Source organism: Equus caballus, chromosome 20 (assembly GCF_041296265.1).
Source record: "Equus caballus isolate H_3958 breed thoroughbred chromosome 20, TB-T2T, whole genome shotgun sequence".
NCBI lineage: Eukaryota > Metazoa > Chordata > Mammalia > Perissodactyla > Equidae > Equus > Equus caballus.
The window spans coordinates 53,414,499-53,477,001 of record NC_091703.1 but is presented as its reverse complement, the minus strand read 5'-3'; the positions used below and the strand labels follow the sequence as shown (position 1 = coordinate 53,477,001).

Below are 62,503 nucleotides of genomic sequence, written 5' to 3'. Positions count from 1 at the left end.
CAGGATCAGGCCTGCGAACCCTGGGCCACTGAAGCGGAACGTGTGTGTGCACTTAACCGCTTCGCCACCGGGCCTGCCCCGAGAATCACGTTTTTTCACAGCTATTTAAATCTGACAGTTAAGGCTACAAAATCTTTTGCTTCATAGGCACCACATTTCACAACACACACATTACAGTACCTGTTAGAGTATAATTACAGTATAATTCATGGTTTTTACATTTCAAAAACTATAGTCCATCGAATTAAAATTTTGAAATCTAACACTATTGTCCATGACACTAGGAGTATTTATTCAATTAGATCGAAATCCTCGGAGAAATCAACTCTTTAGCTTTTGGGGGTGGGGAGGCAATTTGATTTATGCACAAGAGGGGATTTGGGGCGGGGACGTTTTGGGGGTTTGGGTATGGAGATTTTTAAAGCTTTTATACTTTCCTACTTCTAAGTGGATATAAACTGTCCTGACCTCCAACTCTTGGCAATGTTTGTCTAGGTAAAACCTTTCTTTAAGATGACCTTGTCAAAGTAGCCCTTGTCAAGGGCCTTGTCAAAGAAACAAGATAGCTGTTGACAGTACAACGATGCATGTACAAAATCTGTTTAACGGTCATTGGTGTAAGTAGATTTATATACACAGAAAATAGTTCCATTTTCTCTTCGCCAAGCAATCAAGCAAAACACTAGGACCCACACAATTGGTAGGCTTAGGCCTTGGGTACGATGGCTGCGCCCCAAGACATGACCGCCACCTGGAGGGCCCACGTGAAACTACAGGGCAACAACGGAAGAACCTGATGTTTTTAGGCATTAAGGTACAATTTGTGAACAAGCGGACAAGAGAGGCAGGAATGAACTACCTTCGTCCCAGAGCCTGAGCTCCTACTATTTCAAGCTTCCAGCAGAGGACTGAGATTATTGTTACTGGGTGAGGTACTTTCAGCAGAGGTGGGAAATGACACCCTAACATGAAGAGTATTAACATCAGCTCATCAGTAACTAGAGGTCAGGGAGCACTAGGCAAGAGGAGAAACAGGACAATGTGTCCCCAGTCTGCTGTGTCCTGCTGTCCCCTCTCCCTACCCTGAACAGGGCCTCATACAAACCCATCAGAATTTTTATTCTCAAGATGTAAATGACTGAGTTTAGTTTTTTTCAGAGGCATTTGCATTTTAATAGGTTGAAAGTCTTCTTTTAAAAAAAAAAAAACGAGAACCAGCAGAATTCCCAGTAGATGTCAACTGTTGGAGGGGCTATGGTGGAATAAGATAATCATCTCCTTTATCAAATAATTATTCCTTTAAAAAAAACTAGGGCTGGGGCTGGCCCCGTGGCTGAGTGGTAGGCCCAGTGTTTCGTTGGTTCCAGTCCTGGGCGCGGACATGGCGCTGCTCATCAAGCCACGCTGAGGCACATCCCACATGCCACAACTAGAAGGACCCACAATGAAGAATATACAGCTATGTACCGGGGGGCTTTGAGGAGAAAAAGGAAAAAAATAAAATCTTTGAAAAAAAAAAACAAACTAGGGCTCTTCTTACTGATACACTGATTTCTTTCCTTATTTTTATTTCTTTTATTTTCCCTTTTTCTCCCCAAAGCACCCCAGTACATAGCTGTATATTTTAGTTGTGGGTCCTTCTAATTGTGTCATGTGGGACGCCACCCCAGCATGGCCTGATGAGCGGTGCTAGGTCTGCACCTAGGATCCGAACTGGCGAAACCCAGGGCCACCAAAGCAAAGTGCGCAAATCCAACCACTTAGCCATGGGGCCGGCCCTGACTGATACGCTCATTTTAATGAAAATGTTTTAAAAGGAGTATGTGAGCCCTCAAAAGTTTGCGTAGTTAAAAACATCTGCATTTCCTGTTTACATATTTCTAATGGGATACTGGTATTTCTAATGACATAGTCTCCTACCTCAAAGCTTCTCAAATAGCTCTGGTGAAAACCTTTTTAAAAAGCTTTCCAGGGCCAGCCCTGGTGGCCTAATGGTTAAGTTCGGCATGCTCTGCTTCAGCTGCCCAGGCTTCGGTTCCTGGACGTGGACCTACAGCGCTTTGTCAGTGGCCATGCTGTGGTGGTGGCTCACATACAAAAAGAGGAAGATTGGCAACAGCTGTTAGCTCAAGGCAAATCTTTGTCAGCAAAAAAAAAAAATTCTCCAATCACTTGAGGGACCAATCCTTGTGTAAATTAAAATAAAAATTTTATGGCAATATCTAAAAGTTAGTCTGTCTGTACTTATCTTGTCACAGACCGTTGACAGCGTGCAAGCTGGCATTGGTCTGTGGACTGCACTTGGGGATCACTGCTCTGCTTCCTGTTTTCTCTCATAAAAAGTACTTGCCTTTGGCCTAAAGATCTCTGCCCACCATGACCACCACAGTTACATCCAAAAGCTTGACTTACATCTTCCTTCCAACTTTTAAAAGAATATGATCTTTCAATCCACGATAACAAACATTTCAAAGACTTTCTAGTCCCCCATTTTAAACTGAACTTTGACTTGAAATGTGTTTGCACAACCCCCTCATTCCCTTGTCTAGCTCAACCCGGTTCAGTTTTGCTAACTTTATTTGTGGTGAATTTGGCATCAACACCAGAAGCTTGTGTCAAACACTTGGGTAGCACAGAAGTTCAGGTATTTGAGGATTCACAGGAGAAACCCATCTAGAAAAACTACGTAACTGACAAGACAGACACTTTCTTAATATAAAGATTATAGGAAAGCTTCAGTTGAATATCTTTTTTTTTCCCCCCGAAAATATAGGTTGAGAGGGTCTTTTGAGAGAGAAGCAATTCTGGTTTTCTGAAATTTCTTTCATCCACTGGTTAGAAAACAATGAATTCCTTTTGTTCTTATCCCATTAATCCCAAACTGAAAATGCGTGTGGCTATATAGTAAGTAAAGTGTTTATATGTTCCCATTTATAAGGCACAAACCCCACAAATCTCTCAGGGAAAGGTAAAACAAAGATTTGAAGACAATAAAGTACCCTGGTAACAGAGGTTCATCAAACTGGAGTGAAAATGAACCACTTCTCTTTTTGGTCAATTGGGACTTCATACTGACAGGAAAAGTGGCCCCTGTGGAGAAGGCTTCCACGGTGCTTTGATCAACGCAGCCCCCTTCATTGGATCAGTGCGGAAGTCAGTCCTCAGAGCAGGCTGCGTGGCCAGGACACGTCAAGTGCCACCTGCCATAGAAGCTGCTGGACGGTGATGTTCCAAGCAGAGCATTCCACCTACTAGGTGTCCAGTTCACCATTCTTACCCAAAGGAACCTTCAAGGACCAACCCACAGTGAGCACACAAGCTCGCCTGTCCTGGGGTTTGATTATTTTAAGGGTTCTGCTCTAAATTGAGGCACAACTGCCTATCTGAGAGCCCTGAACTAGGGTGGTTACATGAGTCCTGCATGGGGCAGCATCTATTTAAGAGGCTGGACTTTGGATTCCTCTTGAAATAATCAGATCCTTAGTGGGACTCTAAGAACCAATTCAGGGGCCGGCCCGGTGGCGCAGCGGTTAAATTTGCATGTTCCGCTTCTTGGCGGCCCGGGGTTCGCCAGTTCGGATCCCAGGTGCAGACATGGCAACGTTTGCCAAAAGCCATGTATGGAGTGGAGGAAGATGGGCATGGATGTTGGCTCAGGGCCACTCTTCCTCGGCAAACTGAGGAGGATTAGCAGTAGTTAGCTCAAGGCTAATCTCCTAAAAAAAAAAAAAAAAAAAAAAAGAAGAACCAATTCACTCTACCAGGGGCTTTTTGAAGATGGTCAAAATCTGGAGAAGGTTCCCTGGGGCAAGCCCCCGATATCTTGTCCTGTAAGGCAGCCCTAAGAGATCTTAAGCAATCCTGCAGTCCACAGGTATGAAAACAGAAGGGTCCCATGACACCAAACAGTATCCATGCTTGTTGGTTAGGCCTCTTGGCTCTTGGCACTGAACTTTCTAGTACCGTTTACATCAGTATTATATGAGAATAAGCTTCCTGAATGTCCACATGGATCCAAGCATTTCCTGGAAGGATGACTGCTTCCTGGTCCTCTATATTACAATGCAAGGTACGGATGGGAGTGAACAGCTCTTCAGAGAAACAGCCAGGCAGATGTCATCCTGAGAGAAGGGTCAGTGTTAGAACAGGTGAGAGAGAAGGGACCAGAAATCAGGTAAACTGAGTAGTTCCTTACGTCTAAGGGTTTCACTGAATCATCTTGAAGATTCTGACTTCTCCACCCTGGACAATATGAAATCAGGTCCTTGGGTCAATTTATTCAATTACCAAAGAGCAGCATAGTAAGATGGCCATTCCAACAGAGTGTGGACCAGCCACCTGCTTACACTTTAGTCCAATTCAGAATTCTACTAAATTTTCAGGCATGAAGATGGTTCTCTTTAATTCAGTGTTCCATGAATCTTAGCCAAGGTCCCTTCCCTTCCTGTTCCTTATAAGGCTATGACCCAGAGGGACAAGGAATACTCCTTTTATTAACAATGATAGCAACAACAAAACTCTTGAATCCTTTGGCTTTCCAATGCCATAGTCATAGCATACCCTTGGAAATACGTATTAATTTAAAAGCCAACTCTTAAAAACAAAAAGTCAACACCTATTGTCGTATCAAGTTTTCCGGAATCACAGTGGGCCACCTCCACACCTTTCCCCACCTCCCAGCCTCAGGAATCTTTCTTCGTCAGTCTGGCTTTGACTTTGTGCCTCAGGAGGGCTGCGGTGGCAGCGCTGCAGGCGGCCAAAAAGAAGAAGGAGAGACAGGCCATGTAGATGGACAAGGCGCTGTGGCGCTGCAGGAAGATCTCCTGCCGCCCCTGGTAGTCCAGGAGGACGGCCTCCAGCTGGGATAGTGTGCAGACAGACAGAAAGGCGTGGAAGATCTGATGTCCATGGCCCACAATGTCACAGGAACCCGGGAAGTACTTCTCAGGGACCGGGCAGGAGAAGAAGTAGGCGCTGACCAGGAAGAAGAGGATCTGGAGCGTGTGGTACCAGGCAGCCTGCTCCTGGCACCCAGCCAGGTGGCACAGGGCCACTCGGTGTGCCACAGGGCTGATGTCTAGGATGAAGGCCAGCCCTGCAGGGACCACTTGACAGATCTTCCTCATGACTGGGTAAGGCCTCCGGTAACGATACTTGGCATAGCAACAGCCAGCGCAAGACAACCAGCCACAGAAGGCAGCCGCTGGCAAGAAGAAAAGCCAGAAGCGCTCGTACCAGGCCTGGTCAGAGCTGTAGAAGAAGTGAACCAAGGCACTGCCGTACTGGTACACGCTCACGCCAATATAGTCCACAAAGTAGAAGGTGTAGTGGGAGAGCTCCGACTTGGACTGCAGCAGGTGGGCCAGGAGGCTGAAGGTGAGGTAAGTGATGGAGGACAGGACATAGAGGAGCAGGGGCAGGGCGTGGGGAGAGGCCCACGGCAAGGCCTCAGCCTCGGCAAAGGCCCAGAATCGCAAGAGGACAGCCAGCGCCGCCAGCAAGTGGGTCCAGACATTGACCACCTCGTTGTGTTTCTGAAAGAGGCTGAGGAAGTAGTAGCGCCACTCGTGTCCCGTGGGCCGGTAGCCCGTGCGGATATAAGGCTCCCGGAAGAGCTGGGGCACATCTGTCTCCAGCACGGTGCACGGCATCTTGGGAAGCCCATCCTCCAGGATCTTGGGCAGACGGCGCAGCTGCTGCCCGCTCACAGACAGGGTGCTCAGGCGCTCCAGGATGGCGGTGGTCATGGCTCCACAGCACGGCCGGACGGGCACGCAACCTACAGGAAGGAAAGTAAAATGGGCAAGAACGCAGTGAGAGAGGGACGGAGCTAAGACAGCGAAGGGACTGTGGGTTTTCTTAATGGAAAGTGGCTTCCTAGTGCATTAGGGGAGTCAGGGAGCTGTAGACAGCTTCTTTGAGCCCCATTTTTTTAATCCCTAGAACAATAGAGTTGGACCAAGATCCCTTACTACCCTAACATTCTGAGTTTGTCACTTCTACACACTAGAGTGAGGCAGTCACAGGCTGTAAAATGGGAATGTTAGCCACCCTCTTTTAACGATATCTAGAGGTAAGCAAGGGTACCTTTAAAGGCTGTGGAGTTTTCTAGATATTATTAAAATCTAATCATGAGGCAGGCTCTAATAGTCTGAAATATTTTATCGAAATATGAAACTGATAAATATTGATATTACTAATGATAGCCTACATTTCCTGAGCACCTCATTTTAAATTATCCACTAATTTATTTGGTAACTTGAAAATCTGAGATAAGCAAAGGTAACTTGAACCTCAAAGTAAAGAGAGGCAAATGAGTCATCCATTAGGTTGGTAAAGACCAAGGCACTCCTGGGAAATATTTTAGCTGTTGAACAAAATTAACACATGGCCTAAATTTAACATAAAATCTAATTGCAAAGATTGAGTTTTTTGTTTAGTTTTTGGTTTTTAAATTAGGCTCTGGAAAGTAAGTAGTTTTAGACTTGTCTCTCCTGGGTACCTAAATCCTGGGTACTCAATGAATTTCAGGTCTCAAAAATGCTTAACTTGGGGGCTGGCCCAGTGGCGTAGTGGTTAAGTTCATGAGCTCTGCTTTGGCGGCCAAGGCTTCGCAGGTTCGGATCCGGGACATGGACCTAGCACTGCTCATCAAGCCATGCTGTGGTGGTGTCCCACATAAAATAGAGGAAGATTGGCACAGATGTTAGCTCGGTGACAAGCTTCCTCAAGCAAAAAGGGGAAGATTGGTAACAGATGTTAGCTCAGGGCCAATCTTCCTCACAAAAAGAAAAGAAAAGAAAAGAAAAAGCTTAACTTACACTTAGAGTTTTTGGATGATAGATGAGCCAGAGAAGCACAGTGATTATTTTATAAAATAGCAGCAAAATTTCATGTGCCTTTACTGAGTAAAGAAATGGATTTTCAGCATCTCTCCAGTTACCTTCTGTACTTCACATTTCCCAAACTCTTTTCCTCAGAAAAGTTCAAAACCTGATTTATCTAAATGGCCCCCTTCCTTCCAAGCCCTTCTGCTAGGAGAGAGGCAGCAAGTGCTTCTCAAGGCACCACTAATTTTAGGGAAGAAAATTTAATCTTCCTGCTCACCCCTCTTAATATTGAAAGAGAAAAATATCTAATCAGGTCTAAAATGTAGGGCATGAAAATTAATAAAATGTAAAAAAAGTTCAGGGAGACCTGGAGTCCAGCCTGGTTTTGGCCACTTACTGGGTAACCTTGGGCAAGTTACAGAACTCTCAAGCTTCAGTTTCTCCATCTGTAAAATGGGAGTAATAATTCCCCCTATCATATAGGTGGTTGTGATGGTTAAATGAGAGAATCTAAAATACGAATGCTCTGCCTGGCCCAAAACAGGTGCTCAGTCAATGTTAAGTACTAATGTTATTATCATTACTGAGAGCTGGGCTCTGTGTTGGGGAGACAAAGACTGATAAGATAGACTCCGTGCCTTCAAGAAGGTCAGAGTCGACTGGGGCAGACAGACAAGTAGCGAAATCGTGACAAAATGTGGGATTGGTACCGGCTCAACACAACGTGAGGGAAGCCACATTGTAGAAAAGAAACCTTACTGTAACTCCCAATGACCTCTGATTAACTAGCCCAGACATGCTCTGTAGATTTTGTGGTCCCTCCAAGCAGCAATAAGATGCTAACTTTGTTCTTTTGAGTCCTCTAAGAATGCGATGACCCCCAAGGCAGAGAGTCTATGCTGATAGCCATCATCAGTGACATTTGAAAGATCAGGGTATAAGCCTTGCTCCATTCTCTGACGCACATCTAATCCAGTAAAACAAAGGACTGTCAGGAACTAGGACAAATGAAGGTCAGATGGAGGCTCCACTTGGAGACCAGTCATGCATATAATTGGCCTGTAGTCTTTGTTCTGTAGGATGGTTCTTTCAGACAGGAGTCGGCCATCTTCCCTCCGGCTAGCAAGCTGTAATAAAGAAACCCTTTCTCTCCTACTGCCCTGCCTCCTGACAACGGCAAGGCACTTCTCGTGAGCAGACGACCCGCCTTGGGCAGTTAACAGGATGAGCACTCCCTGGGAGGCGAGCCCCGGTTCACAGGCTGGGTCTCCGCAAACACAACCAAAATAGAAGGTAGGGGAGGGAGGAGTCTACAGGCTTCTCCAAGTGACCCCTGAACCTTGTCTTGAAGGAAAAGTCAGAAATCCCAAGAGAAGATGAGGGGGAAAGAGATCTCTAGGCAGCGAGTAAGGTCAAAGAACTGAAGCTGAGATAAGGCCCTGGAGAGCCCTGAGCGCCTGAGGAGCTCTCACTGTGCAGGTCCAAGTAGGACACTGGCACCAGAGACCTGAGCTCCAAACCTGAGCTCCAACCCTGAGCCCCACCCACCATCGACAAGCCGTGGAACTCCAGCATGGGCTCTGTCATCTGGGAAACAGAGCTAATGACAAACAGAAGCTGCCTCACAAGGCTGATGCGAGGACCGTATGATGTAATGCTTGTAGAGTGCTTAACAAAGTGCTGGGTTCCAGGTCCACAAAAACATCGGCCACTATTAGGACCAACACTGGTGCGAGCAACGGGGCTGGTTCACCAGTGGAGGATCTAGTGCCCCCTCTGCAACACGTGCCTACTTCTGTGGTGGCCCCGTAACACTGTATTGGGTCATTTGTTTAGCCAGTACTGACCAGTGTTTCCCTTTTAGGAACGGGCCATGGACTGGTGCTCAATGTAGGAATTAAGAACCCAAGAGAAACTTAGTAAGGATTACAGAATCAGTCAGAAAGACAGAAAGCGGGGCTGGCCCGGTGGCCGAGTGGTTGAGTTCGCACCCTCCGCTGCGGCGGCCTGGGGTTTCGCTGGTTCAAATCCTGGGTGCGGACATGGTACCGCTCATGGGGCCATGCTGGGGCGGCCTCCCACATGCCACAACTAGGAGGATCCACAACTAAGAATATACAACTATGTACCGGGGGGCTTTGGGGAGAAAAAGGAAAAAATCAAATCTTTAAAAAAAAAAAAAAAAAGACAGACAGAAAGAGGGAGAGTGGGAGAAAGAAAAATGGTCCTCAGAATATATAAAGCCATTTAAAAACAAACAAACAGAAAAAGCTCAGTAGTGCTTCTGCTGTCAGCCAGCAGAGGGATCCGGGCGCCTGAGAGTGAAGGGCTGGATGGAGAATCCTCCAACTGATCTGGGGGCAGTTGGTGACCAAGCACAGCAGGGGTAAGGGACAGGGGAGGTGGGAACAGGTCGGGTACACTCGCCCTGGGATCAGGTGGACCCACCGCAGGGCTAGGCCTGGAACATGATGTCCTGTTGCTGTTGGCCGAGAAGCATATAATCTGGGGGAGCGGGGCTTGTCGGTGCATGGGGGAATTAAAGGGCTCTGTTCTTTAGCTACAGGCTTCTGCCAACTCTTGTGAAGCAGAGAGGGAATCAGATGAAAATATCGGTCTGTTTTTGTGGTTGGGAGAAATAGAGGTGAGTCACTGGGGATATGAGATATAGAAGAAGGAACCCCTAAAGATGCTCCTTGATAGGTCCCACCTGCATTGCCATCTAAGATCAAGGACGTTTCCATCACCTCTGGGCACCCGAATCAACGGAGACACTTCTGCATCCAGAGTTAAATAACACAGGAGCGCACACTTTGTGCTCCTCTTCAGAGCCTCTACAACAGGGTGCCAAGCACAATTGCAGGCTCTTATAAACCAATGGCGCAACTGAATTTCTAAAGACTGAAATCTTGGGTTTTGGTTGTCTGATGGTTGGAACTGAGCACAGTTCAGACCTGGGAACCAACTGGCCTCCATCTGTTCCGAGAGAGAAAGGACAGACCATGACACTGCCTTATTGTCAGTTTACAGAAACCTGTCGGCAGAGCTCTGACCTCAAGATTCCTCCAGTCCTCATACCACCAATCGAACCTCAGGGCTTTCTGTGGACAAGTCCTTTGCAGAAAATTATTTCTACTTCTCTCCTGCTTGTGGAAAATAAACTAGGAAGAGCTTTATAGAACTAAGAAGCAGAGAGGTACAAGACCAAAAGGATATTAACTTTAATTTCCGTGGAAAAGGTCCACAGTAAAAAAAATTGACAGACCCATCATTTCACTTGAAAATGAGACCTACTTTTTCAAGGATCTTCAAAATGCAGCCACACCAGTCCCGGAGTCTCCTTATAACTCCATCCTCTGGAGTATGTAGCCGGACACCGACAAAGGAACTTCCATGTTCCAGGGACGTGACCACCATGGCCTCCAACTCAGAGTATGACCCGTCTCCTCCCTCAGCAATGGGAGGGCTGCAAAGACCTAGGTCCTCTCTCTACAGAAGAAAAGGGTCTATAATTCCCTTTGGAAGTCCAGGGTCATGAAAAATTCTAAACTAAGAGAGAGAGGGGATTCTTTCTTTCTTTATTGCTTAGCAACTACCTCTTCCCTGCCACAAAATCCCCTTCATCTGAGAGCCGCCACCACAGCCACAGCGACGGTAATGAGTTATAATTCTTTCTTCATCACTAATTTCAGAAGCAACTGCCCAATGCGATCCATTTACCCCAGACAGGCCTTACTTTCACCAAGCCAGAATGGGCAGTGCTTCCAGAAGTAGGCTTCAAAGGGCCAGCTGTAAAGTCTGAGAGCGTGTTTTGGAGGAAACCACATGCTGGCATCATGATGTGGGCGTAGACACACATCTTCCAGCCCTCCTGGTGGCAGCTCTGCGTAAGGGCCCCTCCGTCATTCCTGGCCTCTGTCCCCCTGCACTCCTCCATCAGCTGACAAAGACGCATCTTAGAATGATCTCCTTGCACACAGTACACTCCAACTTCTCTGCTGGGACAGCTGAAATGTAAATCTCCCTCACGAATCCTCATGACCTGGATAAGCTCAAGTCTTGATAATTTTGATCAACCAGAGAGTTTTTCAGAGCAAGGATTGTCTGCTCAACAATATTCCAGGCCACAAAGGCCACAGAGGAAGAATAAAATAAGACTCCTTACCTCAAACAGCTTATGAGAAGAGTCAAACTTCATGAATCAACAGCCAACATCAGCAGACTGCATGGAATCAAGTGTCAAGTAGAGTGAAATACAAACAGGTCTCTAGAGAGCAGAGCTCACTCAGGGCACGCTGGGGCAGCCGTGGGGGAAACAGGACTTGTGCTGGGCCTGGAAGGCTGGACGGGACTTAGACAAGTGAAGGGGTGAGGAGCGGGGCGTTCCAGGAAAGGGTTGAAAAGTGAGCGTATGAATGGCGTGGCTTCTTTGTGGGCCCCTGAGAAGAGGTGCTGTTGGGGAGGAATGAGGAAGCGAGTGGGGTAGGTGCCTGCAGCATTAGATAAGGAGTTTAGATGTGATGCTGCAGAGGGAGGATGGGAGTCATTTCTCATCCCTGAAGCTTTAGCTTGTTCAATCCTTTCTGTCACCTGAGCCCCGGGGGATTCACACAGCTGACCAATGCCTCCTCTCTTGGCTTAAGTGACACTACCCTCTCCGGTCTCGCCTGTTTTCTTCTCCCACCATCCCTGTCAACTGTGGTTTTCCCGGGGAGCCATCTGCCTCCTTTTCTGCATCCATGGTACCTCTCACACGGGTACTTCTCCCATGCCCCTGGCTTCAGCTAGCACCTGTATTCCCAAACATTTGCCTCCAGCCAGATCTTTCCTGAGGTTTGGATTCAAATATCCGACGGCTCTGGATTTGTCCAACTGAGTATTGCACGGGCACTTCAAACTCAACGTCTTTACACTTCTCCTCCGGCCCAGCCCCCTTGATCCGGCTACATCTACTCAGTCATCTAGGCCTGCTGATTTTATCTCCACGTTTCCGAATCCATTCGTCCTTTCCATTTCTACTGCTCTCCCTTAATCCAGGCCTTCAAAATGAACTTATGTAGATGATGAAAACGGCAGACTCATAACGGAGCTTTCTTGCTCAAGCAATGGTTCCCCTGCCTCATGTCCCCAGACCCTCACTTCATTCTCCAAACCACATCCAGGTGACAGTTTAAAAATGGAAATCTGGGGCAGGCCCAGTGGTGGAATGGTTAAGTTTGCACGTTCCCACTCCGGCAGCCCGGGGTTCACCGGTTCGGATCCCGGGTGCGGACATTGCACCACTTGGCACACCAGGCTGTGGTAGGCATCCCACAAATAAAGTAGAGGAAGATGGGCACGGATGTTAGCTCAGGGCCAGTCTTCCTCAGCAAAAAGAAGAGGATTGGCAGCAGATGTTAGCTCAGGGCTAATCTTCCTCAAAAAAAAGAAAAAAAATATGGAAATCTGATCACCACTCCCCTCCACAAATCCCTCGGTAGCTCAACATTATTTACAACACAAACTCTAAACCCTTAACCTGCAAACAGGCCCTTCTGTCGACCTCTTTCCTACTCCACCCTCCTCACCCAGAGAGGGCCCCTGCCTCCAGGCAGCTTCGATGGCCTAGATTATAATACTGGGAGTTTTTCAAAAGTGCCACACTATCTCCAGTGACAACCTCGGCACCCTCGGCCCTGCAACCCCAGGTCATCAACATTCTGCCCGGGAGCCAGCTCTGCCAGGCGAGGCACGTTTCCCTACGCCAAGGCCAGGATTAGGGCTCTCCCCAGCACCCAGCTGCCTGGCCTGCCCCCAGCACACTTCTCTCCTGACGCCCCATCACTGGCTCCTCTGCTCACTTCCCCAGTCGCTCCTTGAGGGGCCAGGACTGCGCAGTGTGCAAGTTCCCAGGTCAAAAACAGCATGCAGCCTATAAAATAATTATACACCTAATAATTATTTACTGAATGAACAGTTCTTCAGGCCCAGACATATGGCATCAATTTCCTTCTGTTTGGCGAAGTTGAGGGAAAAAAGAAATAATGGTTTGGGAGTTGGGAGCTCTGGCTGTTTTTATTCGCTCTACTCAATTAGCTGTCCAGCCAAGCCCAAGACATTCAACTCCTCAGTGTCATTTTCCTCATGAAAAAGGCGGTGGTGGTGGTGGTGGTGGGGGTGGGGGTGGGGGGGTAGGAGGAGGTGATGTCTCTCCATCTCTTAGGAAAATAAGAGAATAAATAATAACAAAACGGGCAGCAGTTGGAAAGTACTTTGAAGAGGCAAAACATGCACATTGCAGTACTAGTAACATCTGAACTAAACCCACAGAAGGATTACAACTTAGTCATGTATGTTTCCTGCCTTATAATTGATTTTAGTGCAATCTTTGAAAACTGAAAAGGAATTTATCATTTTTGGTTACATTTCTGGGACTCATAATACTTCACCCAACTGCTTTGTAGAGAATTTTAATTAGACTCATTATAATGGAACTGGAATTAAAAGTTCTATTTTAATATGAACTATTATTTAACTCCTCTATTTTAATAACCTGGGTATGATATCTGCACCATGAATTCATGAATTCAGTTAATGTTTATAAGAAAGTGTTTTAAAATGTTACATCATGCTTTGGACTATTTGGGAGTCTAATCTTAACATTTTATCTCAGATGCTCCTTTAAAACTATTTTCTCAGACAATTACTCTGAGAAAAAAATGGAAAGAGAAAAGCAGGGTAAAAATCTATGTTCACGGCAATAATTTGATACTTTAGCCAAAAATTGTGTATTTAGATTTTCTTTTTAAAAAGAAATCACAACTAAAGTATGCATTTTTAAGGTTGGCTTTATTTACCTAGTTTTGACTGATGAAAACTACCCAGCGTGCATTTCCTTTTCAGTAACGTTAAATAAAACAGTGAAATGACCTGTTTCTGGTGACTCTTGTGGTCCCATGAACACAGTAAAAACATGTGTCAGATGCCCATAAATAACCCTTTAACGTTCAGAGAGGAGCCGTGTGGACGAGCAGAGCAGCGTCTGGGTGCGTCTCCAGTCTCCCAGGAGCAGATTTAGTCATGTACACCAGGTACGCTCCCTGCCCTCATGGCCCCTCGCACCCTCCTCCACCTGCTGGGTTCCCGCTCAGTGGGAGCACTGGGCTGCTGCTGCGGCCACTGTTCTACTTTGGGTCCTCATTATCTCCCACAGGAATCTCTGTATGATATAGGAGGCCATTCCTTTGGTCTCCACCTGTGTGTCTCCGTGACTGTCCCCAACCATCCCCACCCTTGCCACTTTTCTTTTTTTTTTGAGGAAGATTAGCCCTCAGCTAACATCTGCTGCCAATCCTCTTTTTGCTGAGGAAGACTGGCCTTGAGCTATCATCCGTGCCCATCTTCCTCTACTTTATATGTGGGACGCCTACCACAGCATGGCTTGCCAAGCGGTGCCATGTCTGCACGTGGGGTCCAAACCAGCAAACTCTGGGCCGCCGAAGTGGAACACTCGAATTTAACCGCTGCATCACCAGGCCAGGCCCCCCAACCCTTGCCACTTTTATTTGGTGTCCCAGGAATTCTGCCATCCTCTCAGTCCATTGTGCTTGTGCACATGCCCACACCACTGATGCCCACTGGCCAACTCCTATTCATCCTTCATGTCCCAGTCCAAATTTCCTCCCTGAAGCCTTCCCCCCAGATTCTCCTTTGCACTAGCCTACCACTGCACTAGCCCTCCATTATCGCACTCTCCTTACTGTATAGCTACGATGTCCTGGTTTACGTTCTATGCCTCTCTGCCCAATAAACTGTAAGATCCTTTATCACCTATCACTGTGCCTGGCTCATAGCAGATGTTCCAATAACTTGTTGAATAAATAAGTGAGTGAAATGAAAATGTCAGAATAACAGAGATAACAAACACTTATATAGTGTTTATCACATGTCCGACAGTGTTCTAGGTACTTTGCAAATACTAACTCATTTAAACTTCCCAACACCTCCCAGGCATTAGTACTATTATCATCCTTCTCATTTTATAGGTGAGGGAACACAAGCACAAGAGATTAAGTGACTTGCCCAAGGCTACACAGTAAATTACAGAGCCAGGAGGTAACCGAAGCAGTTGGCCCTAGAGCCTGATCAGCTAACCATTATGCACTCTAAGACTAAACTCAAATACCTTTCGATGATATGCAACTTCAGATATGCTGCTGCACCGCTGCTCTGCTTCATTATCAAAGGTAATTTGCAGTTGGCCTTACAAAAGCAATCAGGGCTGCAAAGGTTCCAAGCTCTTCGCCAGAGTTTATCTGTCAATCACATTCCAGGACTCTCCGAGAGAAGAAAACTGCCACAAGATCTGAGTGGGATCTATCAGACAACCCAAGTGGGTCTAACCCAGATCATAAACCCCACGGGCCTCTTTCATCTTAAAAGATGGCCGGCTTTGCAGAACTGTGCATTCCAATCACAAACCTACAGCCTGAGGTCGTTTCCTAGGCTTTTGGAGGAAAGCACACTGACACTGGGAATAGTCACTGAATTCTGCTACACTTGTAGCATGCTACCCAGAAAGCCTTTCGCTGATTAACAAAGGAGAGAATTAAATAAAAAGCTCCATATTTGGGAAACGGACACAGTTTGGTAGTGATCACATTTTATCTAGAGGCCAAACAGAAGCACTCCAGAGCAATGGCGTTTCCTGGTCTCTCACAAGGACTCTACTTGAACGGACCACAAACTTGGCAAAGCTGATTCCCCGGAAAAGCACTGGACCAGGAATTAGAATTAGTCCTGACTTCTAGTTTCAGCTCTACCACTCATTACAGGACTTTCGGCAAATCACTCAACCTCTCCATGCCTCGGGGTCTGTGTCCATAAAATGGGGGTGTAATCTCCCCAAGCTGTAACACCGTGAAATTCTCTAATTCCTCTGGGCTGTGTTTGCTTTGTAAGGACGGTCAGGCAGTGTGCTGAAATCACCAACAGACAGATCCTGTGACATCACCTCGTGTCACTGTGTGAGCAGCTCACACAGATGGCAGGAAGGTGGCCTGCTGGTTGTTGGACAGAGAACAAAAGAACAGCAATTTCCATCAAAGAGGGCAAAAGAAATGCTTCCAGAATCCACGGAAGCCCAGCCTCACACATCACTGCAGAACCATAAAAGGCTGAGAAGGAACAGCAACCAAAATGCCAACTTAATGTCTAGTTATAAGGACCAGAACCATGCTTTGAGCAGCCTTGGGTCTAACCAGAGACAGAAGTGGAGTTGCAAACAGCCTCAGATGGCTCCAGGATCTCCACAGTCATCCATTAAGCGAGAGGCCACTGGACCCACACCGATCTTTGTAGCCACATCGGCCAAGGAGCTTATCACTGTTTATAAAATCATATTTCAAGGAGTGGCACTACCAGCAGAAGCCTATTATTAGCAGCAATAATTTTAACATGGATTCAGATTTACCAGCAGTCAACACATATCCTCCCTATATTTAAGAAAACCTAACACACATAAATAGCATCTTGATATCCAGAAATAGGAGATCTGACATAATAAATTATGATAAATCTATACAGTGGAATACCATGCACCTATTAAAATAATTATATAGATATATTTACACTTATTGTTAAAGATGCACATGAAATATGTGTGGACTCCATTGTCTTTTCACTGTAGCTGCCCGGCACTTAGAGCAGTGACTGACTAGCACACAGTAGATGCTCTTCAAAGATTTATTGAACGAATAAATGAATGAAAGACACCATTACAAGGAAGAAGCAAGTTAAAAGTATGCATCCCCTTTTAGTAAATATATACATATGGCACAGAAAAACCATGGAATTCCATATAGTCAAAACATTACCACAGATATTGCTAAGTGGTGGGACTATAGAGGAATTTTACTTTTCTTCTAGGTAGATACTATCATTATAGCACTTTTCAACAATGAACATTTACTACTTTTGTAACTTAAAAAGTGAAGTTATTGCTATTCTACAAAGGAATGTTTGACATAAACATGTAAAAATTGGTAAAACATGATTAATTAGTACAATGGATATTAAGACACCCTCCCCCACAAAAAATACTTATAAAGGTATACATATTTGCATTATTCTGTGGATTTTGAGCTCAACTAGTTAGCCGACCATATTAATAAAATTATTAGTAGGAGTTACCTAGCTGTATTTGCCATAATGTAAGCAAACAGTCATGGCGGGGGGCAGCGAAGGGGAGAAAATTACATGACATCTACTGTTAAGGCAGTTGTCACGTTCTCTTAGCTTGGAAAAGCCAGTCTACACAATACTGTCAAGACTTTCCCCACAGCACACAAGCCCAAATGGCCTTAATAAATCAGTCAACCCCTGACCATATGGGTACCTGGCGTGGCTGAACCCTGACTATAAAACAGGTGAGGTACACCTCTGTGCCACAGACGTGCCAGGAGCACATGCCACCTTCCGGGCTCAGTGACCTCTCTACCTCTGAATCTTTTCCTCTGCAGCTCCCCATAATATCGACAGAAGGAGACAGGAAAGACAATCTTAATTTGCTGCTGTGCCCCAGGGAAGATAAGCAGAGCGTACTTCTCCGAATGCTTTCTTCTCTTCCTCCAGCTGGAGCTCTCTAGCTGGGATTCCTGAATTTTCTTTATTGTTACTTCCTATACCTCCCACACCTCAACTCGAGCAGGACTATTTTCAAAATGCATCATTGCAGACACAGCATGCACCTTCCACGTGCAATAAATAGCATCTGTGTTTAATTCTAGTGGGAGAATTCGGAGGAGCTGGGGACAGTTTAGAACACACTGGTCAATCAACGGGGTTGGGGGGTGTGATGACCATTTTTCTTCGGAGACTTCTTGTTTGGGTAAAGGTAAGCTCTGCTGTCTGGAATGCCTGTTAATTAAAGCCCAGAGACAGGAGTCTCCCAGGACTTTCCCTAAGAGCGTAACCACTGGCTTCATCAGCCGCGGTTTGGCTTCAGTTACGCAGCCTCCCAGCTTCATTTAGCCCTCTCGCCCACAGGAAGCTCCATCACCCATCCGCAAACCTGCCGGGACCGGGCCAGCCCAGGTGAAGCCTGAGGAGAGCTGCAGATTTCCACTGGCAGGAGATCAATCTTGCAATTGTACTTTGCATAGCAGAAGAATCTGATAACAAATGAAGCCTGGGCTGGAGCACTATGCGAGGAATGCAGTTTCCCTAGCTATTAACTTAACCCTTTTGCTGCTAAGGCAGTACACTCTCCCGCCGGTCCCAAGACCCAGACTTTTTATTTGCTACCAAGAATCAAGCAAGTCACTTCGTTCTCAGTTTCTCTTTAGATATCCTCCAGGCCTTAGTTCACCTCCACATCGGAGAAGGAAGCCTTCTCTGGGCCATCTTGATTTCTTTTCTCCCTGAAGGTTTATCTACCTATTCCACACATTTGGTGAGCAGAACGTCCGGACTCGTACGCTACTTCACTGTTGTGAGTGTAGGGCCTTGTCTCTCCTATGTATTGGGTTGCAAGCTCCTTGAGAGGGAGCACTGACTCACCCATCCTTTATTTCTCCCATCAGCAACTGCCAGAGTAAAGGAGCCCCAGAATGCATCAATCGACAATTGTTCAAAGACAGTGAAATAAGACTCTCCTTTGGTCCTCTTTACTTCTAAAGGTAAAACTGGGGAGATCTTAGATAATGAAAATGTGAGCTATTTTTCAAGAAGGAAACAACATTCGAGTTAGATGTTTTTTATCTGTGGGTGGTTCATCTACGTGATAGGTGTCCATAACGGTATTTAAATTGTTAACTAGATTTTCAATCACCAGCTCACTTTGCTCCATCTTCTGTTACCATCTGTACTTTTGTGCACAAGAAGGCCTAACAAAGATGCAGGAAACAGAGAGGTCAGGCAGAAGAAAAATAAAGTGAAATAACATTGGAGCTGGAATTAGGAGACCTAGTTTTTGATTCCTGTTGCATAGGAGAAGGCAGAACAGACTGTCCTGGTTCCCTGAACGAGCCACACATTTCGCGTCGCCAATGTTCATTGTACCCCTCCATGCCTGCAAAACCTGCTTCTCTCTCGCATTCGGGCTCAGATATAACCTCCTCTGTGAAGTGTAGCAACAGCCTCAAGCAGATTCATCATGTCCTGTTATACCCTCTTAGCATTATGCTGTAACTGGTGGTACGTGCATCTTTTTTTACATTAAATTGCGAAACTCATTGAGTTGCACGAGGAAATTACTCAAGACATTTTCAAAAGCATTTTAGTTTATGTTACTTGATTGTGAGAATAACTGAGGCATAGAGACTTTCAGTGACCTATTCAAAGCCCTAAACCAAATCAGCCCTAAGGTATGGGCAGACCCCACTGCTTCTGACTTTTGTGCCCCAAGAGCTCAGCTACCTGTGTCTCAAAAAAAGCAAGTCCATCAAACATGAGTGGAAAAGGAAGAGCTAGATCAGAAGTGAGTGCCTGGCTACCTCTGAGCTGATGATGGACCAGGAATCCTGGCTCACAGTCACATCCTGGGTGTGTTTCCAGAGCCTCACTCCCAGGACATTCCACGAGGGCTCTCCCGAGGGTACCCCTGAAGACTCCTCTCCACTTCCCAGCGTGGTTGCTTCTACAACTTGAAGTCGTAATCATAATCAGTAGCTGATTTGGCTAAAAACCATTAGTTATTCCATAGAGGAGCTTCATTTGAAAAGTTAATCTACTCAGTTCAGATCACTAACTGTGAACGGCCACACAGCTCCAGCTTTCACCTCCATATAGTACAACTACCCACCTGCCTAGCCTGCAAGTCCTACAAGGCAGTCATTACTCATCACTCAAGATTATTTTAGCTCCAAGATCTCAGACTTGAGCTTCCTCCTTCCTGATCACAACATTCCTGACCTCCACCTGTTCTACTTCCTCACAAGTGCTAACATACTCTGGGCTCCAGTCCCCCAACCTTTCTCCTCTCTTAGTCTACCTGACTCATCTGGCCCCACTGCCAACCCAACACAAACCAGCCCCAGTCCAGCCACTCATTTCTACCCTGGCCAGCCCTCCTCACCCTCCGCACCCTCCACCCCTTCACTGGGTCAGCCTGCACAGCCCCACCTCGATCACACCTAATTTCTCTTTTTTCCTCACCAGGTACTATGTACTGCTATGGAAAACCATAAAACATCATGAAACCATTATGAATTCATGGCTTTTAATCCTCAACCCAGACTTTACTAGATCCATCTGGATGTCCCAGCAGTGCCTGAAGCATTGTGTATATAAACCAGACTTCTCCTGCTGTACCAAGTTGTTACTGGTATCATCAATCTCCCAGTCATCAAGCCTTGAAATCAAAGTGAAATTTCTCCTCCTCTTCCTGCTTCCCTCAAAGCCCAAGCATCAAATCTTTTTTTTCTTAAACAGCAGGATATCCAAAATCTAGTCCTTCCTTTCACCTCCCCTGCAGGCTCACATACTGTCCAAGATAACCTCCTAACTGACCTTGCATCCTCCGATCTCCAGCTCCAGTTCCATCTTGTTTGATTTGGCTAAAGTTCAGCTCTGAAGATGACAGGCCTCAAAGCCACCAGGAGCCCTCTCCTCTCTGCCAACTAAAGCCCACACTCCTGAGGCTGGCAGGCACAGCCTCCCATGTCCTGGTCCTAATCTGCATCTTCAAGCATCACCCACTGCCTGCTTTCGTGCAGAAGAAAACAGTGAATAGAACAGAATACGTCAGGGTGTGCCCCACATCTTAGGCAGAAGAACCGACATGAAACTCCTGGTTCCTAAAATAAAAGACATTTCTTACCAAGGGTCATGTTAAAGCTTGATGACCACTGATCTATACCATTCGCTATTCTTAAACATGCCATGTGACTTTCTCTTTCATTTTGAAACTATGAAATATTTCAAGTATACAGAAAAGTATAGAGAATAATAGAACAAACAATTGTTTGTCAAAACTCTTGACATGTCAGATTTACTTCAGATTTAAACATCTCTATGTATATATATAAGGTGTGTATGTGTGCATATATGAGTGTATGCCTGTCTATAAAATAGATGCAACTGCGACCAAGCCTTCTGTCTCCATCCATTTCCTTCCCTCCCCACCAGCAGCAGTCATACACTGAATTTGGTGTTTTCTATTCCCACTAATGTTTTCACGTGAAAACATTATGACACTATAAAATTATATAACTACATGGAATAATATAATAAAAACATCATGAAACTAAATATCCATAAACTATATATTTTTTGTTTATTTTTAACCATTAGATAAATTTTGTACCTAACATTCTGCAGCCTTCTTTGTTTCATTTAAGATACGGGTTGTGTTTTTTCCACACTAATTGTGACGTGATGCTCTAGTTGATTCATTTTTTTCTGAATGTTTTTCAAATACCACAATTTATTTATTCCTCCTCCTGTGGATGGACACGCAGGTTGTTCCAGGTTAATTGCTTTGACAAACAGGGCTGCCGGGTAGTTTGTACACGTCTTCTTGGGTATATGCCAGGAAGGGGATTCCTCTTCAGGTCTTTGTCCAGGCTGTTCCCTTTACCTGGAATGGGCCCCTCCCGATCTCTACCTCGGAAAACTTTATCCATCCCTGCAGTCACCTCTCAGATGCTGGTTCTTCCAGGCATTCCAATTTACCCAGAAAAAGCAATATCCTCTGTCAGTTCTCCTGCAACCTTCAGTTTGCTTTACTTAAATGACACCATCACATATAACTCTGTGCTGTAGTTGTTTGGGTCCTTTTCTTATATCCCTAGTAGGCTCTAAGTTTCTTATAGGCAAGTACTGGGTCACATGGCATTAAATTTCCTCTCCTCCCCACTTAGAGCCTAGCACATGTATTTGCCCAGTGGACCCTCAGTGAATCCACTCATCTTTCCTTCTTTGCTGCTCAGTACTGCTCTCACCATCTAACGACATATATCTACACCTAATGGCTGTACATTCCCATGCATTATCACTTCACCATGGGGGTAAAGAGAAGCCTGTCTAGCACTGGCACTGTATGTTGGGAGAAACTGGAGGTACAGGAGGATATCTTTTTTGTTGTTGTTAAAGATTGGCACCTGAGCTAACAACTGTTGCCAATCTTTTTTTTTTTCTTTTCTGCTTTTTCTCCCCAAATCCCCTCTGCACATAGTTGTACATTTTAGTGGTGGGTCCTTCTAGTTGTGGCATGTGGAATGCTGCCTCAACGTGGCATGATGAGTGGTGCCATGTCTGCGCTCAGGATCCGAACCAGTGAAACCCTGGGCCGCCACAGCTGAGCGCGCGAATTTAACCACTCAGCCATGGGGCTGGCCAAGGGGGATATCTTGAGCTTGATAATCATCCAGGGCTAAATGACCATGGGCAGCTGCTTATGTATAAAGATGAAGAAAAATACTCTTCCTCCTCTCTTTATTGTCAAAGCATCCAAGATATTACATTTATGCAAAAAATTCCATAAGAATTTTGTTCAGAACTAAAAGAAATCAAACATTGGACAGACAAGATTACTCAAAAATGGGGGAGGGAGGGTGATTCTTGAGATTGGTGCTGTGCTTTTTCAGTCAACCAATGCTTACTGCCATCAGCATAGAAAGAACTCACAGAAGGAATCCATTCCTCCTCTCTACCTGGTCTCCAGGACCTTAGCCATCACTGTGTAACTTGAGCCTGGGGAGAGAGCCACAAACAGCCATGTGTGTTTTGAATGGCTGCTGGTGCAGCTTCAGAATCCTCGGCCAGGGCCAGGATTGTGGAGGGGCACAGGTGCCTGTCCACCCACAGATGTTCATCTCCCCTCCAAGTTCAGTGCATGGGGGTGGGGGATGGACAGGGACTTCTTCGTGATTCCAAAGTAGAGATGCATGCTCGTTATACATCTTTTTTATTAGACATGGAAAAGGGTAAAAAATCAGATATGGAAAAATCAGTTCAAGAACCCAGTGCTGCAAACTTCTTTCAAGTTTTTCATGAGTACAAAGTATTGGCTTAAATGATGGCAAGCTGATCCCTGTTTATCCCAGCCTCATAAATTAGTAAAAAATCTTGTCCAGGTCACTGGATTTTTATAAGCAGATCACCATTCCCTACCATATGACCCACCACAGAGAGAATATGAAGGAGTTTCAAACTTACATTGGAAATGGCCTAAACAACAACCTGCAAATTTACGAGTAACTGAAAAATCAAACTCCTGATTGTTATCGCTAAGGTACAGTTTATTTTAGAAAGGGCCACGTATAAGGACAACCATTTCTCTTTACTGTAACAGAACCTCAAGTCTCAGCTCACATCTGACTATACTCTGTGCAAGCGCTACCTGACGGCCTGGATTGTTTTTCTGAAGTGAAATGCCCACGGCCCAGTCTCTGACTCAGCAGCCAACAATGTAAACTTTACTGATACACACTACTTGATCATTGTCTCGGCATGGCCACACACCCGCTGCGGGCCCTGGAAGATTCAGACAATCACTATGACAGCAGCCAAGAGACAAAGAACTCCTTCCAGGTCTTGCTCAAATCTCACCTTCGCCACTGCCCTATTGATTGAATATTGCATTTGCACCCTCCCCAGCACGCCAGAGCCCCCTTACTCTCCTCAACGTTTTTTGTTTTCTGTAGTACTTTTCACTCTGTGATTTAACATATTATTTTATTTCTCACACTTCAAAAAAATTATGGTGGAATACACCTTACATAAAATTTACCATCTCCACCATTTTTAAAAGTACAGCTCGGTAGTATTAAGTACATTCACATCATTGAGCAAAGAATCTCCAGAACTCCTCATCTTTGCAAAACTAAAACTCTGTACCCATTAAACACCACCACCCCCATTCCTCACTTCCTCCAACCCCTGGCAAACAGCCTACTACTTTCTGTCCCTATGAATTTGACTACTCTAGGTATCTCATATAAGTGGAATCATACAGGATTTGTCCTTTTGTGACTAGCTTATTTCACTTAGCACAATGTCCTCCAGGATCATCCATGTTGTAGCAGGTGTCAGAACTCCCTTCCTTTGGAAAGCTGAATACTATTCCATTGTATGCATACACTGCATTTTGTTTATCCAGTCCTCTGCTGATGGACACCTGGGTTGCTTCCACTTTTTGGCTATTATGAATAACACTGCTATGAACATAGGGGTACAAGTATCTCTTCAAGACCCTGCTTTCAATTCGTATGGGTCTGCACTCAGAAGTAGAGTTGCTGGATCATTGGTCATTCTATTTTTAAATTTTTTGATGAACTGCCATACTGTTTTCCATAGCGGCTGCACCATTTTACATTCCTGCCGACGGTGTGCAAGAGTTCCAATTTCTCTCCATCCTTGTCAACACTTGTCATTTTCTGGAGTTTTTTTTTTTTTTTTATTGTAGCCATCCTAATGGGTGTGATGTTAATATATTATTTTTTTTATTATGTATAGTGTCTGTCTTCCCTAGTCACACTGCTGGCCCAGGATATAAGCCCCACTAGCAGAGGGATCTTTGTCTATTTCGTCCACTGCTGTATCCTTGCACCTAGAACAGTACTTGGTATATAGTAAATGCTCAGTAAACATTCATTATGAGAATGAATAAACGAATGGGTGGTAGACAGACACACTGAAAGTATACTGGCCTTTACATTCCTTTCCAAGGAATTGGAATTACATTCCAAGGAATGTAAATATACACATACACACACATTGCCTTTACCCAAGTTACTTAGGACCTTTCGAAAACAATTATCCCTTTACAAATAGTTGCTTAGTGTCTACTATGTGCCACTACTATGTTCAGTATTATTCCAATGGAAATTCTGAAACATATGAGATTCAGTTTTTTGGAGAGCTCACAAGAAATCCATAAGTAAACCAACGAGACAAGCTACAGTCCACAGAAAGCGTAGTTATTATCTGGCATGGAGTACATCCAATGCCCATTTGATATCTCTGCTCAGCTGTAACCAAGATATCTCAAAATGAACTCGACCAAGAGATGGGAGCTTCCGGAATAAACCTGCTTCTCTCCTATGCTCCTTCTTCCCATCTCAGTAAATGGCTGCACCCAGGTGCTCAAGCCAGACACCAGGGACATATTTTTCCCTCATCTGAACCTGGGACTCTTCTCATCCAGTGGCCAATAATAATTATTATAATGACTCACATATATTGAGCACTTATTCTATGCTGGGAACAGATCCACGTTCCTTGCATGTTATTAACTTAAATTCCTCACAATCCTAAGAAACGCAACACAGGTGAGGAAACAGGTTAAGTTCCTTGCCCAAGGTCACCCAGCCAGGAAGTGGTGGAGCCAGAATCTGTACCCAGGGAGTCTTGCCCCAGAGGCCATGAGCTGAAATTCCACACTATTCAGGAGATGCCTTCTGTTTCAACCTCATTTATTGAAAATCATTCTAAAACATATTAGATCACTGTCGCTCGTGAATATCATTTTGATAATTCAGAACTGTAAAGGTCCTTCATCTCTGGATACCTGTAATCATCATGCGGCTTGGATAATGGAGGTACCAATGATCGAGAAGACCGGACAGTGTCTATGGTGAGCCTAGGCCCTTCCTGGAGAGTTGCTCTTAAAAGTTCTAATAGAACTTTATTTTCCTGTGTTTTGATGTTTTTTCTACAAAGTGGAATAAGCCAGTGAAAAAGTAGTTTAACTAAAGTCTTTGATTAACTAAAACTAAGTCGAAGTAGAGACACTGTCATTAATATCAACAAGGCACATCCATTATAAATACCATTTAAAAATGGACAACTTTTTCTTCTTTGACGTTGTATTGATCTTGGAGGCAAAGTGAACTGGAAGGCAGAAGGCCCAAATCCTACTCTCATCAAATTAAATGAATCACAAACTTAAAAATAAACCACCATCCTTCTGGCACCGGCAGTGCCATCTGTAAACTGAGAATAATAAAGGCCAACAAACTGAGATTTCCGAATTAACGCTGGAAAAAAAAAAAAAAAGGGAATGTAATTACAAGCAGAAGACAACATGGGTGCTGGTCCAGAAAGTGTCACTTCCAAACTTATTCAGCGTCTAATAGCCACCATTATAAGTTTACCATCAAGTGAACTCAAGTAAGATGCTTTTAAATAAGATGATTTTAACCCAAAGGGTGCATTTTAAAGTCCCCAGGGTGCCTTTAGAAAACAAAAGATGCAGTACCAGCCAGAAGCTATTCCTGCAGATCATATGGTCCTGAGAAGAGACAAGCACTCATTGTTACCAGAAAATTCAAGGTCACTGCTTGCAGTTTCCTTACCACCACCCCAGTGCTGCCTTCAACAAAGGACTGCAGTATCTACTGAAAAGTTGCAATTATTCCCCAGCTGGCCATTTCAGCCTCACTGGCCACTCCTCCCTCTGGAGAATTCAATTACTTCGGACATTCCCAAATCACAACAGCAAATGATGTTTTCTGGCCCTTTTTTTCTATGACATCCAAAAAAGACGGAGAAAGTAAAGAATAATCACAAACCAGAAGCAATTTCAGCTTAACTATGATTTTTAGACAAGCAGTACTAGATATGAGTACACGCTTAAGGGAGGGGGGCTCTAAATTTAACCTGATTTTTAAAAAATACTTGGCCAATCTAATGTTTGGACCTGCATGGATTTTCCCCTCCTCTCCCCTCCACTACCTCCAATATCCAGCTGAGACTTCTGAAATGGAAAAGGGCCTCTGTTGGTCCTTGCTGTTAAAGCAAAAGCATTCCAAAATGAGCCTTGGTTTTTCTTGCAAAAGAATGTGCTGTTGATTAAAACAACAAGACAAAACCACACGAGTGCATACACAGCCTGATCTTCACCACCCAGATGGCAGCCCTCTGTCAATCTTCCTGGAGACAGCCAGGCCCAGAGCAGCCCGCGCAGCTTCTGCCTGCACAGCTGGTCAGGCGTTCATGATTTCTGGTGACCACAGACCAGCCTAAGCCATTCCTACAGCTCAGTACATTATCTGTAATATGGTCATGAATACTTAAAACATCTGTCAAGGAAGTCCTGTTGCCTCATAGGTGTTAGCTTAACACCCTCCAAATTTCTTCAAAAGTAAAGAGAACTGTTGGTCAGCTGAGAGTGAGTGAATTACAACTAGGCACTAAGTTTCTTGCTCTCGCACCTCATTAAACGACCCTAAATCTAAACTCAGCTTAATACAACTGCTACACCAGATTAGGAACTCCTCACGGACAGGCTCTGGGCTTCCATTTCCTTCATATTCCCCTTGAGCATTCAGCATTCCATTTCTCCCACAAAAAGAATGACTTTAATTAGTCTTACTGACTAACCAATCTACTAACCCACTGAAGGACCCACGATGGGTTGAAAAGGGCGAGTCACGATCCCCGTGTCCTCCATGAACTATGAGCACTTAAAACATTTTCCCCTGTCATCTGCTTTCCAGAGAGCATTCAGCATTCTCTGGTGGTAACATTTCCCCACCCTCTGATCTGCTTCTTGGGGAAAGAGGAGCGCTGGTCTCTCGCTGTTAGTGACCAAATGTGACCGCTGGCAGAAAGGTTCCGGGGCTTCAGTGTGGGAAGAGGCCTAAGGACCACGGACTCAGGAAACGACAAATAGATTTCACCCCTGTGCCAACCCTGTTGGTAGCACTTCCCGGAGTCCAGGACTGAGAGGCATTCCAGGCCTGGGTAGAGCTCGGAGGGGAGCCGCTGAGATCAATTTACGGTGTCTGCCACAGGCTCCTGAGGGAGACCAGGCTCAGGAGGGAGCCGCGGCACAGAGCACGCATCTGTCATCCCTGAGCGCACTCTACTATGAGAGCTAAGCGACTTGCAGTCCACTGTTGTCCTTACTTGACTTTTTTTAAAAGTTGAAGTGCTTCAGTCATAAAAATCTATTTCAAAACACTTGCCACAACAAATATTTTTTTAAAAAGTATTCCTTGAAAAGGACACCAGTTGAGGTCCCAGAGGGAGCCAAAGGTGGAATTTCTAAGCTCTTCCTCAACTGCACCTTGACAAGTACCACCTTTTGGTGCCCCACAGGTGAGAGGGTTAAGAAGGAGCTGGACAGTTCTCCAGCAGTTAACTGGCTTCTGTGATGGGACCGCATGGGGATGGGGGAAGGCAAAGAAGCCGAGGTATGAGAATCAAGTCAATGTCAGGGATCCCAAAGACGAAGGAAAGTATTCAGCAGAAAAAGCCAATGCGATGTTTGTTTTGATAGGAGAAATGGAGAGTCAATTTCTTGACTTTGAACCAGCAAAGCTCTCTTGATCAATCAGCCAATAGTATTCACTTGCTTTCTGCTCTGTTCTTAACACTGATTGGCCAAGTGGGCGTATACAAGGCAACATGGTTCCTTTCATACCAGCTTTATACTCTCTCTCCTTCTCCCCTGAGGTGGGCTGGGACGCCAGGGGCCAGGGCAGCTCTCTGGAGAGACAGAGTTGGCCTCCCAACGTCTACTCTGTGTTGTCAGCCAACTGGCTCCCAGGTGAGGAGAACATTTTTGGCAGTAATCGTAGTACACAGCAGGCAAGAGACCTTAAGAAAAGGCAAGGGAGAGGAGGCAGCCATGTGATTCCAGAGACAAATAAACGCAATTAGCTGTGCTGGAAACAAACTGAAAAGACTCAGTGGGAAGACGCTGACTCCTTCTGCCAAGAGAGAAAACCAAAGGAAAATTCATTTTAAAAGAAACCTTTTACTACCCTGGGCAGCCACGGCCCAATGACAATCACATTTCCTGTCAAGTCCTTTTCCTTGTGGGTTTCTCTGACATTTCAAACACTATTACAATAATGGTGCTTTATCAGTTTCTCTGCCCAAATAGAATCCACTAATATTTCAGGCAGGTCCTTTCATTCCTGGAGATGACAATTCCAAGCCTTGCACAGCCATTCTGTCCCTATGAACGTAAACAGACCCAATTTACAGCAACGGTCGGCCAGCTGAATCCACAGAAATCAATAGTCATGTCCCTGGGAGTTTGCTCTGCTACTCCCAGGATCCAGTTCCACGGTGTAGCATCAGCCACAGCAGAGAGATCTAGTGGCAGCCACGCAGCATGGGGTTAAAAGGACGGGCTCTGGAGTCAGGCAACTGGGTCTGAAGCCTGACTCTGCCACTTACAAGTTAGGTGACCTTGGCAAGTAATTTAATCTCCTTGTGTCTCATTGTCTTCATTTATAAAAGAAAGGTATAATGGTACCTGACTAATAGGGCCGTTGTGACATTTAAAGCATTATAATAAAAGAGTCCTTATCTTTTAGAAATACATTCTGAAATGCGCACAAATAATGATAGGATTTCTGGATTTGCTTCAGAATCCTCTGGAGGTAAGATATACACAAAGAAGCTGGCCATGAGTTAATAATGTTGAAGTTGGGGCATGGGCATGTGGGGGCTTATTATACCACCCTGTCCACCTCCGCCTGTTTGAAATTTCCTATAATAGAAAGTTCAAGACAGAGAGAAGATAATACGGGTAAAATTGTTAGCACACAACATGTGCTCAAGAAATGTAAACTGTGATAGCTCAGAGAGGGTCTTGAAGACATTGTTTCTAGGTCAAAGAGGCACTGTGAGAGCAGCCTGCCCCTCTAGAAACATGAGTACGTTCCGGGGCCAGCAATAGGGGAGAAAGGGCACCCACCGAGAGCTTCACTGTCACTCCAGGCCATGCATTATTGCCCCAGCTCTTCACCATCAAACGTGTTTTAAATTGATTATTTTTAGTTCTCTGTGCTTTGAAAGTTTACTAAATCAACCATATCCACTAAATATTCACTACCCCATACCTTTTACTCAGATACACATCATCACAAGTCAGAGTTTCAAGTCAGCTTTAGAGGAGCTGGCAGGTGACTCCAAACCAAGCTGCTATCACCCAGAGGAAAGCAAAGCATTTCCAAGTTTTAACAGCTTGAGTAGCTCTCTGACGCACACATACCACTTTTATAGGCATGTGAAATAATGAAAAAATGCTCAATGCACATCGACACCATCTCTACATCCTGTCCTCTGCCACCAGAGTCTATGCCTCCAGTAGGTTCAGGGAACCACATATATAAATTCAGTCAGTCCCAGAAAATCCTAGCTTCTGGAATCCCTTAGATAGGGTGATGAGCTGGACAGACAGAACACCCCACCCTGGCCAAATTCCAGGCTAGATACGCACTCTAAGGGAGCTCTTAACTAAACCCAAACTCGTCTGCTCCACGCCCTCTCACAAACAAGGAATCCGCCAGCTCTGCCGCTCACTGACTCTAACGCCCTTGGGCTAGCCACTTCATCTCTGTTTTCTCATTGGGAAACCGGGATATCTCCCTCCTAAGGTTGTTTCAGAGAATAGAGATAATTCAAATAAAGTGCAGTGCACAAGGCCTGGCACAGAGTAATTGCTCAATACATGGTAGCCACTTTATATCTTATGTGCCTTTATGTACACATGGATGCATCATTACCTCCTTTGGAATCTGGTTAATATATTTAGACACAGTGGTTCTCCAGACCATGAGACCTTTCACAGCCACATAATTATAAACGGTTTAATATTTTCTTTCTCTTTCACGTGACAAAATTTTGATGCTGGTGCACTCAATCTTGTCCTCCAGAGCTCCTGTACAGATAACTAGGTTGCTGCTGTCAATACCTGCATGTTCTTTCCTACAGGATTCTTCCCTCTCTCCTTTCATACATGTTTTGTGACAGTGTCTTTTAAACAGAAAAATTATAAAAAGTAAAAAGTAAGAAGAAAAATGTGGTCCAATTCAAGTCTAGCAAGGCCATTTTATCACTATCATGAAATGCTTGCTGAATGTCCACTGTATATACACTGTGGGGGGGGGGGGTTGTCAATGGGTGACATGAATGTGAATAACAAACTGGGACCCCACTGGCACAGACTGTAGGGTAATCCGGTGGCAATGAGGCTTCTCCAGGGAAGTTCAGAGTGAATCTAAAATCTTTATCTCATCCTTATTCTTTATTTTCTCTCTCTCTTTTTTTCTTTTTAAGATTTTTTTATCTTTCCGCGCCGAGGATCCAAAGCAGCGAAACCCTGGGCTGCCGAAGCAGAGTGCGCGAACTTAACCACTCGGCCATGGTGCTGGCCCCCTCATCCTTATTCCTAACCTTACCTAAAACCAGCTCTCTTTCCCCCATCCTGATTTATTTTTCTTCATAGTATTTTTTTTTTTTTTGAGGAAGATTGGCTCTAAGCTGATATCTGTGCCAATCTTCCTCCATTTTGTATACGGGATGCCGCCACAGCATGGTTTTGATGAATGGTATATAGGTCCACGCCCAGGATCTGAACCTGCAAACTCTGGGCTGCCTGAAGCAAAGGGCATGAACTTAACCACTAAGCCACCAGGCTGGCCCCTCTTCATAGCATTTTCACTACCTAAAATTATCTATTTCCTGACTTACTTGTTTATTGTCTGTCTCCCCCCAAGAGAACATATGTTACACGAGAGGAGGGATCTTGTTCATCTCTGGATCTCCGACACCTAGAACGGTGCCAAGCACAGAGCACACCCTTGAAAAATCTTTTTAATGAATGATTTCATTTCCTTCTTCCTTTCTCCAAACACCCAACTGCAAAAAGGAACCTAGATCTGAAATCCTGCCCTATCTATTCCTTCTGTAGCTGAGCCCTGTGACCCAGTGCAGAAGACAGAGTATAAACAAATAAACACGTAAGATGTGAAGTGGTGCCACGTGATATGAAGAACAGGGAAGAAGGATGAAGCGATTTCCTCAGGCCTCACATACACATATACTGTTCCGACGTGGCCCTCTGTGCTGTTTATCCCATCAGAAACACCCACCTCTCAATCTAAATGTTACCCCAGCTCTCACTTGGGTTGCTGCTCCTGAATTATACTCCGACTGTACGAGTCACACTGACTTTCCCTTTTCTAAGCCGAGTGGCACAACCTACTACCATTGCTTCACAGCCCAGCACTTAATGTCTAAGGACTTCTCTCTCTTTCATGTGAGAAAAATTTGATGCTTTGAATGTATTATAGGCTCCTTAAGCCCAAAAACCATGCTTCTGCTTCTCTTGTACCCCTCCAAGTATCCAGCCCAGGGTTAAGCACTTATAAAGTGGCCGAAAAGTCCCTGCTGATGAACTGACAGATTTAGCATTTGAACCCCTCCTCTGCTGCTCTGGGAGGATTCCACTCACACCCTAAGAACATCTATTTGCTTTTTCTCCTTCTTTCTCTCAAGTGCTCCTCTGTCAGAATGACTCTGTGGCTGCAAAGATCTAAAATATGAACATCCCAGATGAGAGAGAAATTGTCAAGGACACTGTGAATTGACAGCGGACACTCAGATGGTGGCATTACTTCTGGGGATGTATGCCCTAAACAACTAGTGATCATTCAGGATGTTTTAAAGAGAGAGAGAGGAAAAAAAGGCCATGCAATTCAAGAAATACCTACAGCACTTCATGAATTAACCTGAATCTCTTCACCAAACCAAGATTTGATGAATCAGTTTCTGCCTTCCTGAAATGCTGCCCAGTTTCACTGACATTCTTGGAGCTTTACCTGAACCCGTCTGGACGAGATTCTAGTACTGCAGCCAATTCCAGCATCGGCAGTAGCCCATGAACGAAACGGGCTAATTCCACTTTCTAAAGTGCTCCAGGTTCCTGGCAACTCAAGACAATAATATTAATGTCTTTATCTTGCTTAAGTGCAGGAATAAAGAAGCTAAGATGAGATTCCTGGAATAAATTCTTTGGACAGTTACATACACCAGGGAGAATACAAATTTTCTAATTCAAGAGCCATTTCACTCCAACATTGATTTTACATGATCCTCCCTTTTCTTCCATATTTTATACAACTTTACCAATCCTCTTTAGAATGCATCTAAAAAGAAAATGAGAAGATAGTTTTGACCAAGAAAAAGTTTCATTTCTCACAAAAGTATGATCTACGGGCAGTATTCAGCAGGGTATGTGTATTTTAATTCCATCTACAATTGGTTTGGGTAAGTGTAGCCCTCTTCCGGTTTCCAGACTGTAGACTTATCTTTAACCTCTTGGGGATTCTCTTAGACTCCAAAGAGCACGTGCTGAGGATGGGACAAATAGAGTTTCAAGCTACCGATGAAAACATCTTTCATCCTTGCTTTTCTTAATCTCGAACTACATCACCCTACAAGGATAAATGTTACTGCCCTTAATGCTAGCTGTCTCAAGACCAACAAAAACCTCTTAAGTCAATAACCCTCGCTCCAATCTCCCTCAAATTCTTACAGTCCTAGGAACAGGGCATTGGTTAAACTCAGGAGTCAGCTCAGCCTGGAACGGGGGAGAGCTAGCCTTGGCTCTTCTCTGGGTTTGCTCGTCTTGAAATCCTGAAGTCTCCCATTTCCTCTATTATATATTAACACTCATCATAATTATTCTTAATCCACTCATTCAACAAATACTGTTCTGATATTGAACGTTCCTCACCTAAGAAACTAGGGAAAGTTTATTAGCTATCTAGACAGCTTGGAAGCTTGTACTCTCCCAGACAGGCAGAGAAGAAAAGTCTTCCATAAGCCCCAGGCTTAACTCACCCCGATCATCCAGCCCACTGACTCAGAGCAGACAGCGGTCCCCCACCTTTGGGGAAGTGGGGTTTCTGAATGTCATGTGGGATAACGTGAAGACTAACTTTTCCACTGCAAGCTTCTGAGGTGGTAACCAACCAGCCCCCTCCTATTTATACATGGCCTGAGCTTTGCATTAGCCTGGCGATTTCAGCCCTGTGCACAGGTATCAGAAAGTCACGATAAACACTTTCCCCACCCATCTTTGAAGCAGAGTGTCATCTCAAAAACTTACCTCCAAACTGTAAATTCCACAAGGGCAAGGATTGCATTTTTGCTCATCAATCTATTCCCAGTATTTAGTACAGACCCCAGCCCTTAATATTTGGTGAATGAATGAATGAACAAGATATAATTTTATTGCCAGACCACTGAGAAGTCCATCAAGATCTTACTCCATAAGGGTTAGTGTTCAGGTTCCTTCTCAGCCAGGACTCCCTAAGTCACACCATGGATTTCAGCTGTTCATGGCAGTAAGCATCACAAACAGCTCGGATGGGGTCTGGGCAGCAGAGAGGGCTTTCCTCCCTTCTCGCTGGGACACGGAGGGTTCCAGCCACACACACGAGGAAAGCTGAGCAGAAGCCACAAGTACTAGAGTGTTACGGACTGAATGTCTGTATCCCCCTTCCAATTCGTATGTTGAAGTCGTAACCTCCAGTGTGATGGTACTGGAATGTGGGGCTTTTGGGAAGTAACTAGGTTTAGATGAGGTCATTAGGGCTGGGTCCCATGATGGGTTTAGTGCCCTTATAAGTAGAGGAAGAGAGAGAGAGCACACACTCTCTTTCTCTCTCAGGCTTTCTCTCTCTCACTCGCTCGCTCTCTCAACCAGGAAGAGGGCCCTCACCAGGAACTGAATCTGCCGGCATCTTGATCTTGGACTTCTCAGTCTCCAGACTGTGAGAAATAAATGACTGTTGTTTAAGCCGTCCCATCTATGGTATTTTGTTACGGCAGCCTGAGCAGACTAAGACGTGGGGCCATTTTCCCGCTACTTAAACTGGCCCCAGAGACAGGAGTGTAGAAGCTAGAGACATGCCAACAAACTAGTACTGGGGCAATAGGGAGCACAAATAGAGAATTTGGCCTTGCTTTCCAGGCCCAGCTCTGCTCCTTGGGCAAGTCACAACCTCTCTGTGCCTCAGTTTCCACATTACTGAAATGGGGTTAATAGTACCTGTCTCCTAGGATTGTTCGGAGAATTGCATGAGGTGGTACAATACACTTCCTAACAGTAGCAAGTGCTTAGTCAACAGTTGTTATTTTCACAATGCTGAAGCCAGACTCCTGCTCTAGTTGCACTTCCTTTCTCAGAGGGTCTGCTAATCACAAGAGACAGACAGATGTGCTAGACAGAGCCGTGTACGGTAATCAGAAGCCCTGGATTTGAGTCCCTGTTTTCGCCATTTTCTCATCGCAAGTTTAACAAATTTCTTACCCCTCTCCAACTCCAAGTGTCCTTCATCTGTAAAAAAATACATGACGATATCTGCGTTCTACACTCATAGGATGGTTGTAAAAGTTGAATTTGACAAAGTAAATAAAAGCCCTTTGAAATCGGTCCAGCAGATGTTTGCACAGAAATGTTGAAGGAGGTAAATTTGTCAATATTAACTAAATAACTTTAAGGCTCTAAAACAATGTTTTTCAAAATTTTTTGACTGCAGTCCATTAGAAGAAATATATTTTACATTGCAGACAGGCATATATTCATCACTAAAACAAAAGCTTAACAAAATGATACTTATATTACTTTGATATTTGGTTCTCTTTTTTTACTTTTCTTTTTTTTTTTTTAATGAAGTCATGAATTTTGCAAGTCATGGTCCTGACGCTCAGGTCTCACCAGGCATCAGAATAATCTGAGGAGCATTTAAAAATCTGATGCCCAGGCCCTACCTACCGAGATTCTGAATCAATGGTTTGGGGCGGGGCCAGGACATCAGCATTCTTAGACAGCTCCATGTGATGCTATTGTCCGGCCAGGACTGAGACCCACGGAACTAATGGTTCCTAGCTCACAGCTGGAAAACCACTGTGTTATTTACACCCCAATCTACTAAACACTGCACCCAGAACGCTGGCCCCCCACCCCGCTGAAGATCTGCTGGTTACTCTGAGTGGATTACTCACTCCTGTGGCCCCAGTGGGCATGAGGAAAACACAGAGAGGCAGGAAGATCAAAGCCCAGGCTTTACGGGAGGGCCCCCTTCTCCTCCCAGATGGCCGGAAACCCCTTCAGAGCAAAAACTGGAGTGGTTTCAGAGGATTTTGTTAAAAGTGAAGGGATGCCTACAAGAACTCTTTGCTTGAGTAGGAGGGGCGAAGGAAAAGCAAAGGGAAACTGGCAGACTTCACTGCCTGCTCAAGCAGCAGAGGAAGCTCTGATCATGCACGGACAGGGGTCCAAGGAGAGCCTGGAGATAAGCTCAGTGCCGGGGGGCTTCCTGGCCTGGCCATCTCCTCCTTCCTGATGCATCCAGATTAAATAGAAAGTTCCTCCATCCTCCGTTCATCTCTGCTTTACACAAGAGAGGTCTGGGGGACTGCCCTGGTCACCTGGTTGGAGGGATGTGCAGCCCACAGTTAGCTGCCTAGCAGGACCAGGGCAGAATCTGGGCCAGAATGCAGAAGGAACCACGGATGCTGGAGGTCATCAGGCTATGTCCTTGCCCTACTCTGGGACACCTGGATGGGATCAAGAAATCTAGACTGGTCCTGTACACAATGGGTTAAAAACCAACACTATCTGTTTGAAGTACAGCCCCTGGATTTACTAACCAGCCATAATACCAAGAGTTACCAATTACCAGGCAACTTCTGTGTGCTAAGCACTTTATACACTCTACCTCACTGAAGTCCACAATCTCACTCTCTTCAAACATGCATTTTATTATAGAATCTCAGGTCTAAGAAACTCACCCAGGGTTGTGCCAGGATGCGAATGCTGGCTGATCCTCACTCCCGATCCCATGCTCTAGAACAGGGTTTCTCAGCACTCCTGACATTTGGGGCCGGATAATTCCTTGTTTTGAGAGGCTGTCCTATGCATTATACAGAGCTTAGTAGCATCTCTGGCCTCTATCCATTAGATGCCAGTAACATCACTCCCTCTCTAGCTGTGACAATCAAAAATGTCTCCAGAATTGTCAAATGTCCTGAGCGGGTGCAAAATGCCCCCTTCTCCATTAAGAACCACTGCTCTAGTCTGAACCACCATGCTGTACTGTGTCCTGGTACTTTATAAGTACATAATCCACTACTCAGAAGGCAGACAGAGTGAGAAGAAACACTGTCATGGAGGTGACCATCAGAACACTCCCGGAAAATACGGTACAACAGCAATGATAACTCCTATCCTACAGTTTAGTATCACTTCCAATTCACAGGTACTTTGATAGCCCTTATCTCCTTACATGGCATCCGGGTGCACAGAGGGACCTAATCCTGAAAGAGTTAATCCATCTCAAAAACACGAACATTATTGAGCGATCTATATATTTAGCCTTCTCCAAGAAATTGAGGAAAAAGAACATGGAGGGAAATTCATACTAATCCTTAGCCCCATGAGCCATTAGGAGAAAAAACTTTTGCCAATGCATCATCCTGAGAGCACCTTATGTGAACTTCTGGAAGACAAATCTATTCCTTGGACCCCTCTCTAGTTCCTGCACAAACTTGCCTAAAACACAGAGAACTCTCACTAATGTCGAACATTTCATGAAACATCTATTTCATAGCAATGCCTAATTGATTAAAAATAAGAAAAAATTATATTCTCACATTTTTGTATCTTCCTAATTTACATATTTTAATAAATTTCACAAATCAGAAAAAAATTAATGTCAATATTTATGAAAGAGCTGAGAGCCTAGTGCCAGGTGATTCTTCCCTGTCATTTAAAAAACAAAGCTGAGCAAAACTCAAGTTTAACTGAAACAAATAAATGTCCACCAGAATCACCCCTTTCAATACAGGCCATGAGAACTGTAGCTATTTCATTAGAATATTTTATCGGATCAAGGAAAAAAAGTTACAGGAGAAGCTATTAAATCTTTTTCTTTCAGACTTTCACCAAATCATTATACCTAATACACGATCAAAACAGGAATGCTCATTTTTAAAAACATCTGAATTCAAAATAAAGTAGCTAGCTACAGTTGTCGTTAAGGTCACTCCTGAAGAACTGGTAAGAGGCCAGAGAGTAAAAGCACAATTTCTCATCCACATATTTATTCACCAAGCCCAGCCAAAGAGAACAGCATTACCTGGGAAACGATAAATTTGTACATGGCTTCAGAGGAATCTTAACATGAAACTATCAATGAACAATATTAATAACAAAATAGCTAGAGAGTGTTAGGCACTTACTATGTATCAGGCACTGAACTCAGTGTTCTACATGCATAAATCTTATTTAATCTTCATCCTAACCCCATGAGTACCTACTCATTAGCATCTTCATTTTAAGGTAAGAAAACTGAGGCCAAAAGAGATAGAATAACTTGCCCAGGATCGCAGCTAGATCAAGATTCAAGCGATGGTTGTACAAAGCTTTATGTTAGATAACCTGAAAAAAAATTGGGAATTCAGGCAAACAGCGGAAGAAAAGGGATATCTTAAGTTAATTTTTCACACTGTGTGTCTTGGAATCCCAAAACTGAAGTGGATTTTCAGCACTTATTCTCTTCCCCTCGCCTCTAGATAGATCCTTTCACATAAAAACTCAAGTGCCAGGCATTCACTACATACGGATTAAGTGACTTTCTGGGTATCTTTTTTGGTGAGAAAACAAATCTTTTGTTTGTTTTGTTTTCTGTAAAATGCACAGTGATGGAAACTGCCTGGTAAATACTACCTGGAAGGTGGAAAGAAAGGCTTATTTTCTCCAGCCCAACAGGCCATAAGGTATGACAATAAGGTGATAAGACCAATTTTGTGACATACAGACCAGGGCATAAACATCCAAATGAAAGCTGCACCTCAATTACTTTCCAATCCTAACCACATACACGTACCTTTACTGGACGTCCCCTTTAAGGCTGCCAGTCCTTCAAGAGGACTTTCATTACTCTAATGGGCATCCTTCCTATTGCAACCTCAATTCCCCACCTCAGAAGCCAAAGGTAGCCCCACACACTATTTGGCTTTTTCCCAGCTAAGGAAGGTGTGCCATCAAGGAGGTAATTCAGTAAATGCGCTGCAAACTCTGAAGGCAACTCCAAAGCAGGAACTCCAAAATTATTCTCAGCAATGACAGCATCACTAGAATTAGTACCCAGCTTGCCAAGAGGAGGCTTCTGAAGGGGAGAAACACTCATTTGAATGTACAAATACTGGCATATTTATTTTAACTTTTGGATAAAGAATTGGAAGAATCAGCTAGCTTTATGGCCAAGTGAATAATGTGCTGCTGCGATCATGATAATGCAGATTTTGGTGCAAGGTTCCGACCACCCCCTTAATGAAAAAAAGGCTTGTCCTGAAATGATACTCATGAAACGAATAAAACACTTTCCCGTTAACTTGCCTAATTACTGAAGAGATTTCCTTTTCATGAAGAAAAGAAATGAGCTAGTTGCCAACACAGTCCTTGATCTGCCCAGAAAGTTCAGTCTCCGTGTGTGTCCGAAGATGGACCTACATGCAGAGCACGGAAGAGAGTGGGGGGCATCTCTCTCCCTTTGCCCCCCCAAAGCCCAGGAACTTTCCAATGAAGAAATCCACAGAATGGGATTCCCAGGTCCTCGGCCTTCCTGCACTCTAGCTGTTATACCAAATAATTAAACGAATTACCATACATAATTAACCATATAGGACAAGTTAATGTGTCAACATTATTTAACTAATTAAAGGGAGCCAGGCACCCAAGGCAAACAACAGGAAAAAAAAAAATAAAACAACAGACTGCACTGGTCATTTGCTTACCTTTAGACACAAACTAGGAGACCCATCCACTGGGGTCCTAAGCAGCCTAGCTCCCTGCCAAGTCACCTGGTCAAGGGCACAGCTCAGGGGAGGGTACAGAATGTGGACATCTGAGGAGGGCAGTCAAGGGCAGCCCACCCTCCTATTAACTTCAGTAAAGGGACCCTCACCAACACGACCTCCCAAACCTGTACAGTGCTCCTCCTGTTTACTCGGTTGTGGAATGCTGTGCATTTGTGGGCGTGTGTGTTTGTGCGTGGGGACTGCTGATTTTACTCCAGTTTCTCCTCAGAAACAGCCTCTCACAGAGCACAGGAGGGTGGGGAGCAAGTAGTACAGGTGAATCTAAAAATGACACACACATTTATTATGACTTATGCCTAAGGCACACACACAGGTAGATCTTACCTGTATATTTGTAATCTCACTTCATAACTATTCAAGCCCAGACTCTTCTCATCTGGTCCCTAGGCAAAATCACTTCTAACCCAGCTCAGAAATATGGGGTGCTACAAACAGCTTGTCCGGGCCCGCGAGTGTCCCCCTTTCCGGTCTGTGCCCGAGGGCCAACAGCTGCACAGGATGCTGCGGTGACCCGCTGCCTTCAGGTCCCCGCGCGGGTCAGGAAGGGGCGCCCTTCCCGCGTCTCCCCGCTCAAGTTCCCATCACTCCCCGAGCTCGCTGGGTGCAGAGTCCCCACCCCGTCACCGTCTGGGGTTGCCTCGTCGTGCTCTCTCGGTGGGTGCCTTCTCGAAGCGTCCATGACCTCATTCCACCGAGGGGCTGCGTTCCCTTGGCCGAGATGGTCCCCGAGACCCCACCACCAACCCAACCACCTCGGATCCCCGGCCGCGGCGTTCCACCCCTCCAACCCCCTATCCTCCATAACACAACCAGCCGCTCTCCTGCTCTCCGCACGACTCCCCTCCCGCTCCCGCTCCCTCGAAGCCCCCTCCACCCCTCCCCTGAGAAACCACCCGCCTCACCCCACTCTACCCTTTCCGGGGCTCCCGTCTCTCGGGCTCCCCCTCCTGCCCCGCCCGCCTCGGGCTTCCTCTCCCCTGCGCTCCCCTCCGGGTTCTGTTCCCCTCCGCCCTGCGGAGGGCGCCCCAAGAATGCCCACAGGACACCCCTCGGTCCGTGGCCCCGGCTCCCGCACAGGAGTTTCCCAGCTTCGCGGTCCTGACTCTCCCGCCCTCCGGGCTCGGGCTCCCAACATCGCGGTCCTGACCCCTCAGTCCTCCAGGCAGGGGCTCCGGGACTCCCCAACATCGCGGTCCTGACCCGCCGCCTCGCCCTCAGGACTCCGGTTCTGGGAGTCCCCAGCATCGGGGCACTGGCCTCCGCCCCCCGGATCGGGCTCCTCCACATTGCGATTCTGAAAGCCCCTCCGTGCTCTGGCACTGGGTCTCCCCAGCATCGCGATCCTGACATCCCCGCCCCGTGTGCTCGCGCCCCGGGGCTGCCCGACATCGCGGTCCTGACCCCCCGCCCGCCCCTCCACGCGCCTCCCGCGGCGGGACTCACCGGCAGGGGCGGCGGCCGAGCCCGTGCGTGCAGCCCAGCCTGGCCAGCCCGCGCCCGGCTCGGGGCCCCGGCTCCGAGCTTCCCGCAGGCTGCTGTGACCGCGGCCGGCGCGGCACCGGGGAGCGACCGGGAGGAGGGGACCTGGGGGCGGGCCCCGCCCGGCGCCGCCCCTTCCCGGCCCGGGGGCGGGATGCGCAGAGCCGCGCTCCCCCGCGGCCGGGGCCGCCGCCGCCGAGGAAGTTGTCTGACGCCTCTTCCTTCCACCCAGGGCTCAGACCCGCGCGGCCCCCTCTCTGCGGCTCAAGGCCGGAGGGGTTGAGAGACAAAGAGACACGTTAGTCGCTGTCCTGTTTTTTCCAAGAACCCACCCCAGGGGCCGTTTCCCAAGTCTTTCGGGAGGGGAAAAACAGCAAACTTCATCTTCCATCTCAAGACTGATTGAAAGCCTGGCCTTCTCTCACCACTCGCATCTGTGCAGTCAGGGTCATTCTGCCTGTGAAACCAGGTTATAACACCAAGGAGGGCCCTTGCAGACGCACACACTTTCGCATCCCCTGGATACATACACCCGTGAAGGACTCGCCCGGTACTTATGCGCCACACAAACACACCTCTTACAGAGACATGCTAGGAACCCCTGTCTACACCCTGTCTCCTCAACCACAGCACCCTAGCTGGTCCTTAGATAACAATGACCTACACATACACGAGGTAGGGAGAAGAGGAATTCCACGTCTGCTGGTAGACTTGCTCCCCACCCACAACGCTGTCTATATTTTACCATGAGAAAAATACACTTAGGATGTAGGAGCATCAATTAACAAATCAAATTGGCTTTGCTGTTACAAAGCCATCTTCATTATCTGAAAGAATAGAAACCGATCAGAGCCTAGGAAGATGGCCTGCACCAAGGCTACCGGAAGAGGTTCATTTAATTCATTTCATTACTTTTCTGAGACCATCAGGCCCAGCTCGGGTCTGTTGATACCCGGCACTTTTCCATTATACCACTGGCTTCAGTAACATGCTAACAATAGCTCACATGTGTACAGTGCTTTCATTTTTCAAAACGTTTTAAAATCCATTATTTTATTTATCCTCAGCAAAAGATCATGAAGCAAAGATAGTGGGTTATCCAGTGGGGGTTATTTTAGTTCCATGAATGAAGACGTTTAGACTCTGAGCAGTTAAATGGCAGATATGAAGCAGAGTTGGGATAGGAAAGAGCCAGGAGCTTGGTCTTCAGGGCCACTGCTCTTCCCACAGAATCAGCCGCCCAGCACATGTGGATACTGGTAGAAATGTCACAGTAGGCCTCTGGCCCATCTGTCTTCTCTGACGCGGGCTCGGTGAGCCGAGTCGTCGAAAGAAAGATTTCTTGGATTCTCGAGGTCTGGTAGTAGTGCTCTTTTATTCAGAGAATAGCATGGGGACAGGACCCATGGGCAGTGAAGAGCTGCAATGTGTTGAGGGGAGGGCTAAATTTATAAGACATAGGTATGTGAGTTATTTCTTTACAAACAAAGGAAAGATCATGTAAAAAAGTCGTTAAAATGGTATCAGTGCAGGTGGGGTCCGGTTATCGGGTGGTCCTATAACTTTGGATCCGAGTCAGGTCGCATCAGATCAGGACGTCCTATGCTTCCCGGAGGATGATGTAGATGCACACGTAGGCCAGGATGCCTTGGGCTTCTCTCCCCGGGGCAGCCTGGATCCACATCGCTCTCCATCTCTGCTTCACCCCAAAGATGTCAGAGAATTCTCCCATATTCACAAAAACGTGAGCCATCAATATAGCAGGCATTTATTTTTCAGCTCGAGATCAGAATTGTACAACCGAGCTGATTGAGAGGAGGTGAAAAGTCCCTTGTCTTCCTGTCTAGAAACAAAATTACAGGTCAGCAACTATGAGGGTCCAATCGCAGGCTCCATCTAACTGAAGTGAGTTGTTGGGTAAGAGCTGATGAGTCTGTGATATGCACGTTGATTATTCTTACAGTTTTTTTCCTCCCTGAGCGTTCCTCTGCCTGGAGTGTGGAGAAGGGTTCTCTTGTCTTAAAAGAAAGACCAACGAGTCCTTTAACGCTTTCTCAACGTCACAGTAAGAAAATGGTAAGTGTTCCTTTCCTCCAGACACTTACCTAGGGGGCGGGTGTGAAAGTGCATCAGGAAGTGTAATGGGTGTTAGGTGTTCTTATCTGTGGGAGAGGAGCTCTCTTTACAGGTGGCGCTGTACAGAGCCACTAGACAAGACTGGTAGTTTCTCATCCTTTGAGGTTTTCGCTTTTCTTTTTTTTTTAAAGTGTGGTAAAATCACGTGACATAAATTTTACCATCTTAACCTTTTAAAAAAATTTAACTGTGGTAAAATATGCATAATATAAAATTTACCACCTTAACTATTTTTTGAAGGTACGGTTCAGTAGCGTTAGGTACCTTCACATCCTGCATGCCTTTTAAAACTACTTGGATCTCACACTAGCTTCTTCCATTTTCTGCTCTGAGATGAAAGTGGCCTGCTTCGGTTTGGGCAGTACGAGAGATGTTTTGGTAACTGGAAAAAAAGAGTCCTAAAGTGACCTTACTATTTTTGAGTCATAATAAAAGTTCTTGTATCTTTCATAAAGGACAGTCAGGATGGCCTTTAGTATATGGAAATTCACAGCCAACCTCCCTCCATATAACACTCTCATCTGGCAACAAAATTTTGACTTGTGGTTTTTCCAAAAGCTGGAAATAGGCAAGATCTTGGATAATGCAATATTTCCTCTAAAAGGAGAAGGCTCAACAGCTAATCCAATCAATGCTCTATCAGACACATTTCCCTTTCAGGTTGCCCTTGAAAGCCACAGACACAGGCAACATGCAAGCTGATTAAAAAATAGATATGCAAGATTAGGGAGCTATTTTTGTCCCTAACTCTAACAAAATAATTTAGTCCATTTTATGTTGTATACATACCATACTGACACTGTTTTTCTATCACTTCTACTGTGTTTACATAGCATCCTTTTTCCAAGAAGCTCAAACTGCATGTGATGACATCATATCACTAAACTTCATACATTTTATGTGAAGCAGGAAAGGGGCTGGAACCGTTAGCCTTAGGGGAACGTGAAGAAACGGATGTGTGATGTAGTTAAACCATTTGCCTGGGACATCCTGGTAGGCTGGTTTATACTAGTCTATCCTCAAAGAAGAGCTACTCGTGAAGACTCATGCAAGAAACAGAGTTGTTTGAAAGCCCCAGCCACTACTGTTTTCCTTTTACATCTTACAGAAAGACTGAGGCCCATTAACTTGTTCACCATCTTGGCAGAGAAAAGGAGAGGCACTTTGCACCGTGGTTAAAAGTGTGAGCTTGGAAGTCAGACCATCCTGAGACTGAGCCCCAGGACCACCAATTAGAGCCACTTAGGTTAATTACTTAACCTTTCTGTGCTTCAGCTCCTTATCTGTAAAAAGGAAATAATAATCACACCCACATCATATAGTTATCGCTAGGATTAAATAAAATAATACACATTAAGCACTCACGTAATGAGGACTTGATAAATCTGAGTAAAAAGGCAGTGGCTTCCTGTGATGGCTTACAGAATCCTTGTTCCAATATTTTGTACTTGAAGAAAAGATGTGCTATCTCAGTGGGCTACGGGGGAAGAATTTGGAGAAACTTGTAGATCTATATTTTTAACCCTTAAGTCAAATCCATCCATTTCATCACATTCCATCGTCAGATAACCATCCATACTGAGCTTTGCTGTTTAGATCCCCTGCCATCTGGCCAACTGGGAAAGCAGCCATGACACTAATTTCACCAATTGCACACACAAGATGTTAATGAGCTGTGGTTGAATTGGATGAAAAATAAAAATAATAGTTTTCTTATATTGTGTGTCTATGTTATCTCATTTAATGGTGGAATGATAGGGATCTATTAAAGGCTAATTTGATTTCATCTGGAGTGGGTCATTCCTTTTGATTTTTTTCCATTTTATTTCTTTTAAAGAAATACAGTAACAGACAGGAGGTCCCACACTGAAGGCTTCAAAAAGATTATAATAGTTCCAACAGTATGGAAATGATTCTTATTTATTTATTTATTTATTTTCTGGGAAAGATTCACCCTGAGCTAAATCTGTTGCAATCCTCCTCTTTTTTTTCCCTCCCCAAAGCCCCAGTGCATAGTTACATATTCTAATTGTAAGTCCTTCTAGTTCTTCTATATGAGCCACCGCCACAGCATGGCTACTGACAGATAAGTATTGTGGTTCCAGGACCTGGAAACAAACCTGGCAGCCAAAGCGGAAAGCAATGAACTTTAACCACTAGGCCATCAGGTCTGGCTCTCTATTTTACTTCTTAATAAGAACAAGTAATTAATTTAGGGAGCAAACCAATTAACACATATAGGCAAGAGAGACAAGATGCAGAAATTGCTCCCAGGCCCTCAGTCAACCTGGGCATATTTAAGGCTGTGTGGCCTTCACTTGATGTTGGGCTCTCTGAGGTACCTAGTCCCTGGTTGACGAGTTTCAGATGGCAAACTAAATCTGAGGATGAATGATAAAATGACCGACCAGGAAACCTTTCTGTTATTAGTCAAATAATATGAACTCCTAAATTCCAGCATTTGATGTGTATAAGTGTTAATTTTAACCCATTCCTAAACAAGACCTAAATTTAGAGGATACAGCATATAATTGGGTCATAGAAATTTAGGGGCAAATAAAAGTGTCCATATTAAAACATGAGGCCTTTCCTTATTCTTCAGCAAAAATTTGCAATTCAAAAACCTCAAAGTAAACGAACCTGATTGCTCCCCTCTTCAAACGTCCTGACAATTCTGTTTCTCCCGTTCACTTTGCTCCTGGTTCTTGGTCATTGTATCCTGGGGGAAGGAGGGGATAGGCAGATCCTGAGTATGGGGAAAATCAGAAGAATTGAACTTCAAAGAGTGATGTCAAAAACGCTGAGAAGTAAACATTTTTCAGTCTACCCAACTCCAATTCTATCTGGACTGTGTTCTAAAGGAAAATTTTGGAGGGGAATTTCTCAGATTTGAGACTAGAGAAGAAGAGCCATGTGAACTTACCCGGGACGGAAAACTGAGGCTTGAACCGTTAGACTTTGCCACACACACCCCCACCCCCGCCCCTGCCCTCCGCTGGTGTGTTGCTATGGAGCACAACCCCTCACAGCTCATTTCAGTCCATCATCCATCATCTAAGGTAGGCTAAAGAGCAAAGGCACGGGCCAGCCTCCATTGAACAGCTGGGGTCAGAAGCCCCAGGAGTGGCAGAGTTTTCTGTCTATAGCTTTTTAGTTGATGTCTGTCTGGAGGAGACTTATCTTGGCTCTCAGTTCCTTTAAATAGGTTGGAAAGATGAAAATGGCGATCTTGGACAAGATGAGTAACAATTGCATTATTCATGCTTGATCCTGGCCTGATTTCAGGGTCTTAATGATTTAAAAAGGAAAAAAAAAAATCAATGGAAGATTGACAAGTTTAATTCAGCTGGCGTTTACTGAGTCTGCATAGGGGTTAGCTAGGGGGCCAGGACCAACCTGTCCATGTGACCATCTGGAAGGTCTCTCAGAATGGATGGGACCTGGGCTGTACTCCAGTCCAGAAATCAAGACTGGGGCAGATAAATTAGAGTCCTCTGTAGTTCATATATGCAGCTCTCTGAATGAGTCCAGGAACCTGGATGTTGGGCCAGATTTAAAGTTACAAGTTTGATAAAAGTTGTCCTTTGGTCTAATGAGACATCATACCTTGAGCTGACCTTTCTTACACCATTACATCATTTTGTAATTCCCTATTTACTTCTTGGCTCCTCCACTAGACCGTAAGCTCCTAGAGAGCAAGGTTTGTGTCCATGCTGTTGGTTGCCATACCCATATGACCTAGCACGTGGTATATGCTTGAAAATGATTGCCTAGGGGCCAGTCCAGTGGCATAGCAGTTAAGTTCGCACACTCTGCTTCAGAGACTCGGGGTTGGCTGGTTCAGATCTCGGACGTGGACACATGCACCACTTATCAGGCCATGCTGTGGTGGGCATCCCACATTTAAAGTAGAGGAAGACGGGCACGGATGTTAGCTCAGGGCCAATCTTCCTCAAAAAAAAAAAAAAAAAGGCTGCCTAATGAATGAACCAAATAATGTGAATGATTAGCATATTTTGGATCCAATCAGCCCAGGAGTCCACAATCATTTACTCTAGATCCCTTTTAGGATGGTAGAATGATCTAGAAATGGCCCAGAAGAGAATATACCCCAGGGGTGGAAAAAATGAGGACAAGAGAAAGCAATTGAGGAGAAGCATGCTTTCCCATCTGAGAGAGGGCCAGAGAGAAGGAAAAAGAATGAGATGGGGTAATTCCAGGTCCCCAGCAGAATGTGCTACAGAAATAGATCACTCAGATTTTTTTTAAGGGTCGAATTGAATTGAACTGAAGTAAACTGAGTTGAAGTATACTTAGTTGCAGGAATTCAGCCTACTGAAGGGGCATCCTGAAGAGTTCAAACTAAGGTAAAATTCTTCTCCTCCTTTGTTCTCCCTCCCAATTAAATTAAATTTCTCTGATTACCCTTCCCACTACAGGCTGGATCTTCCAGCCTTGAGGACATCCAGGGACGTGGAGACCCAACTTTATGGGGTCCCTCTCCCCAAGTGTTCCCGAGAGCCTCCAAGAATTACCTAGCAGCCCGGGGGCGTCGATCAGAGCCTTGGAATCCTGGCAACACCAACCAGAAGTTCCAGCAGGAAGCTCACAAAGCAAGTAGTCCCTGGGATGCGATATGATGACTAAGACCTGACCAAATTAACCAGGGTCCACACGTGAAACGGAATACTGTACAGTCTTCATAAACCGCAGAGACCACACAGCAAAGAGAAGGATACAGCCTGCAGTTCTGTGCCTCAGTAAGACACAGTGGGACCTGATTCTTTAAAAAAGATATATATGCATCGCAAAAAAAAGAAAAGAGAAAGAAAGTTCTACACTCATAATGGTTATCTCTAGATAGGAATATTCCAAGAGAACTTAATTTTCTTTTCTATAATTTTCAAAATTTTTCAAAATATCCTTAACATATACATAAATGAATGGTTGTTGTGCATTATTCTGTACCTAAGTAGAATTCTGATGGACTGTAATTAATGGTACATTATTACAGGACAAAAACATAATGAAGTTAATTACAGCAATTGTGATGTGTGGGGTGCTTTGTGAGCACCTTGTGCTGCTGAGCTCATAACAACAAACAAGAATCTTTATTCTCTTTTTAAAATAGGTGTTAAAAGAAGTAACTTGCTCCAGGCAACCATAAACTGTCAGAGCCCCTCCATCATCTGTGGTTCCGTGGCTGCTGGTGGCAGGGAGGTCAGACTCCATGTGCTCAGATTCCAGGAAGCTGAGGTTCTTGGAGGGGACACTGAGTGTAATAGACAAAATGCCCCCTCTCTTAACAGCCACTAATGGGCAAGACTGGCTCCTTCAACTAGCTCCTTCACATCTGAGCAGTCTCCCTTCCACCCACACTTCTCTTTAATGCAGCATTCAACATCTGTGTCCCCTCTATTACATGAGGGCTGGAAGAGGACTGTGCCAGCAGGTCCAATTTTATTGAGATTGAATCCAGTAAACTTTACAACGAGATGAGGCCTCGCTGCTTTAAGTGTCTTTCTCTCTTCCTCTTTAGACAAATCCAGTTAGCCCTGATCCGTCTACATTTCTGACAAGGGGGTCAGCAAATTGTTTAGGTCAGAGGGGAAGTACATTAGTAGGAGGCTGTGAGGACACTAAGTAAGATCTAGTCTGGGGACAAAGCAACATGTGGCTGTTATTCAACATGCAGGATGCTATTATTAATTCCTTCATCTACTTAGAAAATGTTTATTGAAAATGACCTGGGTGCTAAGAGCACTTTGCTAAGACCTGAAGATAAAGAGAGAAACTTGGTGCGATCCTCACCCTCCCAACTAGTGGAGAAGACATATTTACACAAATAATCACAATGCAGTGTTACAAGAGCTGTAAGAGAGGTGCACTGGATGTTATGGAAAAACAGAAGAGGGGCACCTAGCTCTCTCAGCACCTCACCTTTTAGTTGGGAAGGTCAGCAAAAGCTCCAGGGTGAGCCATGAAGGACGAGGATAAGCAGACGAGAGAGGAAGGAAGCATTCAAGGCTGAGGGAACAGCAGATGTGAAAGCTCAGAGGCACAGAAGAGCATGAAACTTTCAGGGAATGACAATGGTTAGTGTGTAGAGCACACATGGGTGAAACTCCTGCTTAGCAGCCCTCAACAGGGAAGGAGGAGATGGTACAGTCCATAACCAAGCAGTTTTACTGTTCGTCACTTAATCACACAGACAGTGTAAAAGAAAGTAGAAGCAATCCTTTACTTTAGGTTCCAGTGGCACATTACAACTAAGGTAAAATACTCAGGGGAATAAATATTCCAGAGCAGCTCCTCTTAGCGCACCAGCTCCTCTAACTAGTGCCAAGACTTAAAATCAACGTTCGCGCCCCAAGTGGTCTGCACCCTGAGTAAGCATGGGCCGGAGAGTCGTCTCTCCTCTTTAGGATCCTTCTCTGCCTCCTCTCTCCTGCCCCATTTCTTTGGTCTCTTTAAACTCTTTTGTTCCCTCCACTCCCTGCTCTGCCCAACGTCCCACTCTTCTCATACTCAGTCTTAGAGAGGTTGGCAGTCACTCGGTTCCGTCCACTTCTGCTGCTGGGCTAGGCTGGGAGCTTCAAATCAAGTGGGTGGGAAACAGAACCCATGAACTGGCCTCAGAGTCAGATGTCTAAAAGGTCCTCTGATCTTTCATGTGGCCTAGTTTAGCTGGCTTAGCTACCTGCTTGCAAAGCATTGGTGAATTGTTAGTTTAAGCCTGTCCACTTCTCTACCTTGGGGAACATTCTCAGCTTGGTGATGTGTAGACCATGGGCACCGGGGAAAGCTGAAGGAAGAAAATTCATCCCATCACGTGGGAGGAAGCATGGCAAGGAGGAGATTGGAGAAGTAAGCAGAGGTCACATTATGAAGGACTTCACAAGTCCTAGGAAGGAACTTGAACCACATGTTCTGCACAAGTCGGGAATGAGGGCAAACCCCCTGTGAGTCATCCATCACTGCAGTTATGGACCCCTGTTCTTTTTTTTTTTTTTTTTGAGGAAGATCAGCCCTGAGCTAACACCTGCTGCCAATCCTCCTCTTTTTGCTGAGAAAGACTGGCCCTGAGCTAACATCCATGCTCATTTTCCTCTACTTTGTATGTGGGACACCTGCCAGAGCATGGCTTGCCAAGCAGTGTGTACGTCCATGCCTGGGATCTGAACTGCGAACCCTGAGCAACTGAAGCGAAGCATGGCAAACTTAACAGCTTTGCCACCTGGCCAGCCCCTAAATTTCACCATTTTAAAGTGTGCAGTTGAGCCAGCCCTGAAGGTCTAGTGGTTGGGGTCTGGCACTCTCACTGCTTTGGTGGCCCTGGTTCATTTCCCAGTCACAGAACCACACCACTGGTCTGTCAGTAGCCATGATGTGGCAGCAGCTCACATAGAAGAACTAGAAGGACTTACAACTAGGATATACAACCATGCACTGGGGCTTAGGGGAGGGAAAAAAAAAAAAGAGGAAGATCGGCAACAGATGTTAGCTCCAGGCGAATCTTTCCCTGCAAAAATAAAATAAAATAAAATGTGCAGGTAAGTGGTTTTTAGTATATTCACCATGTTGTACAACCATCACCACTAACTCCAGAATATTTTCATCATCCTCAAAAGAAACCCCAGATCCATGAGGAGTCACTCCCCATTCCTTGTTCCCTGCAGCCTCTAGCAACCACAGACTAACTTTCTGTTTCTCTGGACTTGCCCATTCTGGATATTTCATATGAATGGAATCACACAGTATGTGGCTTTTGGGTCTGACTTCCTTCACTAGGCATAATGTTTTCGAGAGTCATCCCTGCTGTAGCATGGATCCGTACTTCTTTCAGAAGGCTGGTGTTTAATCTTGAGCAAAGTTCCTTGCATTCCCATCCTTGACTTACAAGGCTCTCTCAGAACTTTTGAGTATATCCCTCAAGTCCGGAGAGTGGGCCCCTTTATTGACCTATAGAATCTGGAAAATCTTTATGCTTAAGAGAGCCACGGAAAGCATCCTCAGCTACTCCCTGAAGGGGTCCCTGACTTCTCTGGTACACAAGGGTCTCTTCCTTCTCTGACTCTCAGGGCACTCTCTGTGTAAGCTAACAATTAAATGTCTGGTTCTGTAAATGTTCCCTGTGCCTTCCTTCTCAAATAAGAGTGAGAGCTCCTGAGGGCAGAGGGTGTCCTGTATTATATTTTTCTTTTATTGTTTGCAACACTTAGCACACGGAAATTCTTACCTACAATCAAATAGAAACCAAAATGGCACTTAAATAATCCCTCTAATTGCCAAAAAGTTTCCAGGAACACCAGTTTTTTGTTTTTAAAAAAAGGTTTGACTGTTTTTTCCTTAGACTCTGTAATAAGTCACTCTTGGATTAACTGGCCAATTGATGATTATCCCCCATTTTCTGGGAACTGGTCCTCTTCTTTCCCCATCCCAGGTTGATATCCAGCTAGAATGCCCTGGTTCCGCTGGACTGGTTTTTTATGGCCTGTGTCAATTCTCAACGGTTGATGCCCATCCCATCCCAACTTTTAAATATTTTCAATAACATTCCTGTGCAACCACCCACATTGTAACAACAACAGGCTCCCAGCAGTTATTTTTTTCCAGTATGACTATCCCACCCTGGTCATAGCTAGATGGTCCAGGGAAAGGCACTTACCCAAACGTTGCTGGTTAGACCACCCTCATGAATTCAGTTTATCCTTAGTCTATATGATATTTTCAATAACAAAAAAAGGTACATTCAGGAGATATTGACAGCAAGCAAACTGGAAAACCAGACGAAGCCAGTCAGAGCAGATAAGAGAAAGAAAACAGTGAGGGAGTCCTACAGAGAAGGCCTGCAAGAGAGGGATCTAGAGTCTGAAAACCATTCAAGTCCATGAGGTCAATTCATTCCTGCAGGCTGGCTGCACCTCTCTCCTTAAGTTCCATTAAATGCCTAGGTATCTCTATGTGTTGAGTTAATTTATTAAGATACTAATATTCTTCTTTTGGGGAAAAAGAATCATAAAGGAGGAGAGCTACTTGGGTTTTATTCTTTTTCCCTTATGCTCCCCACCCCCCAACACGCACACTAATTTCCAACCCCTTTCACCCAGGCTGATGTTCAGCTAGCATGCACCTTCGTGGCTGTAGCAGTTGTTAAATATTTTTAACATCATGCCTGTTTCTCAAACTCTCATCCCCACACCTGCACACACCCAATCACGCACAATGGGATGGAGGATCAGAATGAGACGTTGTTTGAGTTAAAGGAAATTTATGTTGCACACTAGTTTCCAGGTAAATATCTCTTTTCACCTTATCTAGCTCAAGTGAGTTTCTGTCGCTGATAACCAAAAGAGTTCTAATTGAGAATGTGTTTAATGTAGACATTAAGATTTTTTAAACAATGGAGTTGGCAGAGACTTTAGAAATCACTCCATCATTCGACAGGCGGGAAAACTGAGATCCAGAAAAGGAAAGAACCTTGCTTGATACGATACAGATATGTCAGAGCGGAGACTGTGGGTTTCTTAAATTCACTCCAGGTGTCTTTCCCTTCAATATTCTCTCTCTTTCTCAGTCCCACACCCCTGCCATCATGCAAATATGGAAGACACTTGCATTATTTAATGGCAGGAGAAATATTAATTAGTGTTTGTATTACTTACCCTGATAATTGTCATTGATAAGGAAAGTTTAACTGCATTTTAGGGAGAGTGTGTGGCCACTCCAAATCTATCTTTGATGAACGGCTAGATTTTTTTCTTTCTTTTTTTTTTAGTGAGGAAGATTTGTCCTGAGCTAACATCCGTTGTCAATTCTCCTCCGTTTTTTTGCTTTTTTGCTTGAGGATGATTAGCCCTGAGCAAACATCTATGCCAGTCTTCCTCTACTTTGTATGTGGGGTGCCTCCACAGCATGGCTGATGAGTGGAGTAGGTTTGCACCAGGGATCCAAACTCTCGAACCCCAGGCCACTGAAGCACAGTGTGCAAAACTTTAACCACTCGGCTATGAGCTAGCCCCGTGAATTGCTAGATTTTGACTGTGGCTGATAAGAAAGAATTGATGCACGTTGCGATATGGTGGTTTAATTCAGTAATTGTCAAATAAAGACAATGTTGAACTGGCTAGGACACATTAGGAGGATTTCCTGCTCTTTGCTTTGCTACTGCCAAGTCCTCTGGCCATCCCCATCTGATAACTCTACGATATTATAACACACCCAGTCACTATCTTCTCTTTTCATTATGATTTCCACTTTCACTTTCTGCACCCTATGTCCTAGTCTAAACTTGACAAAGGAAAGCGAGGAAACCTAGAATGTCATGAGTCATCAAGGATGTCCTGTATCACTGGTTGTAAAATGAGTCTTTCATTGGCTGAGTCCCAGCCAGGCTGCAGGTAGCGTGTGTGCGTACTGCCAGGCACAGTAAAACACCTCACGTCTAGCCAGATGCTCTGAGTGAGCCAAGGTGAAACACGATCACAGTCTGTAGACACTCGTCATGTCTGCCAGGATGGAGTACCCCTCCTCTAAGGGCAGAGGCTAAAACACCAAGCTGGAAGGACTCAGGAGGTTTAACTGACCCTCTCAAGGTAAGAATCCTGTATTTTGACCCCACTTTGGTAACTATTTTCAGTGCATCTGTAGATACATCATTTAAGTTCTTCTCCATTTCAGTTTGTTTACACAAAAGTACACCATTCACTTACCTCTAAGTCTCTGTTATTCAGAATCTCATGGTTTGTCTGTGCTCTATATTTTGTTAAATATTTTTTCGCTTGTTACCAACAGAATTATATTTAGCCAAATAACCATTGTCTACCCCAGGCTGTAAATATCTTGAAGGTAAATATTATTAATCATTTGTATACTTTCCAGAATGCTGCCAGGATAGCAGAATTTAAAAACATATCAAAACCTTGAGTATAACTACTTTATAATCATACTTCAATTCAGTTTAGCAGCAATGTATTGACTCCCTTCTGTAGCGGATATATTTCTGCTGGCATCTTTTCCTTTAGCAACTCACCCTCCCCAATTTGGCAGTGCTGATAATCATATTGCTCCATTTCTCCTGGCCTGTGGGTCAGAAATGGACCCAAATTGACCAATTAGACTTTCCCGACCTGTTGTCAACAGGGATGAATATGTAACCCAAGCTGGAATGTTTTTTTTCTCCAGGACTGGCAGGAATCATTAATAAAGAGACACACTTTGTTTCTGTATCATCTACTTAGTGAGGCTCATGTAAACCCAGTGCTGCCACTGGGATACTGACCATCATTTTGAAAGACTCTGCCTGAGAATGAAACCATGGACCCAGTTCTGGCCTATGCAACTTAAAGAAAATCTACTAGACTTGGCTCTGGAAAAACTTCCGTTAGTAAAGGAGCTGGTCAAGGTCCCATTTATTTTTCTTCCCTCTTGACTTGAATGCTCATGTTATGGTTGGAGCTGAAGCAGCCACCTTGAGACCATGAGGGAGAGACAAAGCCATTCAAACAATATCTAGCAATTACCTTACTCTAGTCTAGGGTTGGCAAACTATAGCCCCCAGGCCAAATTTGTGTTTGTGTGTCTCGGGGGCACTGCCTTAGAAGGCTAGCACTGTGAGGAGTGGAGACCAAGCCAGGGGCATCCCCCTCTGTCATTATTTCTCCCTGTGCTCCCAGTATTTGGCTCCCAGGCCAGGTGGCAGCTATGCATCACCAGTGCCTAGGCTCCAGCTGGTCACCACCAACATACTGGGGACTCCACCTTTGGCAACTGATGGGCAATGAGTGGTAGACTCTCATTCTAGGGCTTGGTGACCGTGGAGGTTGCCTTGCCTCCAGCCAGCTGCCCAAGTTGATATGCTGGGCTTGCCAGGAATACAGGATGCACAGGATTCTGAATGTCACTGGGGCAGAGAGGGAAACTGACCATGGAGGTTGCCATTCCCAGTATCTACCTGGCCAGGTTCCACCCACTTGGGCCGGTGCTCTTTCTCTCAAGGATGTCTGCAGCAACAGGCAATCAGGTGCAAAGCATGCCCAGCCCCCAGGTGGCCCACCCTGAGGAAGTGGGGCAGGCAGGAGATTTTCCTCCTGTTTTATAAGTGCCAACGTCACATCTTTGATTTTGCCTCTCGTCCCACAAAGTTTAAAATGTTTACTATTAATATTGTAGAAAAACTCTGCCAACTTTTCTATAATATTAATAGTATTTTTTTTTTTTTTGGCTATTGCTCTACGCAATATGTGTTTATAGCAGAAAAGAAAAACTTTTTTAAAGATACTATAATCAAGACTCCTGTAATTTGTAGCCAAACACATTCTTAATTTATCCTATAAGTAGGACTTCTTTAGGCAAAGATGTTTCAGGGAGAGCATTCTGGGCACAAAGGACAGCCTAGACAGGAGCAGAGAAAGAGGAGCTTACGAGCCATGTGTGGGAAAAGCAAGACCTCTAGTGTGGCTTGAGGACAAGGTTAGTAGGGCCAAGTAATTGAAGACTTCTTTTAAAATTGTCTGCTATAACCCCTTATTGGATCATGAAATTAATTCAGTGGGCTGCAATCAGTCATTTGCTTGGGTTTGTGTGTGTGTGTGTGTGTATGTGTGAGGAAGATTGGCTCTGAGCTAACATCTGTGCCAATGTTCCTCTATTTTATGTGGGATGCCACTGAATGGCTTGACCAGAGGCGCTACATCCGCACCTGGGATCCGAACCTGCGAACCCTGGGCCACGGAAGGAGAACACATGAACTTAACCACTATGCCACTGGGCTGACCCCTTGGTTTGGTTTTTAATACGAGCATTCATAGCAGCTTTACTCATAATAGACAAAAACTGTAAAAATCTCAACTGTCCTTCAACCAAGGACTGGTTAAACAAGCTGTGGTACATCCATATCACAGGGTACCGCTCAGCAACAGAGAGGAACGAACCACCCATACAGGCAAAGGCTTGAATGGATCCCAAGGAAGTTATGGTCGGTGAAAAAAAGGCCATCTCAAAAGGTAACGCACTGAATGATTCCACTTATATAAGGTTATGGAAATGACAAAATTATTGAGATGGGGAACAGATTAGTACGTGCCACAGCTTGGGGCAGGGGAAAGGGCAGGAGGTGGCTGTGGCTATAAAATGAGGAATCCCCACGATGGGACTGCTCTGCATCTTGACTATGGTGCTGCGGTGGTGGCCACATGACCTACGTCTGTGATAAATTGTGTACAACTAAATGCACACACACACACAAATATGTATATATACTAATATATACCATATAATTATAAATTATATATATTGCACATTTATTTTTTAAGTATATGTAGTATATAATTTTATATATAGTATATATATTACATATATATAGCTATACTATATATAATATAGAAACATATATGTACAATTTATATATTTTTTACATTTTGACCCTACATATATACATACATATAACTAAAACAAACGTCTCACAAAACAATACTGACCCTTACTATGTACAATACACTATCTTTTTCTCCTTTTATATATTATATATTTTATATATAACATATATAATTTATGTAATTATGTAATATATAATGTATATAATTATATTTATATATTATATACAATATTTCTTATTGTGGGTGATGGTAAAAAGTGGCAAGTTTAAGAAACACTGCACTAGAAGAGGTGAAAAGGCAGGCTGGGGCTAGACTGTGAGTGTCAGTCTGAGGAATTCTGGCCTAAAGCTGCCTTCCATGGGCTGCCCTGGGGGCTTTTCAGGAGGGAAATGGTGCAACCAGGTACAGAGAAGGAACAGGCTACGGGGTGAGGGCAGTCAAGTAATAAAAGTAATAGACAGTAAAGCAGACAGGGTTACTGCAGGTGTGAGAAGGGCAAAGGAGAGGCGGTATTAGTTGGGATTCTTTCAGTGCAAGTGATAGAAATTCAACTAAAACCCAAGAGTCTATTGGCTGGCATAGCTAGGAAGAATGGGAGGTTATTTTAGAGACCCAAACGATAGAAGCCACAGGAAACTCGAGCTTTGGTGACAGTATGGGGCCTCATGACTGCCAAGTCTCTCTCTCTGAGTTTGGCCTCATTGTTTCCTGCACAGAGGTCCTCTGAATGTGGGGGTAAAGACAGCTTCCAGCAGGCTGGATTCGTTCCCTCCTCCGGCTTAGCAGGCCTACTGGACTTTGCCCAGAATCGGGACATCAATCCAAATAAAAGACTCAGAAGCCCTGCTTTGGTCGCATGCCCATTTCTTGTTCTGAACCTTTTATAAGGTTTCAGTTAGAGTGCTCTTGGCTGGGTGCTGCAAAATATCCATTTAAAAGTGGCTTAAACACGGAGGATGATATAATATTTTACTTACAAGAAGTTCTGAGGCAGCTTACTGTTGGTTTAGATAGTGATTCGATGACATCAGGCTCCCAAGTGGGCTTCTCTGCTATTCTGTTGACCTTCCCTCAAGGGCAAGATGGCTGCTACATTTCTAGGAATCTTCTCCTCACAGAACAAGGTCCTGGGCAGGAAGAAGCAAGTCCTTGACTTGCATGCATATTTAGAATTAGGAAAGCTTCCCAGGATATGTCCTCTTAAGTTTCATTGGTTAGGACTGTGTCATATACCCGTGTTCAGCCAATCATTAGTGAGGCAAATGGGATAAACAAGACTGGTGTAGACCAATCAACCTCTATCCCATAGGCTTGGAGAGGTACCCATCAAGCAGATGGGCACCCCATATCTAAAAAACACAGTTAGTGTCTGACAGAAAGAACATAAAGGAAATGGCCAGTAGATAAGCAGCTAACACCCCTGCCACGCAGTGAAAATAGGACGCTATATTAGTTTTTGATGGCTGCGTAAAAATTTACCACTAACTTAGAGGCTTAAAATAAGACACATTTCTTATCTCAAGATTTCTACAGGTCGAGAGTTTGGGCACAGCATAGTGGGGTTCTCTGCAGGGCTGCAATAGAGGGGTCAGACAGCACTAGGTTTTCATCTAGAGGCTAAACTGGGACAGAGTCTACCTCTAAACTCACTCGAGTTGTTGTCAGAATTTATTTTCTTGCTGCTGTAGGACTGAGGTCCCTGGCTTCTTGCTGGTTGTTGGCTGGAGACTGCCCTCAGCTCTTAGAGACCGCCCACAGTTCCCTACTAAGGGGGCTTCCCCAACATGGGCACTTACTTCATCAAACCAGCAAGAAGAATCTCTAGATCAAATCTTCTATCAAGATGAGTCTTATATGATAAACACGGGCATAACATCCCGTCACCTTTGCCATGGTCTATTGTGTAAAAGCAAGTCATAGCTCCCATTCACACTCAAAGAGAGGGGGTCACGCAGAGGCACACCGGGAAGTGAGGGTCATGAGGGGTCACCCTATCATCTGTCTGCCACAGACACCAGGAGTAGCCAGGCCTGCATATCCCCAGCTCAATTATCAGACAAAGGGAGATGGGAAAGCCCTCTGGGAAATTGAAAATATAGGGTCCTTCGGTTCACGTGAAAATGAAAGAGATATTCTGAAAATAGAATTGCTGAGACTTGGCAACCATGGAGTATAGGAAAGGAAAGGGAGAAAAGTGACTCAGGGCTTTAGAGCCAGTGACTGGAAAGAGGACAATGCTATTACTGAATCTGAGGACTCAAGCAGAATGAACGCGAAGGAAGGAGGATGAAGAGATTTGTTCGAAGTTCCCATAGGATGTCCACGTGGAGTAGTGGATCTGGAGCTCAGGACAGAGGCCTGAGACACAGATGTGGACGTCATCACCCTAGAAGTGGATAACATTTGCAGCTGTGGGAATGGATAGTATGTTTGTATATGTAGCCACATTATCCACAAACTCTCCTCTTCTTGCTGAGGAAGTCTGGCCCTGAGCTAACATCCATGCCCACCTTCCTCTGCTTTATATGTGGGACGCCTACCACAGCATGGCGTGCCAAGTGGTGCCATGTCCACACCCGGGATCCGAACCGGTGAAACCCGGCCGCCGAAGGAACGTGCGCACTTAACCACTGCGCCACTGGGCGGCCCCTTCATTTACTTTGAAGTATAGAAGACTCAGTCTAAAAGGGGACTAATGGGAGCTGGCCCGGTGACGCAGCCATTAAGTTCACATGTTTCACTTCTTAGCGATCTCGGGATTGCCGGTTTGGATCCCGGGTGCGGACATGGCACCCTTTGGCAAAAAGCTACTGTGTGGTAGGCTGTCTCACGTATAAAGTAGAGGAAGATGGGCATGGATGTTAGCTCAGGGCCAGTCTTTCTCAGCAAAAAGAGGAGGATTGGCAGCAGATGTTAGCTCAGGGCTAATCTTCCTCAAAACAAAAAACAAAGCGGGGGATTAATGCTTAAGCAGAAAAGGGACTTACTGGTGCATGTAAGCAAAGTCCAGAAGTTACGTTGCTTTCAGGTGTGGTGTGATACAGAGGCCCAAATGACGTCACAGGACCCAGGTTTTCTTTCTCCACCCTTTGGCTCAGCTTCCTCGGGCTTGGCTCCATTCATGGGCTGGGTCTCCCTCATGGTAGCAGGATGGCTGCATTTGCGTCTGGTCTTATATCTTCATACATTCAAGCACACTGGGAAAAAGTGTCTCACTCCCGGAAGCCTCAGTGGAAATCTCGTGGAATCTCAGTGATTCTGAGGGGAGGCTCCTGCTCATTTCTGAACCAATCACTGTTGTCCAGGAGAATTCAAGACTCTGATTGGCCAGGCCCGGGTCACATGCCGTGCCCAGATCTGCTCCACCAAAGGCACTCAGAATGGAGCTGGAGGTTGGAAAGGTGGAGATTCTCCAGGCAGAAATCTTGGACTTGTTCTGGAATTTTGTAAGGGGACACCGAAAAAGCAAATTTCCATTAAGCAATGCCTGCAGTTCAAGGGGATAAGGAAGATAAGAATCCAGCAAAGAAATTTTAAGGAAGAGAGAGAGACAAAGAACTAAAAGCACTATATAATGTCATCAAAGAAAAGACCAGTATTTGCTTAGCATCTGCCGTGTGACAGGAATTTGTCATACAATCTCTCATTTAATCCTCACAATAACTCTGATACATAGACCTTTTAAATTCCCAGTTGACAGAGTATCAGGGTAAACTGAGTCTCAGAGAGGATATGTGACTCACCTAGATCACACAGCTCCTAAGTGGGGTCGCTGGAACAGGAGCTCTCCGTCTGCGATCCGTGTTGTGACAAGAGTTCAGCAAGATGTCAAATCTGGCAAGAGGGCTGAGATGAGTGAGCGCTAAGATGAGGACTAGACATTTGGAAATAGGAAGTCCCGGCTGACTTTCCTGATGGCTGTTTCAGAAGAGCTGTGAGGGCCACAGGGATTGAGTTAGGGACGGGTGGTTACCCTTCCAGGAAGTTTGACAATGCTAAGAAGGAGAAAGGTGCCATCAATATACACCTGTTTAAATCTGTCTCCCCAACCACCAAGTGCGATCCTCAAAGGCAAGGCCTTTACTTGTCTCTAAGTCTCCAGCCTAGGAGAAGGCTTGCCCATAGTGGCATCACTAAGCATTTGTTAAACTAATGAGTAAATGATTGCATGAATGGAAGAAGAAAGACTGCATCCCAAGAGGAAAGGAAGGCAGAGAAAGAAATGTAAAGATAGATTAAATCTGGACACATTTCTAGGGCAAGTGCAACGAGCTTGACAGTGAAATTGAAAGGCGATGAATGAAACAAAGTGCACTGTGAGGCTCAAACCCCATGGAGGAATAAGCCTTAGGGCAAGGTTTCAACTGTTTTCCCCAAAGCCAGAGGGAGGGAGGAAAGCGTGGACTGTGATCTCAAAGTCTACAGCGGAGGGGAGAAAAACGTGAAGCACTTTTATCTACTGGCCTCAGTCGTCGCTGTGGAACGGTAAAGCTGCTTATTTCTCTATTTTGAACGTACCTTCGAGGCAGCCCCGGTATTGTCGTTCCTGCCTTGCCCCAACAGTGCTGGGCACGGAATAGATGCTAAAATAAATGTATAAACTCAGTGGGTTGAGTTGAATAGAATTAAATTATCTTTTATAAAAATGTGATCAGAGCCTGCAGAAAGGACAGCGACAATATCGTCCTAATTGTAGCTTGTAGGGACTTTGTAGGGTGCTGTGGGAAGATGGAGGAAGAAGTGCATTGTGCACATGAGATCTGCTCTACACAATGGCTTTGCTCGGCAGACAGCTCTTTATCGTCTTCTTTTTAAATCTAAGCTTACACCCCCACTTCTTCAGAACTCCTGGGCTTGGGCGGCGATTAGTAGGTTGGGCGTTGATAATCACAGGTCTATCTCGGGAAATTACAGGATGTGAGGGCTCAGAGGTTAGCAATCAGCAGGGCTTGACTTACCCTCCTATGGCCAGAGCCAGGGCTGTCCCTCTTAGCTCATTGACTCAGCCAGCCCTGACACCTGTTCAGCAGGTGACGGGAGAGAGGAGGGGAGGTGCCTCCAGTTGCAGGAGGCAACCTGACCTTGAACTCCAGCATGGTTTTAAACTCTTCACCTCTTAGACTGAGGTAACAGGGAAGATGGCTGACTGTGGATTAGAGCAACAATTAACTGAAAAAATAAAACAATCCACAGTGAAAACTCCCTCCTCTGACTGTGTTTAGGCTCTAACAAGTATGAGCATAAAGAGATCGGCGGAATAGGGGGTCAAATAAGGGTGAGGTGGTGCCATCAGTGGGCCTCCTTTGGCCACCAGTAGGCACCTTTATGGTGTGTTTCTGTGAGGAGGAGCAAAGAAAGGGGGCTAGGAGAATGGAGTTGGTCCACCTCTTTGTGGGAGTGGAGCGCCAAGCGCAGGGCTGGGCTCCGCAGGGGAGCAGGAGGAACTCACTTGCTCCCCTCCAGGGGTTTCTGGACTTCCTGTTTGTACGAGCAGGTGGTTTATCTCCGTGTAAGCTAGTTTGGATTCTTACTTTGTACACATTTGGTGTGTGCTTTCTGCAGAGGCCCAGAAAGAGGCAGGAAGGGGAGGGCAGTGTGGCATTGAAGCCAGCCAGAATCAGGTTCTCGGTAAGTGAATCCTTTACCCAGTGTCCAGCAAATATATCTGCTCCCTTTGCCCCTTCCACTTACCCAGCTCTACCAGGCACAGAGATTCCATCTTTGCCAACAGGTAGGTATGAACCAACAGTCCCTTTGCAGTGGAGTGTCTGTTACTGCAAGAAAGGCCAGCCCTGAGAAAAACAGTGCAACAGCTGAAGCTCCTCTTCGGCTCCTCTTCTCCAGGCCCTGCCTTCCCCACCCACGCCACAGCACAATCGAGATGGCAAGGGACTTGGTCAATTTCTGGCTTAAGGGTGACCTTCTCATGCTGTACTTTCATTCTAATAATAGACCTTATATTCTGCTTTCCTGCATATTATCTCATTTGGCTAGCAATCCTGTGAAGAAGGCAGGAATGGTCGTTATTTCCCAAAGATATTTTTGACCACTTATAAAATGAACCAT

General features: G+C 45.1%; 1 protein-coding gene and 1 long non-coding RNA gene across 4 annotated transcripts; both read right to left on the bottom strand.

Moving 5' to 3' along the window:
* Positions 1 to 2,559: 2,559 nt before the first annotated feature.
* On the bottom strand, positions 2,560 to 41,060 carry PAQR8 (progestin and adipoQ receptor family member 8). Of its 3 annotated transcripts, none has more exons than XM_023624051.2 (2): positions 40,890 to 41,060; positions 2,560 to 5,779 (listed from the first exon to the last, which is right to left on the bottom strand). In XM_023624051.2, exon 2 carries the CDS (start codon positions 5,745 to 5,747, stop codon positions 4,683 to 4,685), a length of 1,065 nt encoding a protein of 354 aa, XP_023479819.1. In that variant the 5' UTR covers positions 5,748 to 5,779; positions 40,890 to 41,060; the 3' UTR covers positions 2,560 to 4,682. The 3 variants fall into 3 exon arrangements, with proteins under 3 accessions (XP_023479819.1, XP_023479820.1, NP_001243908.1); XM_023624052.2 differs by lacking the exon at positions 40,890 to 41,060 and adding an exon at positions 39,771 to 40,280; NM_001256979.1 differs by lacking the exon at positions 40,890 to 41,060 and having other exon boundaries at positions 4,683 to 5,747.
* A 905-nt stretch (positions 41,061 to 41,965) lies between these two features.
* Positions 41,966 to 57,580, bottom strand: LOC102148781 (uncharacterized). Its single transcript, XR_011430110.1, has 3 exons — positions 57,415 to 57,580; positions 45,702 to 45,780; positions 41,966 to 42,768 (listed from the first exon to the last, which is right to left on the bottom strand). It is a non-coding gene; the product is annotated as an uncharacterized lncRNA (long non-coding RNA).
* Between the last annotated feature and the right edge of the window lie 4,923 nt (positions 57,581 to 62,503).

Bases quoted from the DNA above. Each gene is read 5' to 3' on its own strand.
- PAQR8 (XM_023624051.2), bottom strand. From the start codon at position 5,747: ATGACCACCGCCATCCTGGAGCGCCTGAGCACCCTGTCTGTGAGCGGG.